Source organism: Miscanthus floridulus, chromosome 16 (genome assembly GCF_019320115.1).
Source record: "Miscanthus floridulus cultivar M001 chromosome 16, ASM1932011v1, whole genome shotgun sequence".
Taxonomy (NCBI): domain Eukaryota; kingdom Viridiplantae; phylum Streptophyta; class Magnoliopsida; order Poales; family Poaceae; genus Miscanthus; species Miscanthus floridulus.
Window position 1 is genome coordinate 92,233,769 of NC_089595.1, and position 72,089 is coordinate 92,305,857.

General features: G+C 43.5%; 2 protein-coding genes across 2 annotated transcripts; both read right to left on the reverse strand.

Moving 5' to 3' along the window:
• Positions 1 to 15,822: 15,822 nt before the first annotated feature.
• LOC136511021 (argininosuccinate synthase, chloroplastic-like) lies at positions 15,823 to 18,361 on the reverse strand. Its single transcript, XM_066505269.1, has 3 exons — positions 18,352 to 18,361; positions 17,104 to 17,237; positions 15,823 to 16,377 (listed from the first exon to the last, which is right to left on the reverse strand). The coding sequence occupies exons 1-3, from the start codon at positions 18,359 to 18,361 to the stop codon at positions 15,823 to 15,825; spliced, it is 699 nt and encodes a 232-aa protein (XP_066361366.1).
• Positions 18,362 to 24,195: 5,834 nt separating this feature from the next.
• On the reverse strand, positions 24,196 to 52,287 carry LOC136511023 (argininosuccinate synthase, chloroplastic-like). The gene is made up of 5 exons (XM_066505270.1): positions 52,143 to 52,287; positions 26,194 to 26,343; positions 25,487 to 25,610; positions 25,323 to 25,438; positions 24,196 to 24,666 (listed from the first exon to the last, which is right to left on the reverse strand). Exons 1-5 carry the CDS (start codon positions 52,285 to 52,287, stop codon positions 24,230 to 24,232), a joined length of 972 nt encoding a protein of 323 aa, XP_066361367.1. The 3' UTR covers positions 24,196 to 24,229.
• Positions 52,288 to 72,089: the final 19,802 nt, after the last annotated feature.

Consider the following 72,089-nt stretch of genomic DNA (forward strand, 5'->3'; position numbering starts at 1 on the left):
CTTCCACGAATTTTGGTGACTGGACACCCAAGCATGCAACGAGAAAAAGGTCCAGAGACAAGCAAATATACATACTGGTTCCATTAGGCTTCTATTAGTGGTTCCATACACAAGCACATACAGTGCTTGTATTCGGTCTTACAAAGTACCAGACATCAGCACATACAGTTCTTTCATTAGTTACTAAACTACCAGCAGCACATAAAGTGCACACGTTAGTTGCACAGACCGCAGCAATTCACTTCTTGTTCTTCTTGATCTTCTCTTGTAGAGGAGTCAGCACGCCATGCTCGACTTCGACAAAGAGTGTCTCGTAGCACGCATCAAGTTTGCTGCACAACTTGTAGGCTTGGCTCATGACCTGAATATTTGCAACTCTACAAGTGAGATCATGATTCTGATGTACTCTTGTCATTACGGTAGGTACGACATCGAATACTTTAGAATTCATATACAATATGTTGAATGAGGTGCCAAAATTTCAAACCCAATAACAAAGTTAGCAGTGCATACGTTTCTCTCTTCATATAAACTAGCCAACTATTTTTAAGCATTTACATCTAAGGCTAGCAAACATTGGCTCACCAATCGATCAAAACTACTTTATCTAGCCTTTTTTGAACAATGAATAGTATATTTCCTACCAGCTCTAATCACAACCTAAACAGAGGTCAAGTCTCTTATACAGATATCTGCATGATTCTCCTAAATATGTCAATTTGATCAATATGCTCCATATTCAATCTTTTATTAATATTATGACATATCTACTGTTGGTAAAGGCTACAAAAAGAAACATGTTTATTATTTCTTTCATTTCAAACATTACCACTCTTGAATAATTTAATGAAATCAACAACTTAATAATCACGTTGCATGAATAATCCAAGTAGTACTTTACACGTATAGGAGCCTTGCCTTCTTTTTCTGTAGGGATGGCTACCTCAGAAGGATCTATCCTATGATATGTGCCTCGGTTTTCATACAAGTAGTCGTTCGTGGATTATATGCTAAACGTTTGAGCTTGCTGGATAACATAAAGTCAAGTAAGAAGGAGGGGAAAGGCAGATGTTACCTTGTTCTTGCCCTTGTTGCCTGGGTTAGGGTTCTTCTTCGCCGGGGTTGGGGTCGACGACTCCCCTTTGATGTTCCTCTTCACCGGGATTGGGATTGAAGGATCCCCTTTGATGCGCTTACCTCGGGGCACACGCACCTCCGATTGGACGTCATCATCGTCGATGATGCAGATCACCTCGCGCACGGCAAAACTGGCCGCGCGCGTTGCGATGCTGGTTCCGGGCGTGGAGGTCACGCTTGCCGCGAGCCATGGCTGGCGCCTCTGTCCGATTGACTCCGCCGCCGCCCTGGATTCACTCCGCCACCGCCGCAGTCGCCCGTGAGACTCAAGAGGATGGGAACGGGTGGGGTAGTCACGGGAGAGTCAATGGTGGGTCGGGGGGGGGGTGCGAGACACGGTGGATCGCTGAGGTGTTCCTCTTCGTATTCAGGAATCACTGGGCCGGCCCAGTTAGGATATTGTTTGCCTGTTCTCCAACTGAGCATGCGCATTAGTCCCACATCGTGAATTCAGCGAGTCCCACATCGCGAATTCAGCGAGGTAGAGAACAACTTAAAAGTTCGAGGCTGTAAGCTTGGTTGAACTCACTACCTGAATGACTACCAAGACCAAGCTATTATTTGTGGGCCTATTCTAGCTAGGCCGGCTTTGCTAGGCTGCCCTTTAGGGTTCAGCCTGGTGAGGCCGCGCCACTGGCTAGTCCAGCACCAATATTTTTGTGCTTTTCTCCTACAATTTTTGTTTACCTTTTGAAAATCAATGTTTTTTTAACAATTTTTGTTTAACTTTTCGAATTCAACGTGTTTTTTAACAATTTATGTTTATCTTTTTAAATTCAACATTCCAACAACATTTATAAATTTTTGAAAACAATTTCTATCGTGGTTACCGATCATGTCCAGCTAGTACCTAATTGTCATATGTCACCGAGTTTTCGATCGTGCAGTGAACTTGATGCATCCTTCGAGATCTCACAACATGGGCGTCATACCATCAATCGAGCCCACCCTAGACACCAATTATGGAATCATAGTGATTTGATCCTCATGCGGAAGAACGCCCCCTTTAACGTTGCTCTTATTCTCATCAATGACGCACCAACAACATCGGATCTCACAACATTGGCGTCATACCCCTGACATGCCAACTATGGCCCCTGCCACAACGGATCTCAAAACATGAGTGAGGTGACAAGCACCCCTAGTCGACTCGGCAGCAAGACTATGTTGGTGTCCTGTTACCGTTGCTTCATCTCCAGCCCTGGATGCTGCCGCTACCGACACACCAAGACTTGGAGTGAGCTAGGTTCTCATCGTGGAACTCAAATATAGCGACGAATACCACCGTGACGACACTTGCAGCCGAGGGCGCCCCACCACGAACAATGATACAAAGAGAAAAAATGCCTAAGTGAATTCAAAAATGGTTTATTGTTCTAATACAAAATCATGTACTATCATTTTATTATTTTTCTAAATATGATGTAATTATCTTAAAATTATAAAATGTAAAAAAAAATAAATCACACAAGTATTAGAAAAAGTACAAAATAAATCACACAAATACAAAAATAAATCATGTAATTAGATTAGTATATTTGTTAATTATTTTTACAAATCTAAGTATATGTCAATACAAATTTTTACACCATGCATCGCACGGGCATATATCTAGTTATATATCATAGTTATTAAAACTATTTTAAAACCTATTTACAATTTTCTATATTTTCTCTTTATTTATTTCACATCAGGAACTATCTTTTATTTATTACTTTTTATTATAGTCCTCATCACGTCTGCGAAACCTGGCGCTCAAAATTTCCAAAACCGCGAAAATTTCCACAGCGCGCGCCCTCCTCCCGCGAAAAAACAACCTGGGCCGCTAATTACTCTCCCTCCCTAATACAGTACGGTACTAATCTGCATCATGGTAGAAGAGGAGCCGCCGCCCCAACCTAGCGGTTGTTTCCACGCATCTTCTCCACTCCAAGGCGCGAGATGACCGCACGCGTGTCGTCGTCGTCTACTACCGGTAGGTCGCCATTGCTGCAGCCTCCGCGGAGGCCGTGTACCAGGAGGTCACCGTCGCCGCCGCCTCTGCGAAGGTCACCTACCAGGAGGTCGCCGTCTCCTCCGTCCAAGAGGTTGCCGCCTCCTCCCTCCATGAGCTCGCCATCTCCTCCGTCCAGCAGGAGGTTCTCCATGCGGTCTAGCCCCAGCCCTGAAGGTGTCATAGACACACCTCATCATCGACAAGATGGACCCGAGAAGCAAAAAGATGACCAACCTAGGTACCTGTCGATATGCAGTTTATGTGTTGGTTGTAGAATTTCTATTAATTAATTGGTTGGCCAGTTAATTAATTAATTGAACTCTGTTTACAAAAATTCAATTATCGGTCATTTGTGTCCCTGTCATAAGCTGCAGAGGGTTCAAATTGCTTGTGTTGATCAGTCTTCTCATGTTTGCTATTGTTCACAAGGTCCTAGTGAAATTCTTAAAACAGTGTGGATGAGGAATTGGATGTTTGCTATTGTGTAATGTGTGATTGACAACATGATGTTACAGTCCCTACAAAAATTATGTGACAATTTAGGAATTTAGATATTGGGGAAATTTGAATATGTTACTAGAAGTTTTAACATGCCATATGAAATAAAAAGTTAGGTTGCTTCTCTTAAGATTGCAGAATTTTTGACATCATGCTACAATTCACTTAAGCATTTGTGATACAGTTCCTTCTTATGGGGTCCTATTATTGGCTTTGCATTGAAAAATGTTCATGCTTTGGTGTTTCTGTCTTTCAATTTTTGACAACTCAGCATGGATTTTTGAATGGTTATGTATAGTGTGTCCAGACATAAATTGACCATATTGCGGGCATTAATTTTATATGGTTTGTTCCCAAAATTGTTAGGAATTTGCCATATTGCAGTCATTAATTGATTTTTCAATCATAAGATAAATTTGTTGAATGAAGTACACGATAGAGCTTTGCTGCCGCGCTTATGGTTCTAGTCAGAATTGATTTTTGCCTCATATGGGACAATCTTCACAATTAGAGGCTTTAAGGTATGTTTTTGATTTAATGTTTGTAATGATTGAACTCAACCAAGACAAAGGTCAGGGAACCACAAGAATTCTCTTTTGATCACATTCTCGGAATCCCACCCATCTTAATAACAGGCCTTTTATTTGTTGGATATGCTTGTCTGATATCTACTTCCATATTGGCAAGTATCTCCACTGTTAACCCTCTAAGCAGTCTGCACTAAAGCTGGTCGGATCTGTGCTAAAACTGGTCGGCTCTGGTCGGCCTTGATGCATTAGAATCTAGACTTCACAAGCTTTCCAAAAAGTCCTCATGGACCTCCATAGCCTTCGGGAATAAAAAGTTATGATATTTTCTTCTTGACAGTACTGTCAGTTTCAAGCGGTCTGACCAGTATGCACTAAGCTGGTCGGATTTCATTAGTTACTACTCGGAACTGCTCGACATTAGCATCATTGGAAAGTAGACTCAATAAGCTTTTCAAAATGTGCTCATTCACCTTCATAGCCTCTAGGAATCAAAAGTTATGAATATTTCTTTCTAACTGTTCTGCAGGATTGGTCTGGTTCGAGTGTGGTTCTTCTCTGTATTCATCACCTTGTGTGTTCTTGCCATTCTGCTTGGTGAACCTGAGCAACAATAATGTGCACGACTTAGGCAATATATAATTCTCATTAATATTAAATTGAACTTCATAAAGTAGCGCGTTCACCTCTTGTTGTAGCTTCTTTGCTCGACTACGTGTAATTGGTCCCTTAAAGACATGATATGGTGTAGCTATAGGTGGTGTTCGGGTTGGACTTGGTGCAACTTGAATTAGTGATGGCGTGGTCATATCAGATATTCTTCCGTGCCTTCTGGTCCTTCCCTCAATGTGTCGAGGCCTTTAGGCACTATCGTCCCATCTTCTCCATTGATGGTATGTTCTTGATTGGCAAATACCAGAGCACACTTCTTATGGCCATATCCTATGACGCGAACAACAAGTTGGTTCCTTTGGCATTTGCCTTGGTTGAGAAGGAGAACAATGACAGTTGGGATGGTTCTTGAGGCTAGTCTGGATACACGTGGTTAGGCCTGGTGGGGAGGTTGGCGTCATATCTGATAGGCATCAGGGCATACTTAATGCCGTGCGAGAGAAGATAGAGGGGTATGCACCGTTGCACCATTATTGGTGTACTCGGCACCTTGCCAAGAATCTACTTCGGAAGGATGGTGATCTATTTTAGGAGGCTGCTCGACAGCTTGAGGACAAGTACGTTAAGGAAAAGTTGGAGCAGGTCAGAACTGCATCAAATGCAGAAGGTAGACAATGACTCACAGGTTTGATGAGGGATTTGGAGGAATGGATGAGAGCTCACGACGCCGGTGGCTGGAGGTACAAGTTTCAGTGCAGTAACATGGCAGAGTCATTCAATAAGTTGCTATTGGGGATATGTGGTATGCCCGTGAATGCAATCATTCAATTCACCTTCTATAAGCTTATTGCCTGGTTCAACGATAGACACACCCATGCATTGTAGTTGCGGAGTGATGAAGAGATATGGGCTCTGAAACCAAAGGCACACCTAGAGAAGGCAAGAGAAAGGACTGGCACACATGAGGTTGCATGCTTTAACCTCGCCATAGGGACTTATCAGGTCAAGCATAGGGGCGATACAATGTCCGATGACGAGGTCTGAGAGTCGAGGATACATGTGGTTGTCCTCTAAGATTTCAAGTGCACTTGTGGTAAACTAAGGCAATACCACTTTGTATGTTCTCATTTGGTATGTTCTCATTTGGTGGCAGCAGCTAGGCATTGCAACTATAATATTGAGAGGAGGATACCTCATGAGTTCAGTGTTGACACGCTTGTGAACACATGGAGCCCTTGCTTTGTGCCTTTCTGGGACCCTAGAGAGTAGCCTCCATATGATGGGCCAAAGTACATTGCGGATCCAGCTTACCGTTGGAACAAGCGTGGATCAAGACATAGGACGAGGCACAGGATGGTTATGGATCAGATACCCTAAAGAACTAGGCGTGGGAGAGAAACTCTATTTGTTACTGATCCTGAGCAATACGAGTGCGGCAAGTGCGGTAGACTTGGCCACAACTCATGAAGTTGCCGTTGGTAGATTAGTGAGGTAGGACTATTGGTTTATATTAATATTTTATATTTGTTGTATTCATATATTTAATTATGCATGTCTCAATTTATGCTTGTATTTGTGTCAATTACTTATACATTTCTAAGTTCATGTTTCATTGTATATTGGAATTCTAATTCATTCACTTTTTTGTAGGATGGAGCAATTCCACCTGCTCGACCCGACGTACGAGGTGACCCACCGAGGACGTCTCATAGCGCTGGGGTAGGTAATAATCTATAAGTTTTATTCGTATATGTGTTCATGAAGTAACAGGAGACTATATTTTATTCGATGCAGGACCTTCGCACCTTCGTCCTAGAACCCATAGTGGGTTCTTGGACATGTGGTACAACGACAGGTACACTCCTTTCTTGCAAAGAGCTGGCCTAGATGTCATCTCTTTTTAGGTTCATCGTGGGTTGCCCAAGTTCAACTCAGCGGGCATAACTGCGTTGGTAGATAGGTATTAAAGTGAATCATTGCCTCCATTCATGGCCATTTGTTCATGAGATTGACTTTTTGACAAGTAATCTTGCTTTGTCTTAAATATAGGTGGCGTCCAGAGACTCACAGCTTCCACCTACCTTTCGGGGAGATGATAGTCTCACTCCAGGACTGTCAGAAGATGCTAGGCCTAAGGATTCACGGCAACCCAGTCACCAGGCAGTGTAGGTCAGAGGGCTGGAGAGCATGAGTGGAGGCCTTCCTTGGGCGTGAGCTTGGCGAGCAAGGGGCTCGCACTTCTAGAGTTCCCATCTCCTGGCTACGTGAAGAGTTCGCACAGTGCCCCAAGGAGGTAGATGAGGACACGGTTGGGTACTACTATCGGGCGTGGATCCTACACCTTTTTTCCTGTGTTCTCTTTCCCGATGCCACAGGTGATAGTGCATCCTGGATGTGGATCCACTGCCTCAGTGACTGGGACTAGGCGGGTTAGTATAGCTGGGGCTCTGCAGTCTTGTGTTTTCTATACCGGTAGCTATGCGAGGGGTGTCATTGGTCTTCGTCCAACCCGTCACTTGGTGGATGCGTGTACCTGTTACAGCTATGGATGTGGGCTCGTCTTCTAGTTGGCCGTCCAGAGGTTCTGGATCGTCATGAGTGGTTCCAAGGTCAGCCTCCAAGTCACCAGCCGACATGGGCATACCTTTGGGACTAGGTTAGGGTTCCGCACACGAGGATAGACCGTGCGTACATTGAGTACATGAACGAGCTAGATACGCTGACGACGTCTAGTGTAAGTAAATTTTATTTTCCATGCTACTTTAAAAAGGATTAGTATACCATCTAACATCTTATTTGGACATGTTGTAGGTAGAGTGGGAGCCGTATGGTGGAGAGGACGCACTTCCTTTTCAGCTGATCAACATTTGTGGGGCCGATGACAACTTCTATAGGATGAGGTGCCCTCTAATCTACTTCTATGCTGTCGAGTACCATCTGCCAGATAGGGTTGCACGCCAATTTGGAGTGAGACAGCTTTAGCCTACGGCTCTGTTCTCGACTGGGGTTGACTTACACAAGTAAGTGTTTTGATATTTCAAATGTCTCATGATGATGGTCCATTTCTATTAATATGATGACATACGTGCAGGTTGGATCGTCAGAGGAACAAGAAGATTTTTGACTGGGATAGGCACCACCAGTCCTTCATTGAGGAATGGAAGGAGATGCACGACAACATGGATGACAACAACGAGCCGCACATGAACCGTGAGTTCAGGCGGTACCAAGCTTGGTACCAGCGTGCGACACATTGCAGGCTGAGGCTACAGTGGACCAAAGCTAACTACGCCAACATTGAGTCCTCCAATGATGAAGACACGACGTACGACCAGTCAACTCATGCAGGAAGGCAGGTGGAGGTAGGACCGATCTTGGATAGAGTGGTAAGCCAATTGTCTTATTTTTGTACGTTAAGTTGCATAACAATACATTAGGCATTCTTGGACCAATATTAGGAGTTATCTATTGTAGTTAGTGCAACCTTTGAGCCATATCACCCTTATAATACGTTAGATTCTTGTACAAAAGAAAACAAAACCTATTGCTATCTGTTCAGAAGTATTATTATTGAGAACTTTGTTGTAGGACAATACACTCAAATGCTTAGTTGAAGAGATCAAGCGCGTTCGGCCGAGAGTCAATGACGACTACATACTTGGCTTCCTAGACATAAGATTAAAAATATTCTTTCAAACATATCATTAATACATTAGATTCTTTCAGTTAACATAATTTTGTACAACAGAGGCTGCCACATTGTCTACGCCGTGCGGCTGGTCATTGTGGTTGCAGGACAGACACAACGCAAGACATGTATGTTCCTTCCACAGGCAAAGGAGGCTTAGGTTCCTCTATCAAGCAGCTACATGGGACAAGGACGAGGATGAGGAAGACGATGACGATGACATCGTGGACAAGAGGCACGAGGAGCTTGGCCCCTCTCAGCTCTATGACGCTCCCTCGACTCATCCTACACCGCCTCTAGGCACTAGGTGACACCGTCCACATAACCCTTACACTCCAGGCACCAGCGCTCTGGGTCATAAGGGTAAGGGCAAGAGCAGGAGGCAATGAGGGATGTGGTAGCTGTTAGTATGAACTATTATAGATTTTGTATTTACTTTTCTGTAACTATTTGGGACTGTATGGATATTGTGGACTATTTGGACTTTGCATGACATATTATGTTGGTTGTGATGTTCGTTGTGGTTGCATTATGCTCCTTGGATGATTAAATGTTTGGAATATATATTGATGTCTCTGTTTATAACTGTGGATGCTCCTAAAACAAGGCAAACTCTTGCGAATTTTTCCCGTGAAACATTAATCATACTATACTTCTACAAAGGCACAAATGTAGTACACAGATTAACTATAAATTTATTAGAACGTGTATAATCCAAACGTATCGTACATACGCTTTGTAGATAAATCTAGGGTTACCAAGCAACAGTGGACGAATCTATGCTTTTTAGACAATAAACATAGACTTTTCAGATACAAGGACATCATCGAATTATCACATCACTGATATAGTACTGGCATGCAAGGAAGCACAACTCTACTCTATCTCCACCATCCATCTTATGACTGTTTGATCCAAGGGCTGAGGTGAAGAGGCACACGGATCGCTGACATGGCACATTGAGAGGCCTCCATTCCTCCTCTCAACCTATAAATAACCACTCACTCCCTCTCATTCACACACACAAGGAAGAAGAACACTCCTCAGCATTTGCTTTCGTTGCAGTACTAATGTCTAGAGGGTCATCCAGAGGGAGAGGAAAGGGGAAGGGAACTACCTGGGGGTGGGAGGGTCCTCTTGGTCCCAATTTCTTTGAGGAAGCTCTTTATGAGAGGTTCCCAGTTGAGAGTAAAAGTGATTTCACCAAAGAGGCACCACTGAGAGGATACAATGAAAGGAAAGAAGAGTGGCCAAAATGCATGCATGGTGAGGACTACCTAGTGCAGATGTTCACCGAGAGAATAGATGGAGGTCGTTGTTTCTTCAAATGCCCACGAGCATGGGTAATTGCTATTACTATTTGTTTCTTCAATATGTTTGTCTTATATATAACTTATACGACATACTTATTATAGTCTTCCTTGGCCGAAGAAAACTATGGGTTCAGTAGGTGGATCGATCCCCGACCTATTTATCCACATGCGGAGTATATCTACTACCTATAGGACCGTATCTTCGATCTAGAAAGGGAAGTTAGCAGCGGTTACAAGGACAACGGATAGGACGACAACAACAATGGTGCTGATTCACAGCAGGCACTCTGCAATGATCCATATTGCACCTGCCCTAACCACAAGAACAAGGGGCCTCCCCCATCACCCCGCCACCACCAACAACAACAATGGGAGGCTACTATGGAGAAGGTGCAACACAATTTGCTATGTGGCCACACTACTAAGATGACTTTATCTTTTTCACATGTACCCAGGTTTAATTACCTAAGGTATGTTTGGTTTAATTACCTAAGGCATGGTTTAATTACCTAAGGCATGTTAGGTTTAGTCGAAGAAAACTCTGTACCCAGGTTCGGTACATGTAGTCACATGCCATTTGATGTGTTTCGTGTGTTGATTTATATAATGATGTACGTCGTTAGGTTTTTTTGCAGCACGTGTTCATATTTCAATATGTCTGTATCATTAAGCGGAATATTAAGACCATAGATAATAAAAACAACCACATAATGAAAAGTTCAATACTATGCCATATTACACAACATATTAATACTACAACTACGTGCCGACAGTAGACATAGGGGCAAATGCACTTCCAAATCCTTAGTCTGAAATGTACTGAGTAAGCAACTCATGATCCGAGTACCAGTCCTCTACTACAACCCTGTTGCTATGGCTAGGCTCAACTATGTTGCTCTGACCTACCTATCGCTTGTAGTAAGCGGCCTCCGCTTCATCTGCGGCCGCTGCGGCCTGAGTGAAGAACGCGTTGTCATCCTCCTTCGCCTATAAGCCCACCTCTGCTAGAGCGATGAGCTCGCTCAGTCTGCCAGTGTCGTCCTTAGCCTCCTATGCCTACATGCCCACCTCTGCTAGAGCGATGAGCTCGCTAAGTCTGCCAGTGTCGTCCTCAACCTCCTGCGCCTGCATGCCCGCCTCTACTAGAGCAATGAGCTCACTTAGTCTAGCAGTGTCGTCCTTATCCTCGTCTCCCTCATCAGACAACACAATCGGTGATTGAACGGTGCGACCAGCTCACGATCTATGGTCATCTAACTTCTTCTCCTCATACCTTGCACGAGCCACCTCTACGGCATGTTTCCCACTGTAACCAATCCCTTCATGTAGCAACACGATTATATTAAATTTAAAACCAGGTAACGAAAAAAAAGGTTTTCAAGCACTCACTGGCACATAATGTAGCAACATGCTCGTTCAAAACCTGCATCTATACTCTTGTCTCATCCCTTGCCTCATTCCTTGCCCTCTCCTCCTCTAACGTCATCCGCCTCTCCAATCCCCATTTGTTAAGCCCAACATCGATCGGGTTACAAATACCGCGTTGTCTAGCAAACTCACGCATCTTTTCTTTGTGATGTTTAACGAATAGGTTGATATAGTCAGGTCCATATCTCCTCTTCCGTGCAATTAGTTCACGCATCGTTCAAGACTTGCATTTCCTAGTGCTCTGTTCAAACAAAAAATTATATCATATATGTCTTAGCAAAACAAACAAAATACGATTTCATGTTTACTAGAAAAATAACGAACCTCATCATACTCAATCATATGGCCGTAATAATGGCCTATTCCAAGCTCCGAAGGGACTAGGCCATAGTTGGATTTTACAGCATATTCACACATGACAGGAGGTGCTTTGTAGATTACCCTTTCTTTCTTCTTTTCCTTAACCCTCCGCGGTTCTTCCGACCATTGGTTCTTAGGACCATACAATCACTCCTTGAAACAACACTTCGCCATTGAAAACACCTAAATAATGAGACATTAGTACATGAACACATATAGCTCAAGATTTCAACACATACACATTACACTGACTTCATGCTTGTTTGGACACACAAACTCCAACGTATTCTCAGGGTTTATCACAGCTCGATCTCCGTAATCGCACAGAGGAGGTTCCTCGAGTCGTCTAACTACGGCTAGGTGCTTCTCCTTAGCCGTCATTGGCGGAGGGTTAGGGGAGTGGAACCCACCGCTTGAAGTGCTCACGTGGATGTCTCCCTCTAAACCAATCGTCGAAAAAGAGGTACCTAGGATCAAACTTGTCTGCACCATCGATCCATTGAAAGAAAAAGCACCTCTCATGGTCCTACACAACGAGATTCCAACAAAATATTAGTAGCATACTTACACAAATAAAGAAAAAGGATAGTGCAAACAATTTCTTACATTAAACCGACTACATGTGTAGAAGCAACGCGCCGCTGTGTCCGGATGTTTCGATTAAAAAACATGGGCCGGGAAACCACAGTCACAGTTAGGGATAGGGAGGTCAGGAGGGACGGAGGCATTTTTGCTAGACGCGTCGGGGTATAATTCTCGAGGACGACCCCGTTTTCACCAAAACTCCTCCCGAAACATTTCTTGCATCTAATAAAACGGATGTAATTTAACAAACATAAATCAAAACATCACAAATAAATATCAATGAGAACCATAACTACAATACAACCAATTTCATTCTAAGAACCGAAAGCTGTTAACATTAAACCCTAAACCTAGGGTTTCTCATTTGATCTACAACAATGAACCCATAACATAACTACATGCGCCTAGGTTTGCTAGCTTTTTTCACGCCTTGGATTCAACCTACGGTTGTATAATACATATATTGAGGGATACAATGAAACCCTAAGTGATGACGATTCTTAGGTTCAAAAATCCGACTAATATATACCGAATCGATGCGAAAAATACAAGGAGGGAGCAAGGATACCTTGCTCTCGAAGATCTACGGATCAAATCAAGGTTTTTAAGGTCCAATATAACGATTCGTGAGGTAGGGTGAAGTGGTGAGAGAAAAACCTGAGAGGGAGGAGAAAGAAGAGGAAGAACGCTCGGGCAAGAAGGTTGGGCCGGGGTTAAATACAGAGAGCTCGGCGCCAGTCACTACGACGCCGAGCTCGGCGCCAAGATCTACGACGCCGAGCTCGGCGCCAGTCACTCGGGCGCCGAGTCCCCTGGCAGGTCATCAACCGTGCCCAGGAGCTCGGCGCCAGAGACGCTGGCGCCGAGCTAAGGGTCCATTTTCTGAATTCTTTCCGTCAGGAGTCTATTTGTGAGGAACTTTAAAAAAAAGGGCCAAATTATAAAAAATTCGGGCTAATAATGCTTGCAAACTCTTAGATAATAGTACGTTCCCCACAAATCCAAGATACTAGGCTCAAAGGAAAGGATCCGAAATACTAGCACATGAGTATGAGTTGGTTGTTCTGCTTCATTCCCATTACCTTCCCGGCCGTGCTTCCAAAGAGGAGCAGCTAGCTAGCAGTTAGCATCACCAGGACGTTTGCTCCATGACACGAAGCTGGTGAGCACAAGTACACGCCAAACTTGGTACTAGGCAGAATCTAGGACCATAATTGAGGCTCAACCGCCGAAATGCAACTACCACAGATCCAGCCCAAACCAGCTGGTGAGCACAAGCTGGTGATTAGGCTGAGGCTGTGTTGTCTCCATGTGGGGTCAATGGATGGACACGTTTGGTCCCACCACCCTTTGGAGTGACTGAGGCTGGAGCTTGCTTGTACAAGACACTCACTCCTATCCTTATACTAGTAGACTACTAGACAAGAAAGATGCCTGGATCTGGATGGAAGGTGTATGACTTTTGTTGAACCAAAGCAACACACATGGTATCACCGATCTCTGGACGCCAAGATTTAGGTGGCAACCTCCTCCCACTCTGGCATTAACAAAGGATCAGCACATACTGTACTGGCCTGATAGCATCAACCAGTCCCAACTTGCCTTTAAACAGCTCCTTAGACCCATCCTGTGGCTTCAGAGGCACTCTTCTTCACATCTTCAGTCAAAGGTTAGCGAACTGGATGCAAGTAATCAATCTGGAGACGGTTTTGGTTTCAAAGACTATGATTCGGTGAAATTAAATACTCAGGCAAGTTCATAGAGATCCCAAAACAGCTCGTAGAATCTGACAATGTATTACTCATGGCCGTGCGATCTGCACCGTCAGATCAAGGGCCACAATAGGCTCAGATAAAAACCTCTGCATCTCCATAAATGTTTACTTCAGCCACTACCACTGATGGTGGTCGTACTTGCAGCTATTTAGTGGCTGCAATGTTGCAGCTATTTACTCACTCCGTACGTTTAGAAATTAGAATAGTGCTATTGCGCAAAAGGATTTGATAATTGATACGTATACGACTAAATCTATATCTGTACCTAGTGCTTAAAATGGTAAACTTCTTTCTTCGGTGTTTTACTCTCTCTTGTGCGTTCATCACTTCTTTTTCACCTTTCGTCTCTTATTCTCACTTTATAAGTGGCAAACATATACTCAATGTGGGAGTTTAGAGTTGCAAAACGTAGACCCATGGCAAACATAACTCATGTTGTTGTATGGCCGTGTTTGGGCGTGCAACTGGCCTTCCATATTTTCTTGAACTAACAACAGGTACATATAATAGTCACATATTTAAGGTAAATCAATCTTCTATCATTTTTATACTGAATTTATCTTTTAATGCACTAGTTTTTATTACAGACCTTGCAATTTATTTGATTTATTTAAGGTTAGGCCTAAGCTCAGTTAGAATCCAACAAAATATCTACTCCACCTGTCCTATATTATTACATGATGTTTTAGAATCTCTCACGGAGACCAATGCAGAAGGTAAAAGACCTAAAACTATCCCTGCAAGGAGCAGAGATAGAAACGTACAGGTAAAAGCGAAAGATGTATTAAAAAAAGAGAAATGTATATTAGGAAGCAAGAAGGTCAAGTATTTTGGGACAAAATTTGAATCTAAAAAAAGTCATCTATTTCGAGACGGAGGGAGTGGCTTATTGGCTCTGTTGCTGCCCCTGCAACTTTTTCTCCTCTTACATGTTATTGCAACAGCAGCTGCTGCAACTCAGCTAAACACCCCCATTATCCTATGTCTTTTTACTTTATCAATACAAGTGTCATTGGATTCATGACAGCATACATACTTGAGTAATACATGTTGATAATACTTTCTATAAACTTAGTTAAATTTATGATAGTTGAACTAGGACGAAACCTAAAATTGTATATTTTCATGATGATAAAAAAGCTGGCTAGTCACTTAAATTCATTTTGTGTTTTCTGAAAGATAGCTAATATTCCAACCGTCCTGAAATACAAAGTATCAAAGGTTCCAAATTTATCCTAAATTATAAGGTATTATAAATATCTTAACTTCATACGTAAACATACATGTCTGCTGCTTTTTAAACACATCCATACATACATCTATGCTTGTTTTTTTAGATAAATGTAATTGGTAACCGAAATTAATAACATGCATGTCTTTTTTAAACTACTAGCTACTAAAAAATTTAAGAAAGATGACAATCTAACTAACTAATTAGTGACACGCAAGTTCCTCTTACTTTTTATTTGGTCTTAAAAATTGATGGATACTACTTTGTATTTCAGGATACCTTGTATGTTTCGGGATCTTGACATGTTTTTTCGGATGGGAGATACGATCCTGCCACGTATTGATGCCATCCAGTGATTTGATAAAAAGTACCTGGCAGAATAGTGCTGGTAATAATACCCCCGAATGGATGGATGCAGGTAAGCGCTGCGGTTCAGTGGCACCACAGAGACAGAGGCAGCGTCAGTTACCAGCGCAAAGTGTGCCTCGCATTTACGAACCCGATGCCACGGAAGATCAAACAGTGCTCATTATGGAGGGGGAACACGAGAATCGGGGGCAAGATCACGCAGGTTCGTACCATGATCGGCGATGCAGGCTACAGAGCTTATTAACGGCCACATCCGGACCGGGACCAACTTCGCACTCTTGAACAATTTTCCAACAGCGGATTTTATTTCTGAATCAAACACAACAGACAAGTCAGAAGAGAACTCAGATGCCCTCCTCCAACATAGAGCCTGATGAACCCGTCGGCGTCAGTCTGGTTGTCCTCCCTGTACAGGCTGAACGGGCTCTTCCGGGACGCGACGCTCGCCGAGCCCCTGTACAGCTTCAGGGTCACCGAGCTGGTGGTCGTCGCGGCGATCGTCTCCAAGGACTGTCGGAGCGGGTCGAACCAGCGGCCCGCGTACACCAGCTCGGCGTACGTGAGGGCCACCATGTCCTTCCACTGTGTGGTCTCCCGGTCCAGCGTCAGGGCCTCCAGCTCGCGCACCGCCGCGGCCATGAGGGTGCCACCTGGGGTCTTGTAGACGCCGCGGGACTTCATGCCCACCAGGCGGTTCTGCACCATGTCGATGCGCCCAATGCCATGCTTCCAACCGATTTCGTTGAGCTCTGCGAGGAGGGATGCGGGGGAGAGGGATTGTCCGTTGATGGAAACAGGAACGCCTGCGACGATGCCAATCTCCAGATACCTGAACGGATTAAGCTCAATGTTAGTCGACTACAGGCGTGATACATACGTGAGACTGTTTATCAAGAAAGTTTCTCCAGGAAGATGAAAGTTAGCAAAACCAGTTAATAGTGTAACAGGAATGTATATTTTCTTAGCAAGAATTTGTATTACGCCAACGTGTATGTTACAGTCTGACGTGACATTTCAAATAAAGCTTACTTTCTTCATCTAAAAAAACAGTCTCACATGACCACTTAAAAACTATACTGCCCTTATGTTACCTCCACTAACCCCTATCTTTCATAACCTCATGATAGCTAGTGCCTAGGTTCCTGAACTACTAAGGCAGGCAATATAGTAGAGACCCACCATATGACTTACTTGGATCTTACATAAAATGCTTAACTTTTTTTTTTTCATTTTCATACCATGGCCTCAAAATGCTATCTCAACATCTTACAGTCTCACATTGTTAAATATCCCAAGATTCATCATAGGAAAACATCTCTAATTATACTAATCATATCAGATTCCAGGTAAACCCTACTTGGATGGGTTCTGGTCTCCAATTCCGAAGGACTACGTGCAATAATAATTATATCCATCCTCTGCAAGGGTCTCTATAGACCCTATTTTGAACGAGCAGCCAAACGATTTGCTTCTAGACAGCTCCAGAGGAAGAGTGCTTCCTCCCACTCCCCGCGTGTGCCGCAGCCATGGGCTGCTCCCGGCCAGAGGGCCTCCCCGACTCCCCGTCCATGGGCCTCCTCTCACCTCCCCGCTCAAGCAATTCCTCTCTGAGATGCTCTCGCTGGACCTCTCCTCCAATGAGATCGGTTCACCCACGTGCTCCTCCAACAAGCTCACCTTCAAGCACCGGTCCAATCTACCAAACGCATAGCTTTTACCTGCAATGAACAGAGAACAATTCACTTCATCTCGCATCAAAGATAAATCATGTGGTTTTCAATTAAAGGCATCAACGAGGCAAAGATGCAGAACACTAATGGATACTATTGATATTAATATCACTACCGGGTAACTACAGGCACTCGGCACATATCAAAAAAACACTCGGCAAAAAGCACACGACATCTACAGTGTCGTCAAACAACTATTTGCCGAGTGTATTTTATCGCACACTTAGCAAATGGTTTGTCGAGTGTCAAATTTGACACTCAGCAAAAAAAAAAGTGGTTTGCCGAGTGTTTTTCCAAAATACACTCGGCAAAGTATTATTGTTTGCCGAGTGTTTTTTGGAATTACATTCGGCAAACCCATTTTTCAAAAAAAAAATCTCAGCATACAATTCTTTTGTTTGCCGAGTGTTTTTAGGAATTACACTCGGCAAACCTATTTTCCAAAGAAAAAATAATATTTTTTTTCTCAGCATGCCATTATTGTTTGCCGAGTGTTTTTGGGAATTACACTCGGCAAACCTATTTTTTAAAGAATTTTTTTTTCTCAGCATATCTGTGCACCTGCTTCACAACTAAAATTTAATCTTATCCAAACTTGAAAAGAAATATCTTACAAGCTGTCTAGAAAAATAGCTTTTCTGCGAGCTAGTCCAAAATCAACGGTAACAAGGCCACTGAAATGATATACATGTTGTATAGAGTTATAGGCTGTGTAGCTAATTTTGCAACATAATGAATGCTAATGATCCAGGGTATAATTGCAGTGAGCATATAATCACTAATTATAAAATTAGAAATACAAGCAGCTGGACAAAAATGGTATCAGTCACTAAAACATTGCAAAAAAAGAAGCAAATCTTATTACACTATGATATATACTCTACCGAATACATGGTATACACCTATTGCTGTTGTAAGCTAGCATTGGCCTAATTAAAGTGACAACCATTGATTAAAGAATAAGTATGTGCTGACAAAGTCTCAATCAATGGAATTTCAAAACGTAAATTCCGAGAAAATAAACAAATTTACATAAGAATGTGGCATATGCAAGCTAAACATGTATTTGAGAAGTTCCAAAGCAAACTAAGAAGGCCATTACCAATCACCATGCTTTGGCTGTTTCATCATGAAAGCTTCCAAGTAATTTGGCCCAGTATGTAAAAAAGGTGAATTGAGATTGAAAGCTCTAGTTTAGTTTTGGTGAATTGATGAAATCCTAAGTGCTAACCTAGTTTATGAAGTGATCATGAGATAGGTAGCACACTCCAAGTGATGAAGCAAATGAAGATCATAGCATGATGATGATGATACCATGATGATGATCAAGTGCTTGGACTTGGGAAGAAGAAAGAGAAAAATAAAAAGCTCAAGGCAAAGGTATAAACCATAGAAGCTATTTTGTTTTGGTGATCAAAACACTTAGAGAGTGTGATCACATTTAGGATTGATAGTCGTACTATTAAGAGGAGTGAAACTCGTATCGGAATACGGTTATCAAAGTGCCACTAGATGCTCTAACTCATTGCATATGCATTTAGGATCTAGTGGAGAACTAACACCCTTGAAAATATTTATGAAAATATGCTAACACATGTGCACAAGGTGATACACTTGGTGGTTGTCACATTTGAGCAATGGTAAAGAAGTTAGAGGTGAAATGGAGTTGGTCGCAATGATGATGACATCGGTCAAAGGACCAGACACTGGGTTGCTCAGCGACCGGACGCTGAAGGGCTGCGTCCGGTCGTGTTGTCGGTTGGCACAGTAATTAGGGTTAAGCACCGGACGCTGGGCTGTGTCCGGTCAAGCTTGACCGGACGCGTCCGGTCGGTAAAAACTCATTTTGGACCCTTACTGTAAACGACCGGACGCTGAGGGTCCAGCGTCCGGTCAACATGTCGACCATCGAGATCAAACGTTCCCTGTTGAACGCAAGAGACACGTGGCCGCCATCGGGCGATCGGACGCTAAGGAGCAGCGTCCGGTCACCCCGCACTGTACCCAGTGAAGGGGTACAACGACTCTATTTCGTAGGGGCTTCTATTTAAGCCCCATGGCTGGTTCAAGCTCATTCTCTTAACCATTTGCATTGACATAGCAACCTTGTGAGCTTAGCCAAAGCCCTTCCACTCATCTCCATCATTGATTCATCATCATCGTGAGATTGAGAGTGATCCAAGTGCATTGCTTGAGTGTTTTCATCTAGAGGCACTTGGTGTTCGTGTTTCGCTGTGGATTTCGCTTGTTACTCTTGGTGGTTGTCGCCACCTAGACGGCTTGGAGCAGCGAGGATCGTTGAGCAGAGGGAGGTGATTGTCTCTGGTTCCGATCGTGGTGATTGTGAGGGGTTCTTGACCTTTCCCCGGTGGAGAGCCAAAAGATACTCTAGTGGATTGCTCGTGGCTTGTGTGATCCTCATCTTGTGTTGGTTGTGCGGCACCCTATTGAGGGTTTGGCGTGTGATGCCAATTAGCGCGTGAGCCTCCAAGTGAGTGAATCGCCACAACGAGGACTAGCTTGCCGGCAAACAAGTGAACCTCGGTAAAAATCATTGTGTTCATCATTGATTTCGAGGTGATCGGTCTTCATTGTTATTCATCTTTGTGATTGATTGGTTCTTCATCTACACGGCGGTATAACCTTCTTGATCACTCTCTTTACTTTACCGTAAACTAGTCGACAAACTCTTTAGTGTAGCTAGTTGTGAGAGCTTGCTTGCTTGGTTGGTGTGGCTCTTTAGTTAGCCTTTAAGAGCACACTAACATAGGGTAGTGTCATAACTATTGTGTGAATAGACACTATCTAAACTAGAATTGTGGTAGGTGGCTTGCATTTTGAGTAGGCTAGCGCAACACTTGCTTCGCCTCATAATTGTCTAACCATTTTGTTAAGTGTTGTTGTAGAAATTTTATTAGACTATTCACCCCACCTCTAGCCATTAGGACCTTTGAAGTGGTATCAGAGCCGAGGTCACCGTTATTTGAGGCTTAACAACCTTCGGTGTTAAAATGGCTCAAATCAATAACACCAAGAAGCCACCTCAATTTGATGGCTCAAATTATTCTTATTGAAAGTCAAAGATGACCACACATATCAAGTCAATCAATAGAAAGGTGTGAAAGGTGGTAGAAACCAAAATTGAGATTGGTGATCCGGAGAATCACACCGCCGCCGAAGAAGTGCTTCTCCAAAACATTGATATTGCTGTACTTTTATGCAAGAAAATTGACCATGTAGTAACCCTTTAGGTCTAGAAGAGCTAGTCAATTTTTACCACAGAACGTGGCAAGCCATAGTGTGGCAAACGCTTAATTAATCTTAAGCGTGTCAAAATGTGGCTGACAACCAAACAGATCCTTTAAGTTGGCTCAGCTGTGCCCTTAGCGGTCATGATCTTACTCGGCGCATCACTGTGTCCCCTGGGTCTGGAGTCGCATCGCCCGCCAGCGTTTGCTCTGCGCTCTGCGCTCTGCGCTCCGCCACATCGATGATGCCGAACTGGCGATGGTTGCACAAAACCATGATTCATCTCCCCGCAGGCTTTCGTTCCAGCAAACCGGCTCCGATCCGACCCCATCGGTCAATGCAAGATCCAATGGCGAAAAGGATGGTGCGGTGCCTGAACGATCGCTAACACACGTGTTAACCTGCATTTCCCGGCTAACTGCCGTCTCGTTCGAGAACAAGACTAATCGGTTTTTGCAGCCTTGCTGGTGGCAAGCGGCATGTTGCTGTAGTCAGGCCAATGTGACTCTGCCTCTCTGCTCTCCGGTAAGCTGCCACTAAGCATGGCCACCTCAGCGATTTAGGCCGCACTGTGTCGATTTGATAGGCTCATTGCCAGCCGAGCAAGCACCGAGAGTGCTCCTACTTTTTTCTGTGTGAGCTGATAATGCTTGCAAACTCTTAGATAATAGTACGTTCCCAACAAATCCAAGATACGAGGCTCAAAGGAAAGGATCCGAAATACTAGCACATCAGTATGAGTTGGTTGTTCTGCTTCATTCCCATTACCTTCCCGGCCCGTGCTTCCAAAGAGGAGCAGCTAGCTAGCAGTTAGCATCAATCCATGACACGAAGCCAGGACGTTTGCTCCATGACACGAAGCTGGTGAGCACAAGTACACGCCAAACTTGGTGCTAGGAAGAATCTAGGACCATAATTGAGGCTCAACCGGCGAAATGCAACGTCAACTACTACCACAGATCCAGATATCCTAATCACAGACAAAGCGCACAGTATCTATCTATCATGGTTGCTGTGTTGTCTCCATGTGGGGTCAATGGATGGACACGTTTGGTCCCACCACCCTTTGGAGTGACTGAGGCTGGAGCTTGCTTGTACAAGACACTCCTATCCTTATACTAGTAGACTACTAGACAAGAAAGATGCCCTGGATGGAAGGTGTATGACTTTTGTTGAACCAAAGCAACACACATGGTATCACCGGTCTCTGGAGGCCAAGGTTTAGGTGGCAACCTCCTCCCACTCTGGCATTAACAAAGGATCAGCACATACTGTACTGGCCTGATAGCATCAACCAGTCCCAACTTGCCTTTAAACAGCTGCTTAGACCCATCCTTTATGCATCCTGTTCGGTTGGCTGGTTCGTTTCGTTGCTGGTTCGTGAAGAAGTATTGCTGGCTGGTTTGCGTGAGAGAAAAATACTGTTCCGGCTGAAAATTTACGATCATTTACAACAAGCCACAACCAAACGAACAAGCTGATATCCAGCTACTTTTGGAGGCTTCAGAGGCACTCTTCTTCACATCTTCAGTCAAAGGTTAGCGAACTGGATGCAAGTAATCAATCTGGAGACGGTTTTGGTTTCAAAGACTATGATACGGTGAAATTAAATACCCAGGCAAGTTCATAGAGATCCCAAAACAGCTCGTAGAATCTGACAATGTATTACTCATGGACGTGCGATCTGCACCGTCAGATCAAGGGCCACAATAGGCTCAGATAAAAACCTCTGCATCTCCATAAATGTTAACTTCAGCCACTACCACTGATGGTGGTCGTACTTGCAGCTATTTAGTGGCTGCAATGTTGCAGCTGTTTACTCACTCCGTACGTTTTGAAATTAGAATAGTGCTATTGCGCTAAAGGATTTGATAATTGATACGTATACGACTAAATCTATATCTGTACCTAATGCTTAAAATGGTAAACATCTTTCTTCGGTGTTTTACTCTCTCTTGTGCGTTCATCACTTCTTTTTCACCTTTCGGGCCTGTTCGCTTGTCTGAATTCTGGAGGAATCTGGATAGTTTGGAGGAATTTATGAGAGAAAAACACTGTTCCGGATGAAAAAATAAGCGGATCAAGTCGGGTTTAAGGGCACGCGAACGGGACCGCGTCTCTTATTCTCGCTTTATAAGTGGCAAACATATACTCAATGTGGGAGTTTAGAGTTGCAAAACGTAGACCCATGGCAAACATAACTCATGTTGTTGTATGGCCGTGTTTGGGCGTGTAACTCGCCTTCCATATTTTCTTGAACTAACAATAGGTACATATAATAGTCACATATTTAAGGTAAATCAATCTTCTATCATTTTTATACTGAATTTATCTTTTTAATGCACTAGTTTTTATTACAGACCTTGCAATTTATTTGATTTATTTAAGGTTAGGCCAAGCTCAGTTAGAATCCAACAAAATATCTACTCCACCTGTCCTATATTATTACATGATGTTTTAGAATCTCTCACGGAGACCAACGCAGAAGGTAAAAGACCAAAATATCCCGCAAGGAGCAGAGATAGAAACGTACTGGTAAAAGAGAAAGATGTATTGAAAAAAGAGAAATGTGCATTAGGAAGCGAGAAGGTCAAAGTATTTTGGGACAAAATTTGAATCTAAAAAAGTCGTCTATTTCGGGACGGAGGGAGTAGCTTATTGGCTCTGTTGCTGCACCTGCAACTTTTTCTCCTCTTACATGTTATTGTAGGAGCAGCTGCAGCAGCTCAGCTAAACACCCCCATTATCATTAGCATGAACACCGTGTAATAAATCCTATGTCTTTTTACTTTATCAATACAAGTGTCATTTGATTCATGACAGCATACATACTTGAGTAATACATGTTGAGAATACTTTCTATAAACTTAGTTAAATTTATGATAGTTGACCTAGGACGAAACCTAAAATTGTATATTTTCATGAGGATAAAAAAGCTGGCTAGTCACTTAAATTCATTTTGTGTTTTCTGAAAGATAGCTAATATTCCAACCGTCCTGAAATACAAAGTATCAAAGGTTCCAAATTTATCCTAAATTATAAGGTATTATAAATATCTTAACTTCATACGTAAACATACATGTCTGCTGCTTTTTAAACACATCCATACATACATCTATGCATGTTTTTTTAGACAAATGTAATTGGTAACCGAAATTAATAACATGCATGTCTTTTTTAAACTACTAGCTACTAAAAAAATTAAGAAAGTTGACAATCTAACTAACTAATTAGTGGCACGCAAGTTCCTCTTACTTTTTATTTGGTCTTAAAAATTGATGGATACTACTTTGTATTTCAGGATACCTTGTATGTTTCGGGATCTTGACATGTTTTTCGGATGGGAGATACGATCCTGCCACGTATTGATGCCATCCAGTGATTTGATAAAAAGTACCTGGCAGAATAGTGCTGGTAATAATACCCCCGAATGGATGGATGCAGGTAAGCGCTGCGGTTCAGTGGCACCACAGAGACAGAGGCAGCGTCAGTTACCAGCGCAAAGTGTGCCTCGCATTTACGAACCCGATGCCACGGAAGATCAAACAGTGCTCATTATGGAGGGGGAACACGAGAATCGGGGGCAAGATCACGCAGGTTCGTACCATGATCGGCGATGCAGGCTACATACAGAGCTTATTAACGGCCACATCCGGACCGGGACCAACTTCGCACTCTTGAACAATTTTCCAACAACGGATTTTATTTCTGAACCAAACATAACAGACAAGTCAGAAGAGAACTAGATGCCCTCCTCCAGCATAGAGCCTGATGAACCCGTTGGCGTCAGTCTGGTTGTAGATCTCCCCGTTCTCAAACGACGAGATGTCCTCCCTGTACAGGCTGAACGGGCTCTTCCGGGACGCGACGCTCGCCGAGCCCCTGTACAGCTTCAGGGTCACCGAGCTGGTGATCGTCGCGGGGAGCGTCTCCAAGGACTGTCGGAGAGGGTCGAACCAGCGGCCCGCGTACACCAGCTCGGCGTACTTGAGGGCCACCATGTCCTTCCACCGTGTGGTCTCCCGGTCCAGCGTCAGGGCCTCCAGCTCGCGCACCGCTGCGGCCATGAGGGTGCCACCTGCGGTCTTGTAGACGCCGCGGGACTTCATGCCCACCAGGCGGTTCTCCACCATGTCGATGCGCCCAATTAAAGATGACAATGGCCCCCCTGATACCTAACGGATATTTGATCCATTAGAAAACGTGGATGTGATCATATCTTTACCCACGGGCATCTAAATGAATAAGAATCCATCCCTGACGGGTATAGCGGATACGGGAACGTTCCCTGTTTACCCGTCCCCGTTACCCGTTGAGGAACCCGACTATTTGAGCTGTCATGCGAGTATTAGGTCCAAAGAAGCTCAACATTGATATTTTGACCTAAATCTGAACAATCATATATATAGTTTGTGTGTTCTAGGAACCCTAGTTTAATTTTTCCTCATCATCTCCGCCAGCAGCACAAGCACGTCTGCCTCACGAGCGCTCGTGCCCCTCACTTCCTCAGTTCGGTCTCTCTGCCACCTTTGCCCGTCCTCCTCGCAATTTCGCTCCTTCTCCTCGGCTTCTCCGAGACTCCGACACTTATACTCGGGTGAAGAAGAAACGTCTCCGATTGCAAAGCTGCGACCCCAAGTGTCCTTGTTTATCGGGTATGCAGTACCCGTCGGGTATCTGTTACCCGACCGATGCCCGACGGGTACGGGGATGGGCAAAAATCTATATCCGAGACGGTTAACGGGGACGGAGACAGGATGAATTCTCCGGGGAAGAGAACATTCCGACGATACCCGACGGGTACATCCCCGTTGCCATCCTTACGCCCAATGCCATGCTTCCCACCGATTTCGTTGAGATCTGCGAGGAGGGATGCGGGGGAGAGGGAATGTCCGTTGATGGAAACAGGAACGCCTGCGACGATGCCAATCTCCAGATACCTGAACGGATTAAGCTCAATGTTAGTCTACTGCAGGCGTGATACATACGTGAGACTGTTTATCAAGAAAGTTTCTCCAGGAAGATGAAAATTAGCAAAACCAGTTAATAGTGTAACAGGAATGTATATTTTCTTAGCAAGAATTTGTATTACGCCAACGTGTATGTTACAGTCTGACATGACATTTCAAATAAAGCTTACTTTCTTCATCTAAAAAAACAGTCTAACATGACCACTTAAAAACTATACTGCCCTTATGTTACCTCCACTAACCCCTATCTTTCATAACCTCATGATAGCTAGTGCCTAGGTTCCTGAACTACTAAGGCAGGCAATATAGTAGAGACCCACCATATGACTTACTTGGATCTTACATAAAATGCTTAACTTTTTTTTTTCATTTTCATACCATGGCCTCAAAATGCTATCTCAACATCTTACAGTCTCACATTGTTAAATATTCCAAGATTCATCATAGGAAAACATCCCTAATTATACTAATCATATCAGATTCCAGGTAAACCCTACTTGGATGGGTTCTGGTCTCCAATTCCGAAGGACTACGTGCAATAATAATTATATCCATCCTCTGCAAGGGTCTCTATAGGCCCTATTTTGAACGAGCAGCCAAACGATTTGCTTCTAGACAGCTCCAGAGGAAGAGTGCTTCCCCCCACTCCCCGCGTGTGCCACAGGCCATGGGCTGCTCCTGGCCAGAGGGCCTCCCCGACTCCCCGTCCATGGGCCTCCTCTCACCTCCCCGCTCAAGCAATTCCTCTCTGAGATCCTCTCGCTGTGAGATCGGTTCACCCACGTGCTCCTCCAACGAGATCAGTTCACCCACGTGCTCCTCCAACAAGCTCACCTTCAAGCACCGGTCCAATCTACCAAACGCATAGCTTTTACCTGCAATGAACAGAGAACAATTCACTTCATCTTGCATCAAAGATAAATCATGTGGTTTTCAGTTAAAGGCATCAACGAGGCAAAGATGCAGAACACTAATGGATAATATTGATATTAATATCACTACCGGAAACAGTAACTACAGGCACTCGGCAAAGATAAAAAAAACACTCGGCAAAAAGTACACGGCATCTACAGTGTCGGCAAACAGCTATTTGCTGAGTGTTTTTTATCGCGCATTCGGCAAATGGTTTGTCGAGTGTCAAATTTGACACTCAGCAAAAAAAAAAAAAGTGGTTTGCCGAGTGTTTTTCCAAAATACACTCGGCAAAGGATTATTGTTTGCTGAGTGTTTTTTGGAATTACACTCGGCAAACCCATTTTTCAAAAAAAATCTTAGCATACAATTCTTTTGTTTGCCGATTGTTTTTGGGAATTACACTCAACAAACCTATTTTCTAAAGAAAAAAAATATTTTTTTCTCAGCATATCTGTGCACCTGCTTCACAACTCAAGAGAAAATTTAATCTTATCCAAACTTGAAAAGAAATATCTTACAAGCTGTCTAGAAAAATAGCTTTTCTGCAAGCTAGTCCAAAATCAATGGTAACAAGGCCACTGAAATGATATACATGTTGTATGGAGTTATAGGCTGGGTAGCTAATTTTGCCAACATAATGAATGCTAATGATCCAGGGTATAATTGTAGTGAGCATATAATCACTAATCATAAAATTGGAAATACAAGCAGCAGGACAAAAATGGTATCAGTCACTAAAACATTAAAAAAAGAAGAAGAAGCAAATCTTATTACACTATGATATATACTCTACCGAATACAGGGTATACACCTATTGCTGTTGTAAGCTAGCATTGGCCCAATTAAAGTGACAACCATTGATTAAAGAATAAGTATGTGCTGACAAAGTCTCAATCAATGGAATTTCAAAACGTAAATTCCGAGAAAATAAACAAATTTACATAAGAATGTGGCATATGCAAGCTAAACATATATTTGAGAAGTTCCAAAGCAAACTGAGAAGGCCATTACCAATCACCATGCTTTGGTTGTTTCATCTTGAAAGCTTCCAAGTAATTTGGCCCAGTATGTAAAAAATATGAATTGAGATTCAGTCTACTGAGTACGGTAAGATTCAAAAGGAGATAAAACATTGGAAAGAGATATTTACCTTTGCCACTATGCCAGATTTGGATATCAGTGTCTGCATCATCACTGTCGAATTTGTGAGAACCGGTAGTGATGTACCTTCACTGCCGGTTATGAGCTTGAAAATGAGAAAATGATTGGGGCTGGGCTAAAACCGGCAGTGAAGCACCACATCACTGTCAGTTTGTAGCTTGAACCAGCAGTGTTTTTGCGGCCACTTATCACTACCGGTTCAAGCCACAAACCGGCAGTGATTTGACTCTATCACTGTTGGTTCTAGCCAAGAACCGACGGTGATAAGCCTACAGCATAAAAGGCTACAACCGTCCTCTTCTTTCTCATCTCTTTCATCCCGAGAATAGAGGCGCGCGTTTGGGCCCTTCCCTCTATTGTTGCGGCTGCTATTCACCATGAAGCTAGCGCTTGGATTTTAAAGAATGGCTTGATCTTTTTGCTTTAAGGTTAGTAACAAACATCCACTCCTTTGATTTTGTTGCTTAATTAGCTTCGTTTTGATAGCTACATTGCTTGATTCTCATTCTAGTTCTTTCTCCATTCCAGAGAGCACTTTTCCAATCGGATATTTGTGCAAGCCTGAAATTATGGTGAATCCATCATCCAAATAGTTGATGTCTATAAACACATTTAAATTCCTAGCTAATTATTCCATGGTGGTCAAGATCATCATTGTTAGTATGTGATGTTATAATTAGTTCTTAGAAGTAGAGTAGAATAGTTATTCTTCAATATTGTGCAATAATTGTTTTTACTACTATTTTCAATTTACAAGGCCGGGACTACCAATTTTAATTTTCCAATAATTAGTGTACAATAATGTTTTTCAAAAATGGTACTTTTGAGCTACAATTGTTGTTCATGAAGCTTGATTTCTTATTAATTCTTTGTAACTACTGTCTCAATATTTTTTTTTTGTGTAGAGATGAATCAAGAGTGGATGCATCTGTCCCAAACGGACAAGCGGTACATGCATAGCGTCAGCTAGTTTATCACCGATGCCAAAGCCCATGCTGGAAATAGGAACACTATCTTCTGGCCATGCAAAGATTGCAAGAATCAGAGGAACTTTCGTCAAATTGAGTCTATACGATCGCACTTGATTACCAGGGGGTTCATGCCAAACTATACAATATGGACTATGCATGGCGATGTTGGTGTGAATGTTCTGCAGGAAAATGATGATGATGTGGACATATCTGACGTAGCCATCCATGATGCTGACGAGGAACCCGGTGTCAACACGAAACCTATGGCCACAGTTAATAATGTGTTTAGGAACACGTTAGCTGACGACACCAAGGATAATGATGACATTTCTCAGCTGCTACGTTATGTAGAGACCGAATGTCTTAGTGAAAGACAACTGAGAAAGCTAGAGAAAATAAGACAAGATGGCAAAATACCATTGTATAGGGATTGTCCAATGAGCAAACTGGAAACCGACATCATGCTGTTAGAGTTCAAATCAACAAACGGATTGAGCGATAAAGGCTTCGATCAGTTGTTAGATATAATAAGGAAAATACTCCCAGAAAAAAATGAGTTGCCAGAAAAGACATACTTGGCCAAGCAAATGATATGCCCCATCAGCCTCGAGGTTGAAAAAATCCACGCGTGTTCCAATGATTGCAGATTGTACCATGAAGAAAAATACAAAGACTTGAACAAGTGCCCCAAGTGTGAAGCTCCATGGTACAAGGAAGGGCCGTCAGATGAGGGTACCAAGACCAGAGGAGGTCCCATAAAGGTCGTTTGGTATTTCCCTATAGCTCGCCGGGTGTATAGGCTATTTACATGTGCAAAGTCAGCCAAGCTGTTGCGCTAGCATGACGAAGAGCGTAAGAAAGATACAATGATGAGGCACCCCGCCGATGGGCATGACTAGAGGACTGTCAATACTATGTTCTATAAGGACATCGGTGGAGAGGTAAGGCACCTTTGGTTTGCTTTGAGCACAGATGGGATGAATCCTTTCGACCAGGTTAGAAGCAATCATAGCACATGGCTAGTGACGCTCTGTATATACAACCTTCCACCTTAGGTCTGTATGAAGCGGTCGTACATCCAAATACCACTACTGATCCAAGAGCTAAGACAACCTGGGAATGACATCAATGTGTTTCTAGAATCAGTGATCGATGAACTTCTGGAGATGTTTGAAAAGAGTGTGCTGGATGTTTGGGATGAGTACAAAAAGGAACAAGTCACAACCAAGGGAGTACTTATCGCTATAATCACCGACCTACCAGGTCGATGTTCGTTGTCCAGAGAGAAGACAAAAGTCTATACTGGATGTGTCGAGTGCTTGGACGATACCGATGCGGTAAATCTGTCAAATAACTCAAATATAGTTTATATGGGACACCGTAGGTTCCTACCTAAGGATCACCCTTACCGTAGGATCAGAAAAGATTTCAACGGTACTATCAAGAAACACTTAGCTCTAAAATATTGAGACAGGCCTGTGATACTTCGAGAACTCAACAAACTAGAGGTTGTTCTTGGAAAGGGGGACAATGCAGTAGCAGCGCCTGATGGGAGGTTTGGATGAAAAAACTGGTTTTTTTAGAAACTACCTTACCGGCCATTTCTAAGTGTATGCCACTATCTTGATCGCATGCACATCACTAAAAACGTATGCGCTAACACTCTTAACACCTTGATGGACACCGGGGGGACATCGAAGGATTCACTAGCCACACGTCTGGACATGCAACACTTGGGAATCGGGAAGGAGCTGCATCCCATGGAACTAGAGAATGGCCAGTTTGAACTTCCTGTTGTGTCATGGACATTGAAGAAGGAAGAAAAGCATGTGCTTATTTCTTTCTTCAATGAACTCAAAGTCCTGATGGGCTACTGTGTGAACCCAAAGAGGCTAGTGAACATGAGAGAACTCAAGTTCAACTATAGCCCTATGAAGGCCCATGACTGTCATGTCATTATAACTCAGCTACTTCCTGCTGCCCTACATGGTATCCTCCCCCAAAGGTCTGCGCCTCAATCATAAAGCTTTGCTCGTTCTTCAATGTGATCTCAAAAAAGGTCATTGATGTGTCCATGCTTGAGCAGCTATAGTGGGACATAGCCGAAACTCTCATTAGGCTTGAGATGCATTTCCCGCCAACTTACTTTGATATCTCATTGCATCTGCTCATTCATCTTGTTGACCAAATTAGAGCCTTTGGCCCAATGTACCTGCATCAAATGTTTCCTTTTGAAAGATTGATGAAAGTTTTCAGGAGGTATATTAGGAATAGATTTAGGTTAGAAGGAGGCATGGTTGAAGGATGGTCAATGGAGGAGGCCATTGAGTTCCGCACATATTATCTGGACATCAAAAGGGTCAGAGTTCTAGAATCTCATCACAAGGGAAGACTACGTGGCAAAGGAATGATTGGGGAGAAATCTATTACAGTAGACGACCCTATTTCTTTTAGACAGGCATAGTTCGTTGTTCTCCAACAAGCCGAGGGTGTGGTGCCATACATTGATGAGCACAGGCAATCGCTGCAAACTCTGTATCCGAGCAGGTCACAGGCTTGGCTAGATAAAAAACATAAGGAGGAATTTATCAACTGGTTGCAACGTCGCTTGCTTGGAATAAAGTTGGGTAATCAACTGGATGCCTTAGCCAAGGGACCTTCAAGTACATATCTTAAGTACCAAGGGTATGAGATCAATAGATTCACATTTTACACAAAAAAGCAAGATGGAAAGAGCACATACCAAAATTGTGATGTCCGTTTTGATGCTTACGATGAAAACAACAACGTGCAGGCGACATATTATGGTTTCATAGAGGAGATATGGGAGCTAGCCTACGGTCTGTTGAAGACAGCTCTTTTTCGCTGCTAGTGGGTCCGGCTCAAGAAAATCAATACTGATAGTGAAGGGTTCACTACCATTGATCTCACTAAGACCGCATATAGAGACAACCCCTTCGTCCTTGCGAGAGATGTTATGCAAGTCTTCTATACAAGGGACAATAAGACCAAAGGAAGGCTAAAAGTAGTCCTAGAAGGGAAAAGGAAGATTGTCGGTGTCGATGGAGTGACAGACGAAGAAGACTACATGGGCTATCAGGAAATGCCTCCATTCGGGGTGAACGTACCCCTACCTATCCTTCAAGAGGGTGACAAACATGCTTACGTACGGCTTGATCACAATGAGGCCCTCATTGTTGATGCACGTAAAGATAGTTAGATTATTGTTAACTATGTAATCATTATGCACATAACTGCGAAGGATGTTTGATCCTGATGAAACTCTCATCTCCTCTCTCCTCTTCGTTAATACTTTGCCGACTCAGCAAATATGCCGACGTATCATAGCAATTAATGAGAATGAAAGTTATTTAAAACTACCATTGAGATTGACCTTATTACTATTCAAACACTCGATTAGACATCGGACGTAATATTTCTAAACTTTACTCTCTGAATTTAAACACCAGCTAAATATAAATATAAATATATATGTCTAGATTTCTGATAGAAGGACATTGGGGCGACCATTCTCTTCCGAGCTACTACTAGTAGTGAGGGATCCACAACTCCTCGGCGTCACTGGTCCCCAACCAGTTTGTAGTCCCTGATCACAATACTCAAAGGAGCCCAGCCCATAGTAGGCATTGAGCAAAGGTGTAGTAGCTCCAACCTTCATTGATCATTGATGTATGTGCTCTTAGAGATGTGAATAGGAATGCATGTGGCTTGTGTGTTGACTGTTGAGTGATCCATTTACTTGATGCGTGTACTGTTCTAGTCTCCAGATCAGGCCGAGATGAAGAGGAACGCTAAGAAGGCCACAGAGAAAGAAGGTGCATTGAGAAAATTCATTTAATAATTTATAAAATTGAAACAAAAATTTTGGGCCGCCTAGGACTCGAACACGGGTCTCGGGGGGGTAAGTTGAGGTGTCTTAACCGTTGAGCCAGTAGGAGGAGTTCGAAAGAAAATGAAAAGTTATCATACTTAACACATTACTGCTACATTTTCAAAAAAACTGCTACACAACATCACTGTCGGTTTGGGGAATGAACCGACAGTGATGTACCCTCATCACTGTCGGTTTATAATGAGAACCGGCAGTGATGCGCTATTTCCTGAATTAATTAAATAATTTATAAAATTAAACAAAAAAATTTGGGCTGCTTAGGACTCGAATGCGGGTCTCGAGGGCTAGGTTGAGGGGTCTTAACCGTTGACCTAGTCGAAGGAGTTTGAAAGAAAATGAAAAGTTGTCCTACTTAACACCTAACTGCTATATTTAAAAAAAAACTGCTACACCAAATCACTGCCGGTTTTGGTTTTAAAACCGACAGTGATAGCTTCTATCAGTGTCGGTTGCTCAAACCGACACAGAAGGCTCCATTCACTGTTGTTTTTTAAACTAAAACCAACAGTGATGTGTAGATGCTCCTCACTTGCCAACAGTGTTCTCACTGGCCACAATAGTTGGAACACTGCTCCCACCTACCCCAACAACTTTAGTTCAAAAATAAAAATGTATCACGACTGCTAACCCCTATAAAATGGCCCTCAGCCATGAGCTAGCCTCTCCATGCATGTTGGTTTCAGTTAGACCTTATCAGCCATGATATAATATTTTCCTCTCACAACAAACCACAGATATCATTATGCGTTGTAGTCCACCAAAATGGTGCACACAAGAGGTACTAGAAGAATGCTACTAAAGATAGAGCAACGCCGAAGATTGGAGATGCCACAAGGTTCACAGATCCATCTGCTACAGTGCGCATCTGGAAAAAGGCCATGTACAGACAAGGCGGATTCATCGATGCCACCTTGTCATCTCTAACCGATATAGCTTGTAGACCACCTCGGTGCTGCTGTTTCACCCTAGTTGTGGTGCTAGAAGAATGCTACTGAGGTGGTTCCATTATAATGTGTTGATACACATTGATTGTAACATTGACCTGTACGTAAATAGGTCTTTGTTATCGTATATGGAATTTTAGTGTAAGGTCTTTGTTATCATATATGTAATTTATTTCTAATATTTTTGTTATTTTTTGATGTATTTAATTACTATCTAAATAAATATATCGTTGTTGTTAAAACTTTCCCACTGTACTATCTAAATAAGTATATCCTTTACATATATGCACCTTCACTATCGGTTCTACTTACAAACTGGCAATGATATTAACTTTCACTATCGGTTCTACTTAAAATCCGGAAGTGATGTCCATGCCCCCTATATAAAATAAACTGCCGTCCACATACATCGATCCCACCCACCCACGAACTCTCACAGTCTCATTTCTCACATTTCACTCTTACTTCTCAAGAAATCCACTCTCTCTCTATGTGATTTGGTCATGGCTCCTGCATTTTTCAATAGTATTGATATGTTGTCTTCTCTAATATTCTATCTATATTCATTTGATCTATATTTATATTCATGTTTCTTTGCATTCTACATTTATATATATTCTTATTCGTTGCATTCGATCTATATTTAATTATGTTGCCATATTTTACTTGGAAGAATTTTTTGTGCATATATTTTATGTTCATATTTTTTGGCATTTTATCGATCAGGTGGTGTGAACAAGGGACCTCCCCCACCACAAGAACCATGTTTCCACCCTAGCGATGAGCCATTCGCTCCTAATGTGACCATTCCACAGTTCCCTGATCCAGCTATTGTATGAAATATTTTCCAACATCTTTTGTTTTTTGATGCTAACAAATAAGCATAATTAGTTTAATATCATTGTTGCATACATATATGTCACAGACTATATCCCCAATAGATTGGCTGCGAACATCACTTAGCTGGTTCTTTATCTCGGACATCGTCGAGAACATGGCATCTAATGCAAGTGGTCGGCTATGGGCGTGTGAACTCAGTTTTTCCATCCCTTTGAGGGGTGCAAATCATTGGAACCATATCCACGAGACGGGAAGACAGAGCCCAGACATGATAAGCGCCCAATTCAGAGCCATGCACATCTGTTTAGAGGCTCTTTGATGTGTTTGCTATGATGTGTCTGATTTCTCGCACTTCAAGGCATTTGCTTTGAATGCTGGTGAAATGGTTTGCGAGCTACAACCGTGCGGATATGGTAAAATGGTCACTTATACGTGAGTCGTGATTATTTGTTGTTTATTATTGTAATAACATTCTCTAATCTTTTTCTTTTTCTCCGCATGCAGATTGTGCTCTAGGACCTTACCTATGTTACATGTGGCTTATGGGCCGTTCTAGACCAAGCTACGGAGCAACTCGGGTACGATTGGGACTTCTACAATGGTAACCTCGGCCAGCACACTATAGAAGGATGCCAGTATTACATAAGGATTACTAACAGGGGCAGTGGTTGATCAGTAGGTTACATCTATGGCTGACCATTCTTTTGGTATTGTGAGGCACGAGAGAGTACACTCATACGGGTATTGGACTTCATCGATACAAGTGGATACATAATCCATGACATCAATTACCATATATGGCTACAGAGGCATGTTAGTGTGCGTGGCCCGATCGAACCCGGTAGTGATTCTGATAGTAATTAATGTTTATTAGGTTGTTTTCAAGGTCATAGTTTAATTGGGTTCTAATTTTAATTGATACGGCTTTGTGTGTTTAATTATTGTCATGCATGTAATTCGTGTAACATTTGTTGGGCAACTAGAAATATATATTCCGTTGTTGTATTCATCTCAAACTTTTTCTTAGGCTTGCATGTGTCACGTGTGAAGGAAATACCAAGTTTGAGATTTTTTGGAGATGGTTTGCTACTTTCTGAGGTTTAATTAAATTTCCACGTGGTGACACCGTTAATTTATAGGTTGAACTGAATCTACTCATGAAAAGATCCGAAATGGTGCCAAACTTTTACACAGGCTCTAATGTGCCCTAGGGATAAGAATTTTGTGGAGGTGGATGACAAAATCTATTGGGTCCAAGATGAAATTCACCCTCTTTTGTCTCATTCGGCATAGAGAAAAATATAATAACTAAAAAAATGATCAAAAAAATCTTAGCTCCTGTGTGGGGTCTTAATTTGGGTGTACATGCTTGCCAAAAAAAAATTCAAGCTATTTTGACATAGACAGAGTATACATGCTTCACAGAGGTACATGTGCCTTTTCATCGAACCATGACTATACACATAAGTTATCAAGGTTTCTGTGGTTCATAGGCATTATGGTGTCGTATTCGTCTCAAACTTTTTCTTAGGCTTGCACGAGCCACGTGTGAAGGAAACACCAAGTTTAGGATTTTCGGAGATGGTTTGCTACTTTATGAGGTTTAATTGAATTTCCACGCGGCGACACCATTTAATTATAGGTTGAACTGAGTCTACCCACGAAAAGATTTGGAATGGTGCCAAACTTTTACACAGGCTTTAATGTGCCCTAGGGATAAGAATTTTGTGGAGATGGATGACAAAATCTATTAGATCCAAGATGAAATTCACCCTCTTTTGTCTCATTCGGCATAGAGAAGAATATAATAAATACAAAAATGATCAGAAAAACCTCAGATCCTGTGTGGGGTCTTAATTTGGGTGTACACGCTTGCCAAAAAAATTTCAAGCCATTTCAACATAGGCGAAGTATGCATGCTTCACAGAGATACATGTGCATTTTTATCGAACCATGACTATATACATAGGTTATCAATGTTTCTATGGTTCATAGACATTTTGGTGTCGTATTCGTCTCAAACTTTTTCTTATGCTTGCACGTGCCACGTGTGAAGGAAACACCAAGTTTGGGATTTTTTGGAGATGGTTTGCTACTTTCTGAGGTTTAATTGAATTTCCGTATGACGACACCATTTAATTATACGTTGAACTGAGTCTACTCACAAAAAGATTTGGAATGGTGCCAAACTTTTACACAGGCTTTAATGTGCCCTAGGGATAAGAATTTTGTGGAGATGGATGACAAAATCTATTAGATCCAAGATGAAATTCACCCTCTTTTGTCTCATTCGGCATAAAGAAGAATATAATAAATACAAAAATGATCAAAAAAACCTCAGATCCTGTGTGGGGTCTTAATTTGGGTGTACAAGCTTGCCAAAAAAAAATTCAAGCCATTTTGACATAGGAATACATATGCTTCTATTTATTCAGTATATAAAAAACACACTAGAATGCTACATTTTTCAAAAAAAAACTACTACACAACATCACTGTCGGTTTGGGGAATGAACTGGCGGTGATGTACCCTCATCACTGTCCATTTATAATGCGAACCGACAGTGATGAACTATTTCCCAAATTAATTAAATAATTTATAAAATTGAACAAAAAATATGAGCCGCCTAGGACTCGAACACGGGTCTCGGGGGCTAGGTTGAGGGGTGTTAACCGTTAAGCCAGTCGGAGGAGTTCAAAAAAAAATAAAAAGTTATCCTACTTAACACCTAACTGCTACATTTTTCAAAAAAACTGCTACACCACATCACTGCCGGTTTGGGGAATGACAGGCAGTGATGTACCCTCATCACTGTCGATTTATAATGAGAACCGACAGTGATGAGCTATTTTCCTGAAGTAATTAAGTATTTTTTTAAAAAAAGATTGGGCTGCCTGGGACTCGAACACGGGTCTTAGGGGCTTGGTTGAAGGGTCTTAATCATTGAGACAATCGGAGGAGTTCGAAAGAAAATGAAAAGTTATCCTACTTAACACCTAACTGCAAAACCACATCACTGCCGGTTTGGGGAATGAGCCGGCAGTGATGTACACCCATCACTGTCGGTTTGGGGAGTGACCCGACAGTGATGTACCCCATCACTGTCGGTTTCAACTTACAACCAGCAGTGATGAGATACTGGTATAAAAGAGGCGCAGGTTGAAATTATGTAAATTCATTTCAACCCGCGCCAACCCCGCCCCCAGCGCCGCCGGAGCACCACCCCATGCCGGAGCACCGCCCCGCGTCAGAGCACCACCCCACGCCGTCCATCGCCCCAAGCTAGAGCACCACGCCATCCATGCCCTCGTTCGTCGTCCATGACTCCAGTCGTGCCCCTCCTTCCCGGTGAGTGTCTTCAGGAGCACTCCCACCGTCGAGGTCTTCAGGAGCGCGCGGATAGCGGCTTTCCCTCCCCCATTGTGAGTGCGTGGCTCACTACCCGTTGTGTGTTTGATGAAATGCCCCATGGTGTTAGCACCTCATAGTAGCGCTTCTCCCTCCTGGTTCCTACCTTCCACCATCTATGGCTAGTAACATTGCTGATTTTTTTGTATCCCCCACATCACACGTATAATCATGGTCATCTCAACTCCATCTTCCATGAGTATTAGTGGTCTCCTTAGACCATGTAGGCTTGGATGCTAGGTAAAGGAAAAAGCAGGGACCTCGGTGGCTTCGTGGATTGCTAGATAGAGTAGCTTGTAGAAGAAGTCAGCGTCGCACCTGACAAATCGTAGAAACACATATGGAGCTATACGTTGTGGCTTAGCATGCATTTTCTCGAGAGCACGAGATGAGTAAAGTGACTGAGTCACAAGATGGCATAACATGGAGTGGTTGGGACAAGAAGAAACTGACAAATAGACACTGTGTTAGGAAAAATTAGTTCTAATACATCCACTCCTATGTGTATTATAGTTTTTTTAAGATAGTTGATAGTGTATGCCCACATTGATGATGTTGTTAGGGTATGTTTGTTTGTTCAGGTAAGAATCCCAGGTATCTGATTTTAAATGTCTAGGACTAGATTAAGCTATCTGGCCAGGGCTCGGATGCCGACAAAACTTGTCATGACTGTCATGCCTTAGCACACCGACCAAACATTTGAGTCATCCCTCAATGTTTGCACCATTAGTTCAGGGAACGAAAAATAAAGAACTATCTTGTGACTTTGGAGAGCATTTGCTGGTTTTTTATGAGCTTTCTAGCATCCTTACTAAGATAGTCTTTTCTAGCAGATTTTAGATGATTACTGATGATGATGTATTGTGTGATCTTGATACAATCACAGTGTGTGGATTACCAATGCATCAATGAGAGGTTTTTAGATAGTAATGGCAATGTAAAACATGACATAGATATGTGACACCTAAATAAGTGGATTTTATTAAGATATGACTATATAAGTCAATTTTAGCTTCCTCCAAAATTCATAAACCAATCGGTATAATATGACTATTGGTAGCAATAAAGAATTTGGTTATTCATCTTGCACATGAGCAATACTGACAATGTATTGCTGAACAATGTTCTTACTCTTAAGCTTCCCTAGTTTAGTGAGTTACTATTACCACTTTCCACATGCCTAATTTACTTAAATGTATAGGCAACCATGGCATGGTATGTAGTGCATATTGGTCACATGCCTGGGATTTATCGAACCTAAGAAGATTACTATACTCAAGTCAATCGCTACCCTGGTAATTTGCACAAAAAGTACAACACAAAAGCTAAAGCTTTGAGGGCCTACTATAGTCATCCGGCCTACCTTGCAAACCATGGGTAACTAGCCTACTATGGTCCAATGAATGCAAACCATGGCCATCCGCTGGCACTGGAGATTGAAGAGAAGCCACCTACTGGAGATGTGAAGATTAGGAGAATTGCTCCTTGGTCTTGGAAAGATGTCATGCTTTTATTTATGGCTATGGTCATTGCTTTTCTTATTTGGAAGTTGATGTGGGCTTAGTTTCATAGAACAGTAGGTGAACTTTGTTGTATGTGGACTTATTATTAGACTTTGCATTAAACATATTATATATATATATGAACATATGCTATTAGTAGTTGTTCGCAGCCAAAACTAACCATGATCGTATCATAGCCATGACTCATCGTCGCCTGTTACCCTGTCGCCGAAGAATAGATCGACAACAAGAAGCGGCTGATATTGCTAGGATGGGAGAGCCGCATGATCTGACAAATGGTGACGGTGTCAATTAGGACGGTGAGAACGAGCAGTCATGGCCCCGTTTGGCCTGCTCGATCTGGGTCAAAATGACCAAATGGCCAGGTAACTTTGGTATCATGTGACTATGTAGCCACACACGCTAATCAATTGAGAGGGTCATAGCTTGGTGTCTCTAGCAGGAGCCTCCGTTGACCAAGGAGCCAGAGGGTTCAGGTAGCAGGAAGGCCAGATCCAAGCGAGGCATGTCAAAGATTCTTGTTGGTAGGAATGCACACTAGCACATTACTGAGTTCGATGAATTTGGGGTTCCACTCTCACCGCCTATAGCTTTGACCAAATACAAGACTATCATCGGGTTACTTGTTAGGGACTTCATCCCAATTAGGTACATGAAGTGGATTGGGAAAGAGGATGACCCATGGAGGGTTCCCGAAAGTGAGAAGGATTACATATGGGATGTCAAGATCCTAGAGTATTTCAATTTCCCAATGGAGTATGACAGGGAGTTAGTCAAGAAAAAAGCAAAAGAAATCATGGGGACATGCTTCAAGAATTTCAAGGAGACATTGTACAAGAATATTGTCCTCCAAAATAAAGAGCAAGATTTTGATGGTGGACAGTTTAGCAAGCAGAAGGACTTCTGGTAGGATTTCAAGGAATACAAGTTATCCGAGGAGTACTTAGAACTGAGCAAGAAGAATAAGGAGAACTCACAAAAAGCACCAAATCCTCATCATCTCGGCTCTCGTGGCTACGCCAAAAAGATGCTAGAATTTGAAGCAGAACTTTAAAAGATGAATCGCCTTGCTGAGGAAGGCGTTTAGGTTGAGAGCACCGATTAGGAGCCTAGATCGGTAATATACTATATGGGGAGGAATGTACGGCACGTCGAGGATGGGAGCTTTTGCTCCACAAATCAACCCATGAGCGAACTCATCTAGAGGATCTCCCAGGTAACTGAGGAGGTGAGGCAAGGGACTCACACTTCTAATAGGGAGAAAGACGTGCTCACCCAAGCACTCAGAACCAAGGAGCACCCTGGTCGCACTAGTGGAACTGGTGTTATTCCTTGGAAACTAGCATTCCCCCAAGAATCTAACACTTATCGAAGCCGCTCGAGGGGTAGAGCAGAACAGGAGGCAGAGTATTTGAGACGACTAAAAGAGATGGAAGACAGAATGGAAGCATGGATTGAGGCGACTGTTAAAGCGCCAGTTGAGCAAATTTTATTATCCAAGGGCTCAGTAGTACCACAAAACCCTTCTACTGCCTTTAGCCTACAGTTTAGGGGTCGCAGCAGCTACGAATTGACCCCGCTCGATGAAGAAGAGACGAATGTGCCTCATCCGGTGGACGGCATCACTGAACCCATCAATGTTAAGTTTTATATCCATTAGGAATGGACAAAGGACAAGGTGGCGCTTGGCTAGGCCTGGCCTACGGGAGACGGGACAATTAATGGCTGTCCAATTCCACAGGGGTATGTTTGCGTCACCATTGACATAATACTTGATAAAAAGTATAACAAGATACCCATTGAGTACCCCGTAGCGGAAGACAGGCCGAAACTTGGTCAAAACAAGGGCTCTCAAGTGGCCTGGCACAAGTGCTTCATTAAGCTTGACCATCAATTGTCCTCTGACGATGAGGACAACTGCAAGTCTTCGCCCACCCGCGATGATCACTCACCATCTCCCAACAGAGATCACTCCCCTCCTCATCCGGAGCCATCACCCCCGAGAAGATAGAGGTCTCCTTCTATTCCTCCTCGTCCGACTCCATCTTCATCAGCCCTGAGAAAAGAGACTCCTCCTCCTCCTCCATCTTCATCAGCACTGGGAAAATAGAATTCTTGTCATCATCCTCCTCCTCCTCCTCCACCTCAGCCCAAAATAAGATCAAGGACATCCTCACAGTCATAGAAAAGGTCCTTGGATTCGGTCGCTAATGCTCCCAAAGTGGACCAATAAAAAAGAAAAAGGTTGTTAAGTGACAGCGTTACCACCTTGATGAAAGAAAAATTTACAGCACACATCTCGAAGGAAGATTGTGTTAGTTTCTTCAATCTCTGTGCCTCACTGGCTTTGTTTTTGTTGAAGTCCAAATTCGAAAGGCAAACACAAAATAAATACGCTACAACAAGAGACAAAGAAATACATAATAAAGATTTAAGGAACATATAGAAGTACATCGAAGACAACCCAGGATTAACCATGGAAGAGGCTACGAACATCTATTATGATGTACAAGGGATGGGAACACCGGCAATGAAGTATGAAAGGGGCAATCTTTTGGTTCCCGATCATGAGTATAAAAATCTAACAACAAATATGCGCCAGTTACATGAATATTACATGGCTCAAGCAACAGAGATGGACGACTTTGGTTTTGAGGTTATTATCTGTTTGCCACATGTTTTCCATTATCCTAAAGAAGAGAAGTTCGATGTCGAGTGGGAGTGCTTGTTCCAGCTATACTAGAAATGCTCTCTCGATGTTCAAATGTTGATGCCATGGACTATGTAAGTACCCTACATGCATGATATTACAATTAACTACTCTCTCGAGACACAAATTGTTAACATTTGAGCACTGCCCATGATTTTGTGTAGGTGTATAGCAAAATTTTGCTTTCTAAAAAGCAAATGAGATTACATAGGCTTCTTGGACCCCTTGTGAGTCAATGAGAGGACATGTCTAGGCCTCCATGGATGTGACATGGAAGACCTGAAATAGAGATTTATTGTTGTTTTTGATGAATTCACGATGAAGAACAAAACCCACATACTTCTAGCCTACAACTGTTAGTATGTGTTCATGGCTTTTAATTTTATGTTTCTTTTTTTGTTAAGATTATTCGATAATTAGGATTTTGTGATTGTAGCAACCATTTCGTCTTCATTTGTGTTAATCTTGCCAAAAATTTGATCGAGGTGTGGGACTCGAAGAAAAAACCATTTCATCATCTGGATGCACTGGTGGCAGTGCTGAATTAATAAGCGATCCTAATAACATATTATTTTCTAATCACACATACTGCTTTCTAATGTTTCCTCCTTTAATGTTGCTCAGTGTCCGAAGAAGACATATCGGTGGGACGCCGGTCCCATTCAAGGTTGTCGAAATAGAGGGGAAGTACCTATCATAGTCGGTGGGAAACAATGAATGCGGGTTTTATGTAATGAGAGGAATGCTTTGCTACATCGGCGGAAAATCGGAAGAAGCCGATAAGTTGGTGTGTATAATCCCCATTTCATTTATGTCTGTTAATAATTCAACAAAATGATTTACTGTTCAGGAAAGAATTCTCATGAATAGACCCCTAGCGAAAAGAATTCAGGAAATGGACCCTTAGCTCGGCGCCATTGATGCTAGCGCCGAGCTAGGCGTCGAGCTCCTGGGCACGGTCGAAGACCTGCTAGGGGGCTCGGTGCTAGAGTGACTGGCGCCGAGCTCGGTGCCATAGATCTTGGCACCGAGCTCGGCACCGTAGATCTTGGCGTCGAGCTCGACGCTAGTCACTCTGGTGCCGAGCTCGAAAATATCTAACGGGCCCCTACCTTTCCTCTCTTCTTTTTCCGTCCACCATCGATGCCTAGCCAAGCACTACCGCCGCCGCTGCCGCCCTTGCCCGTGCCACCACTGCGCCTGTGCCCGTGCCCCCGTCGTGCCACCACGCCCGCGCCACGCCGAGCCACGCCGCGCCGTGCCCGCGCCGCCATCGAGCCTGGTCCCGCACTGTGCCCGAGGCCACGCCCGTGCCAAGCCATGCCGTGTCGAGCTCGCCCCACGCCGAGCCTGCTCCCGCCCCGCACCGTGCCTCGGCGTGCTGTAGCGCTGCGCCGCCGCCCGCGCTGCACTGTTGCCTGTGGTTGGCCGCCGCGCCGCGCCACGCTGTTGCCCATGGTTGGCCGCCGTGCCGCGCCGCCTCTGCCGCCCTCCACCACTGTCCTCACCTTGCCCTCCACCATCGGCCTCGGTCATGGGCTGCCTTGCCGCCCTCAACCGCCAGCCTCACCCCACCTTGCCGCCGTCCACCGCCGGCGTGCCTCCCGCGCCCATCGAGCTAGACTCGCCACGCGTAGCCCTAGGCATCCCGTGCCTGCCATGCGCCACCGCTATCATCTACCATGCCACTGTCGGCCCAGATCTTCAGCCTGACCCACGCCCATCGTCTGCCGCCCTGAAAAGGTAAAAATTATGAATATGCAATGTACCTACTTAGTTGGCATTTGTTATTTATTAGTTAATGTGATGACTCAGGTAGTTGATTTAGTTAGTGATCTAGTGAGATATATATGTAAATAGATAGAAACATAGACACATAGGCATATAGATATAGTTAGATAGCTACTTAGATATGTAGTTATATTTTTAGTTATCTACATATGATCTAGCTATTTAGTGAGTACACTGTAAATATATACGTAGTTATTATCTTGATTACTTAGTTTGTAGTTAGAAAGTACTTGTTGGGTACTATCTATCGTCTAATTTGAACTAAAGTATATGTGTTTCGTTACGTGTTTGAATTAGATGGACAACCTAGTGATCATATATCATGGAGGCACCGTTGAAAGCGATCGCTATGGATATGTTGAGTTTCTTGACATGCAAAGTGTACCTGTGCTATTCAATGATAGACCTTCATTTAGTGACATGGTTGCAAGGGCTCAGGGGGAGCTGCATTGCCTTGGAGATGATGGCATTGCAGTTGACGATGTACTGCACCTAGGTTGTCCTCCGAACATCTTCAGGCGAATGATCTCTATTGGTTGTGTGGATCAGTGGGAGAACTATGTAAGATCGGCTATGAAGAGCCAGCTGCAATGTTTGGATGTGGTTGTGCGTCGGGTGTTAGTTGATCCCATCCCTCATGGGTTTACCCCAGCAATGGATCATCAGGCATACATCGACCCTCCCATTCCGAAACCTTACCTACATGTGCAGATTGCACCTATGGTTCCCGATGCTCAATCTGCCCCCAATGCGGTATTTGGAGATGGTTGTCAGACTCAATTTTCCATGGTAGATCCTCCTTATGAGATCCCTTTGACATAGAATCATCCGAGTAAGTGTCTTAACTACATGGTTTTTGGGAGCTTACCCCATTCCTTACATCTATTTCTTTCATTCTTTGCTCATTTCTGTAATGATGTTGTAGGACACATTCTTGAGAATGTGGATGTGCCCCCTGTTGCTGCGCAAGTGCACTTTGGAGATGGATTCCGTGGGTCAAATAGTGTTGAAATTATGCATGATTTGAAGCCATATGAGATGGCTAGGGCTCTTGATTCTGATGATGATCGCCCTATTGGAGAGCTGATGGAGAGTTATGTTGAGATGATGAGGCGTATCTTTCCTGGCCGCCGTGATCCTAGAGTTTACGAGTTCAGCGATCTTGCTCATTCCGATCAGGCGTTTGCAGAAGGACATGATGATGAGCTCCTAGAAGCTCCTGAGGCTGGTCCTAACATGGTAATTGAGAATGGGAGGGTGTTCAATGACCTCCCTGCTTTGAAGAGGTGGTTGCAGGCTTTTACAGTGATACGAAAGAGGCCTTACAGGGTATTGCATTCATATGCGGAGCACCATTACACAGTTATGTGTGACAAGGAATGCTGCCCATGGAGGGTTTGTGCAAGGAAGCAACTGGTAACTAGAAAATGGAAGATCACAAAAGTTGTCGGGCCACACAATTATGCTGACCATGAGCTAACACTGAGGCATCAGCAGTTGACATCTACCCTCATTGCCAAGCGGTTGATGGGAATTTTGCAGGGAGAACCCAACATGAAGGTGAGGATAATTATCAGGATAATTGAAGCATTGTATGGAGGATATGTGATAACTTATGCTAAGTAGTGAGCATGGAAGATGATATATGGGGACTGGGAGGATGGGTATGAGCAGCTGCCAGTTCTTTTCAATGCAATTAAAGTGGTGAATCTAGGCATACAGACTACATCCCAAAACCTAATGCATGGAAGGATGGGAGGCAGATATTCTTCCGTGCCTTCTGGTGCTTCCCTCAGTGTGTCGAGGCCTTTAGGCACTGTTGTCCCATCTTCTCCATTGATGGTATATTCTTGATTGGCAAATACTAGGGCACACTTCTTATAGCCATATCCTGTGATGCGAACAACAAGTTGGTTTCTTTGGCATTTGCCTTGGTTGAGAAGGAGAACAATGACAGTTGGGGATGGTTCTTGAGGCTAGTCCAGATACACGTGGTTAGGACTGGCAGGGAGGTTGGTGTCATATCTGATAGGCATCAGGGCATACTTAATGCCATGTGAGAGCAGATAGAGGGGTATGCACCGTTGCACCATCGTTGGTGTACTCGGCACCTTGCCGAGAATCTACTCCGGAAGGATGGTGTTAAGGGTAACTTTGATCTATTCTAGGAGTCTGCTCTATAGCTTGAGGACAAGTACTTTAAGGAAAAGTTGGAGCAGGTCAGAACCGCATCAAATGTAGAAGGTAGACAATGGCTCACAGGTTTGATGAGGGATTTGGAGAAATGGATGAAAGCTCACGACGCCGGTGGCTGGAGGTACGAGTTTTAGTGCAGCAACATGGCAGAGTCATTCAATAAGTTACTATTGGGGATACGTGGTATGCCCATGAATGCAATCATTCAATTCACCTTCTATAAGCTTGTTGCCTGGTTCAATGATAGACACACCCATGCATTGCAGTTGCGAAGTGATGGAGAGATATGGGCTCTAAAATCAAAGGCACACCTAGAGAAGGCAAGAGAAAGGGCTGGCACACATGAGGTTGCATGCTTTGACCATGCCACAGGGACTTATCAGGTCAAGCATAGGGCGGTACAATGTCCGACGGCGAGGTTTGAGAGTTGAGGATACATGTGGTTGTCCTCCAAGATTTCAAGTGCACTTGTGGTAAACCAAGGCAATACCACTTTATATGTTCTCATTTGGTGGCAGTAGCTAGGCATTGCAACTATAATATTGAGAGGAGGATACCTCACAAGTTCAGTGTCGACACGCTTGTGAACACATGGAGCCCTCGCTTCGTGCCTTTTTGGGACCCTAGAGAGTGGCCTCCATATGATGGGCCGAAGTACATTGTGGATCTAGCTTACCGTTGGAACAAGCGTGGATCAAGGCAGAGGATGAGGCACATGATGGTTATGGATCAGATACCCGGTAGAACTAGGTGTGGGAGAGGAACTCCATTTGTTACTAATCCCGAGCAGTACGAGTGCGGCAAGTGCGGTAGACTTGGCCACAACTCATGAAGTTGCCGTTGGCAGATTAGTGAGGTAGGACTATTGGTTTATATTAATATTTTATATTTGTCATATTCATATATTTAATTATGCATGTCTCAATTTATGCTTGTATTTGTGTCAATTACTTATACATTTCTAAGTTCATGTTTCATTGTATATTGGAATTCTAATTCATTCACTTTTTTGTAGGATGGAGCAATTCCACCTGCTCGACCCAACATACGAGGCGACCCACCGAGGACATCTCATAGTGCTGGGGTAGGTAATAATCTATAAGTTTTATTCGTACATGTGTTTGTGAAGTAACAGGAGACTATGTTTTATTCGATGCAGGACCTTCGCACCTTCGTCCTAGAACCCACAGTGGGTTCTTGGACATGAGGTACGACGACAGGTACACTCCTTTCTTGTAAAGAGATGGCCTGGATGTCATCTCTTTTTAGGTTCGTCGTGGGTTGCCCAAGTTCAACTCAGCGGCCATAACTACGTTGATAGACAGGTATTAAAGTGAATCATTGCCTCTATTCATGGCCATTTGTTCATGCGATTGACTTTTTGACAAGTAATCTTGCTTTGTCTTAAATATAGGTGGTGGTCGGAGACTCACAGCTTCCACCTACCTTTCGGGGAGATGATAGTCTCGCTCTAGGACTGTCAGAAGATGCTAGGACTAAGGATTCATGGCAACCCAGTCACCGGGCAGTGCAGGTCAGAGGGCTGGAGAGCACGAGTGGAGGCCTTCCTTAGGCATGAGCTTGGAGAGCAAGGGGCTCGTACTTCTAGAGTTCCCATCTCCTGGCTACGTGAAGAGTTCGCACAGTGCCCCGAGGAGGTAGATGAGGAGACGGTTGGGTACTACTGCCAGGCGTGGATCCTACACCTTTTTGCCTGCGTTCTCTTTCTTGACGCCACGGTTGATAGTGCGTCCTGGATGTGGATCCACTGCCTCAGTGACTAGGACCAGGCGGGTCAGTACAGCTGGGGCTCTGTAGTCTTGTGTTTTCTATACTAGCAGCTGTGCGAGGGGTGTCGTCGGTCTTCGTCCAACCCGTCACTTGGTGGATGCGTGTACCTGTTACAGCTGTGGATGTGGACTCGTCTTCTAGTTGGCCGTCCAGAGGTTCTGGATCGTCGTGAGTGGTTCCAAGGTCAGCCTCCAAGTCGCCAGCTGACATGGGCGTACCTTTGGGACCAGGTCAGGGTTCCACACACGAGGATAGACCATGCGTACATTGAGTACACGAACGAGCTAGATACGCTAATGACGTCTAGTGTAAGTAAATTTTATTTTCCATGCTGCTTTGAAAAGGATTAGTATACCATCTAACATCTTATTTAGACATGCTGCAAGTGGAGTGGGAGCCGTACGGTGGAGAGGACACACTTCCTTTTCAACTGATCAACGTTTGTGGGGCCGACGACAACTTCTATAGGATGAGGTGCCCTCTAATCTGCTTCTATGCTGTCGAGTACCATCTGCTAGATAGGGTTGCACGCCAATTCAGAGTGAGACAGCTTTGGCCTACGGCTCTGTTCTCGACTGGGGTTGACTTATATAAGTAAGTGTTTTGATATTTCAAATGTCTCATGATGATGGTCCATTTCTATTAATATAATGACATACGTGCAGGTTGGATCGTCAGAGGAACAAGAAGATTTTTGACTGGGATAGGAACCACCAGTCCTTCATTGAGGAATGGGAGGAGATGCACGACAACGTGGACGACAACAACGAGCCACACATGAACCATGAGTTTAGGCGGTACCAAGCTTGGTACCAGCATGCGATACGTTGCAGGCTGAGGCTACAGCGGACCGAAGCTGACTACGCTGACATTGAGTCCTCCAATGATGAAGACACGGCGTACGACCAGTCGACTCATGCAGGAAGGCAGGCGGAGGCAGGACTGATCTTGGACAGAGTGGTAAGCCAATTGCCTTATTTTTGTACGTTAAGTTGCATAACAATACATTAGGCGTTCTTGGACCGATATTAGGAGTTATCTATTGTAGTTAGTGCAACCTTCGAGCCGTATCACCCTTATAATACGTTAGATTCTTGTACAAAAGAAAACAAAACCTATTGCTATCTGTTCAGAAGTATTATTATTGAGAACTTTGTGGCAGGGCAATACACTCAAATGCTTAGTTGAAGAGATCGAGCACGTTTGGCTGAGAGTCAATGACGACTACATACTTGGCTTCCTAGACGTAGGATGAAAAATATTCTTTCAAACATATCATTAATACGTTAGATTCTTTCAGTTAACATAGTTTTATACAATAGAGGTTGTCATGTCGTCTACGCCGTGCGGTTAGTCGTTGTGGTTGCAGGACAGATACGACGCAAGATGTGTATGTTCCTTCCACAGGCAGAGGAGGCTTAGGTTCCTCTAGTCAAGCAGCTACATGGGACGGGGACGAGGATGAGGAAGACAATGATGATGATGACGTGGACAAGAGGCATGAGGAGCTTGGCCCCTCTCAGCTCCATGATGCTCCCTCAACTCATCCTACACCACCTCTAGGCACTAGGCGACATCGTCCACGTGACCCTTACACTCTAGGCACCAGCGCTTTGGGTCATAAGGGTAAGGGCAAGAGCAGGAGGCAGTGAGGGATGTGGTAGCTGTTAGTATGAACTATTATAGATTTTGTATTTACTTTTCTGTAACTATTTGAGACTGTATGGACATTGTGGACTATTTGGACTTTGCATGACATATTATATTGGTTGTGATGTTCGTTGTGGTTGTATTATGCTCCTTGGATGATTAAATGTTTGGAATATATATTGATGTCTCTGTTTATAACTGTGGATGCTCCTAAAACAAGGCAAACTCTTGCAAATTTTTCCTGTGAAACATTAATCATACTACACTTCTACAAAGGCACAAATGTAGTACACAGATTAACTATAAATTTATTAGAACGTGTATAATCCAAACGTATCGTACATATGCTTTGTTGATGAATCTAGGGTTACCAAGCAACAGTGAACGAATCTATGCTTTTTAGACAATAAACATAGAGCAAGAAGCTCACTCAGTCTGGCAGTGTCGTCCTTATCCTTGTCTCCCTCATCAAACAACACAATCGATGATTGAACAGTGCGACCAACTCGTGATCTATGGTCATCTAACTTCTTCTCCTCATACCTTGCATGAGCCACCTCTGTGGCATGTTCCCCACTACAACCAATCCCTTCATGTATAAAATACAATCAGTTAGCAACACGATTATATTACATTTAAAACTAGGCAACGAAAAAAAGGTTTTCAAGCACTCACTGGCACATAATGTAGCAACATGCTCGTTCAAGACCTGCATCTGTACTCTTGTCTCATCCCTTGCCTCATTCCTTGCCCTCTCCTCCTCTAACGTCATCCGCCTCTCCAATCCCCATTTGTTAAGCCCAACATCGATCGGGTTACAAATACCGCGCTATCTAGCAAACTCATGCATATTTTCTTTGTGATGTTTAACGAATAGGTTGACGTAGTCATGTCCATATCCCCTCTTCCATGCAATTAGTTGCCTCTTCTTCAGTTCATCCAAGAACTTAGCTTGACCATCATAATATTCCCAACTGCATTTTCTAGTGCTCTGTTCAAAATAAATATTATATCATATATGTCTTAGCAAAACAAACAAAATACGATTTCATGTTTACTAGAAAAATAACGAACCTCATCATACTCAATCATATGGCCACAATAATGGCCTATTCCAAGCTTCGAAGGGACTTGGCCATAGTTGGATTTTACAGCACATTCACATATGACAGGAGGTGCTTTGTAGATTACCCTTTCTTTCTTCTTTTCCTTAACCCTCTGCGGTTCTTTCGGCCATTGGTTCTTAGGAACATACAACCACTCCATAAAACGACACTTCGCCATTGAAAACACCTAAATAATGAGACATCAGTACATGAACACATATAGCTCAAGATTTCAACACATACACTTTGCACTGACTTCATGCTTGTTTGGACACACAAACTCCAACGTATTCTTAGGGTTTATCACAGCTTGATCTCCGCAATCGCACAGAGGAGGTTCCTCGAGTCGTCTAACTACGGCTATGTGCTTCTCCTTAGCCGTCATTGGCGGAGGGTTAGGGGGGTGGAACCCACCGCTTGAAGTGCTCACGTGGATGTCTCCTTCTAAACCAATCGTCAAAAAGAGGTACCTAGGATTAAACTTGTCTGCACCATCGATCCACTGAAAGAAAAAACACCTCTCATGGTCCTACACAACGAGATTCTAACAAAATATTAGTAGCATACTTACACAAATAAAGAAAAAGAATAGTGCAAACAATTTCTTACATTAAACTGACTACATGTGTAGAAGCAACGCGCCGCTGTGTTCGGATGTTTCAATTGAAAAACATGGGCTGGGAAACCACAGTCATAGTTAGGGATAGGGAGATCAGGAGGGACGGGGGCATATTTGCTAGACGCGTCGGGATATAATTCTCGAGGATGACCCCGTTTTCGCCAAAATTCCTCCCGAAACATTTCTTGCATCTAACAAAACAGATGTAATTTAACAAACATAAATCAAAACATCACAAATAAATATCAATAAGAACCATAACTACAATATAACCAATTTCGTTCTAAGAACCGAAAGCAGTTAACATTAAACCCTAAACCTAGGGTTTCTCATTTGATCCACAACAATAAACCCATGACATAACTACATGCGCCTAGGTTTGCTAGCTTTTTTCACGCCTTGGATTTAACCTACGATTGTATAATACATATATTGAGGGATACAATGAAACCCTAAGTGATGACGATTCTTAGGTTTAAAAATCCGACTAATATATACTGAATCGATGCGAAAAAAACAAGGAGGGAGTGATGATACCTTGTTCTCGAAGATCTATGGATCAAATCAAGGTTTTCAAGGTCCAATATGACGATTCGTGAGGTAGGGTGAAGTGGGGAGAGAAAAACCTGAGAGGGAGGAGAAAGAAGAGGAAGAACGCTCGGGCAAGAAGGTTGGGCCGGGGTTAAATCCAGGGAGCTCGGCGCCAGTCACTACGGCGCCGAGCTCAGCGCCAAGATCTACGACGCCGAGCTCGGCGCCAGTCACTCTGGCGCCGAGCCCCTTGGCAGGTCATCAACCGTGCCCAGAAGCTCGGTGCCAGCATCAATGGCGCCGAGCTAAGGGTCAATTTCCTGAATTCTTTCCGTCAGGGGTCTATTTATGAGAAACTTTCAAAAAAGGGGTCAAATTATAAAAAATTTGGGCTGAAATGCTTACAAACTCTTAGATAATAGTACGTTCCCAACAAATCCAAGATACTAGGCTCAAAGGAAAGGATCCGAAATAGGTCTAGTTTGCTTCGTTGAAAAAACAAGTTGAAATACTGTTTTGACTGATTTGGTGTGAGAGAAAAATACTATTTCAGCTAAAAAATAAGCTGAAAAAACGAATTATAAGAGAAGCAAAGTGGACCATACTAGCGGCGAGGTCGACCCGCACAAGGTGCTCGTCCGCATCCACGGCCAGGGCGTCGAGGTCTTCTTCGACCGGGGCAACCACGGCGGAGGTAAGGCGCGGCCAATGGCCGCCCAGATTCACCTCGCCTCCGCGCTCGATTGCCATCGTCGGCAAAGACCTCCACCAATTCCATTGTCGCCTTGTCCCCTTTCCTGCTGCAGCTGCTTCGCTACGCCACTAGATTGTTCGATGAAATGACTTCAGAGCGCTGTGACTTGGATAAGTTCTGCAGCGCAGAATGTTTTATCAACTGTGACATTCAACTTTCTTTACTAAACTTCATTCATCGATGCTTGCTCAAAAACTGAAATATATGTTTTATGGGGCTATTAGTACTTAGAATGTTGTTGAGAATGCATACACGTTTTTCTTTGTGCGATACAAGATTAAACTGGTTCAAAAATCTAAGCAGGCAACAGTAATAGTTCCAAGGATATTATTGGTTTACGCAAGATTTATTTAGTTTACTATTTCCTTCCAATTATATTTTACACAACAGTAATATAGAAATGTTCGCATGAATGACTACTGTCTTTCAATTATATTTAGAAGAAATACATTGATTGCACTATAAACTTTATCTTTCCAATTCAATTCTACAGGAGTCAATAAAGGTAGTAATATTGTAAAAATACCTTTCTGAAGCAACACTTGCATTCGTGTCAGAGTAGCAACACGTTTTCTCAAGATATATAAAGTACTATGCAAGTTAACACTTGTTTTTTCTTATGCAACTGTCTCAGACAGTTATACTTGCTGAAGCAAACATTGTTATGAGAAAACTTAGCATGCTGGTTCATTATTTGATCTACTCAAAATAATTAAATGCATAGCCTCACCATTCTTAAAGTGGGAATACATGTAGGATGCTCTTGTGGTGCAACCTTTTTTTTTTTGAATCGGTAGAGATGAACACCACAAATATTTTTGTTTTCATTTTCAAGCATCATAAGCTAGTAACTTTAGATGGAAGATGTGAAACTACCCCAACTCTTGTAAGCAATATATTCAACTGGAGAAGGTATATTGGTATATGTGTCCTGCCTTTTCTTGCATAAACTGTTTCTGGAAAATACATATTAGCACTCAAGACATTCTCCAAAAATGTCAACAACTTTCTTAGAGATATGAAAAGAAGAAAGGACATCTTCACTGCTAGCTACGTAAATAGGGGCAACCTTTTTATGACTCATCGCTGTATATTCGAGATTATCTTTGGATTTCACTTCAGTCCTTTGCAGTAACTATTCATTCCACGTTCAGATCTCTTTCACTGACGACAAGACCATACTATCTCAGTTTGTTCAGCGAGCAGTGAATGAGATGGCAAACTCTGTTTGTTGAGTGCTTTCAGTTGGATCCCATTCAAAGCAAAGTTCACTCAGTTCAGAAAAAAACATAAGAATCTCAGTGAAATCCATACTTCCAAAATACTCTTACTGATAAACATATGCGAACTAATTCACTCCGAATAAAGGAAGAAGAAATATCCCTGTTAACAATCTCTACTTTTTACTATAATCCAATTGTATCAGCCGATGCAACAAATTGGTGCGTTTAAAGATAGCCAGAAAATCAGAGTACTCTTAACAAAAGTAAAGCATCAACGACATATATAAAAAATTCTAATGGGCTGGGCAGCTGGCCTCGTCCAAGTTGGGCGCGGCAATACCGTGCCGGTGTTTGTAGTAATAATTATATCCATCCTCTGCAAGGGTCTCTATAGGCCCTATTTTGTACGAGCAGCCAAACGATTTGCTTCTAGACAGCTCCAGAGGAAGAGTGCTTCCCCCCACTCCCCGCGTGTGCCACAGGCCATGGGCTTGTAACATCCTAATGGGCCAAAGTGGGCCCAATCCAATTTCAGTATGGGGCGGTGTCACTGTAGCAGGGGACTACGGCACTGTAGCACCCAGACTCTGGGCTACTGTTCACGGTCACTGATCATTCGAAAATGGACCGGTCTGTTTCGCTGGTACTGTTTATGGGTTACCGTAGCACCGCGAAAAACACTGTGCAACCATGTTTAGTACCATACTGGAAACTGAGGAATCGCCGGATCGACTTAGATACCAGGGCCAGAGACGCGTAGTAAGCTTCGGTTAACCGTTTTGAACGAAGCGAGGACGAAAGTTCAAGCGGGTTGCTACGCGGGTGGGACCACTCCTAGGAAGAGTGGGCCTGGGCCATGTATGTCGGGACTGGATGTTACAGGGCTGCTCCCGGCTAGAGGGCCTCTCCGACTCCCCGTCTATGGGCCTCCTCTCACCTCCCCGCTCAAGCAATTCCTCTCTGAGATCCTCGCGCTGGACCTCTCCTCCAACGAGATCGGTTCACCCACGTGCTCCTCCAACAAGCTCACCTTCAAGCACCGGTCCAATCTACCAAACGCATAGCTTCGCTCACCTTCAAGCACCGGTCCAATCTACCAAACGCATAGCTTTTACCTGCAATGAACAGAGAACAATTCACTTCATCTCGCATCAAAGATAAATCATGTGGTTTTCAGTTAAAGGCATCAACGAGGCAAAGATGCAGAACACTAATGGATAATATTGATATTAATATCACTATCGGAAACAGTAACTACAGGCACTCGGCAAAGATAAAAAAAACACTCGGCAAAAAGCACACGACATCTACAGTGTCGACAAACAGCTATTTGCCGAGTGTTTTTTATCGCGCACTCGGCAAATGGTTTGCTGAGTGTCAAATTTGACACTCAGCAAAAAAAAAGTGGTTTGCCGAGTGTTTTTCCAAAATACACTCGACAAAGGATTATTGTTTGCCGGGTGTTTTTTGGAATTACACTCGGCAAACCCATTCTTCAAAAAAAAATCTCAGCATACAATTCTTTTGTTTGCCGAGTGTTTTTGGAAATTACACTCGGCAAACCTATTTTCCAAAGAAAAAATAATAATTTTTTTCTCAGCATACCATTATTGTTTGCCGAGTATTTTTTGGGAATTACACTCGACAAACCTATTTTTTAAAGAAAAAATATTTTTTTCTCAGCATATCTGTGCACCTGCTTCACAACTCAAGAGAAAATTTAATCTTATCCAAACTTGAAAAGAAATATCTTACAAGCTGCCTAGAAAAATAGCTTTTCTACAAGCTAGTCCAAAATCAATGGTAACAAGGCCACTGAAATGATATACATGTTGTATAGAGTTATAGGCTGGGTAGCTAATTTTGCCAACATAATGAATGCTAATGATCCAGGGTATAATTGCAGTGAGCATATAATCACTAATCATAAAATTAGAAATACAAGCAGCAGGACAAAAATGGTATCAGTCACTAAAACATTGCAAAAGAAGAAGCAAATCTTATTACACTGATATATACTCTACCGAATACAGGGTATACACCTATTACTGTTGTAAGCTAGCATTGGCCCAATTAAAGTGACAACCATTGATTAAAGAATAAGTATGTGCTGACAAAGTCTCAATCAATGGAATTTCAAAACGTAAATTCCGAGGAAATAAACAAATTTACATAAGAATGTGGCATATGCAAGCTAAACATGTATTTGAGAAGTTCCAAAGCAAACTGAGAAGGCCATTACCAATCACCATGCTTTGGCTGTTTCATCATGAAAGCTTCCAAGTAATTTGGCCCAGTATGTAAAAAAGGTGAATTGAGATTCAGTCTACTGAGTACGATAAGATTCAAAAAGAGATAAAACATTAGAAAGAGATATTTACCTTTGCCACTACGCCAGATTTGGACATCACTGCCGGCATTATGACTGTCGGATTTGTGAGAACCGACAGTGATGTACCTTCACTGCCGGTTATAAGCTTGAAAATAAGAAAATGATTGGGGCTGGACTAAAACCGACAGTGAAGTACCACATCACTGCTGGTTTGTGGCTTGAACCGGCAGTGTTTTTGCGGCCACTTATCACTGCCGGTTCAAGCCACAAACTAGCAGTGATTTGGCTCTATCACTGTCGGTTCTAGCCAAGAACCGACAGTGATAAGCCTATAACACAAAAAAGCTGCAGCCGTCCTCTTCTTTCTCATCTCTTTCATCCCGAGAATAGAGGCACGCGTTTGGCCCCTTCCCTCTATTGTTGCGGCTGCTCTTCACCATGAAGCTAGCACTTGGATTTTAAAGAATGGCTTGATCTTTTTGCTTTAAGGTTAGTAACAAACATCCACTCCTTTGATTTTGTTGCTTAATTAGCTTCGTTTTGATGGCTACATTGCTTGATTCTCATTCTAGTTCTTTCTCCATTCTAGAGAGCACTTTTCCAATTGGATATTTATACAAGGCTCAAATTATGGTGAATCCATCGTCCAAACGGTTGGTGTCTATAAACACATTTAAATTCCTAGCTAATTATTCTATGATGGTCAAGATCATCATTGTTAGTATGTGATGCTATAATTAGTTCTTAGAAGTAGAGTACAATAGTTGTTCTTCAATATTGTGCAATAATTGTTTTTACTACTATTTTTAATTTACAGGGCCGGGGCTACCAATTTCAATTTTTCAATAATTAGTGTACAATAATATTTTCCAAAAATGGTACTTTCGAGCTACAATTGTTGTTCATGAAGCTCGATTTCTTATTAATTCTTTGTAATTACTGTCTCAGTATTTTTTTGTGCAAAGATGGATCGAGAGTGGATGCATCTGTCCCGAACGAACAAGCGGTACAAGCATGGCGTCAGCCAGTTTATCACCGATGCCAAAGCCCATGCTGGGAATGGGAACATTGTCTACTACCCATGCAAAGATTGCAGGAATCAAAGAAACTTTTGTCAAATTGAGTCTGAAAGCATCTAGGCCCCTTGTTGAGTTTCGGTGATTAATGACAATACAAGGTTACTATGACTAATGTGTGTTTTGCAGAGGCAATTAAGTTAGGTCATGGTAATGGAGATCAATTGGGCAATCAAGGTTGTCATGCCCCTACGATGGAAATCGTTTTGGTTTTCAAAGGATAGACGACAAGGTTAAGGACAGCTAGTTCTAAGTGTCGATTGGAGTTGGAGAGATACTTGAAGTAGTTTAGGACTTTGTTTTTCCTTTGGCCGTACTATTAAGGGGGGTATGGACGGGTAGCTTGACCTAGGTGAGTCTAGTGAGTTAGGTGTGGTGCACACTTGTTAAAACTAGCACTAGGTAGCTCCACAACAGCCCTATGATCCTATGGAGCAAACTTCATTCACATATATTCGAGAGTTGGAAGTGAATGGAGGGTCAAATGCTGACTTGACGCTGGCTCCGGTGCGACCGAACGCTGGCCGTAGGGTCCGGTCAGTTCATTTGATCAAGAGACTGCGTTCGGTGCGACCAGACGCTGGAGTGGTCAAGTGACCGGACGCTGGGAGGCAGCATCCGATCGACTCCAGTAAGGTTCCAGAGAAGGAAATCTGTGGCCGGACCCTGAGGATCCAGCGTTCGGTCGAGTACAGTAAGCATCCAGTGAGGGTTTAATGCGACCGGACACGTCGGGTCAGTAGTGATCGGACCCTGTCAGTGTCCAGTCAACACTTAAACACTGGTGTGCGGGTTGAACTGACCGGTGCGTCCGATCAATATGACCGGAGCATCCGATAACCCCGCAGAAACTCATAACGGTTCGTTTTTCAGGCTGCCTTATAAATAGAAGCTCCACTCATGTGTGGAGTTACTTTTTCTCATTCCAACAGCTGAGAAACACGTTTGTGAGTGCCAAAAAGAGCAATGTCCGAGTGAGGTGATTGAGATTCATGAATCCAAGAGAGTAGTCTCATTAGTGAATCAAGAGTAGCAAAGTGTGCATCCACCGTTCTCATTAGACTTCACATGGTCAAGTGAGAGTCCGTGCTTGTTACTCTTGGTGATCACCATCACCTAGACGGCTTGGTGGTGATTGGGAGCTTGGTGATCACCCGACGGAGCTTATGGGTGACCCATCCCAAGTTGTGAGCGATTTTGGGTGATTCGCCGCGACGGGGTGTCGAAGAATCAACCCGTAGAGAGCACTTGATTCTTGCGCAGATCAAGGGGGAGCTACACCCTTGCGCAAGTGCTCCAACGAGGACTAGTAGGGAGTGGCGACTCTCCGATACCTCGGCAAAACATCGCCGCGTTCCTCTCTCACTATTTACTTTGAGCAATTCAATACTTATCTTTACATTCATAGAATTGCCATGCTAGAGTAAGTATGGAACATAGGTTGCAAGTTCGTTGTGCGTTAGTTTAATAGAAACACTTTTCTAGGCATAAGGGGTTAATTGGGCTAACCGTAGGATTTAATTATTGCAAGAAAATTTAGAATTAGCCCAATTCACCCCCCCCCCCTCTTGGACATCTTGATCCTTTCAATTGGTATCAGAGCCTCGTGCTCACGTTTTTAAGCTTAACCGCTTAGAACAAGATGTCTCATGGGGATGGACCTCCTCCTATCTTTGAGGGAGATGACTTTCCATATTAGAAAATCCACATGGAGGCATACTTAGAAGCTCTAGACGTTGGTATTCTTAGAGCCGCCTCACAAGGCTTCCCAAAACCTTGGGATGCTACTAACTTACAAGGCGATGAGGTAAATTATGAAAAATAGAATGCAAAGGCTCGAAACACCATCTTTAGAGGCCTTTGCAAAGATGTGTTCAACCGCATAAGGAACCACAAAGATGCCCATGCACTATGGTCGGACGTTTGTGCGCTCCATGAGGGAACCAAGAGTGAGCGTGAGGAACGCTATCATCTTGTGATTAAAAAGCTAAATTCATTTGAGATGCTTCCAAAAGAATGTGCTAATGAGATGTATTCACGTTTGAATGTTCTTGTAGAGGAAGTCAATAGGCTTGGACTTACTCAAATGTCACCATCCGACGTTGTGAGAAAGATCTTGAGTGTCCTCCCCATTGACAAATATGGGCATATTGTGACCGTGTTACACCAAGGTGATCTTTTCACCGCTACACCGACACAAATCTTAGAAAAGATCAATGCTCATAAGATGTACATGCACATCACGCCACAAGATGGCTCATTCTCTACCAAGAAGAAAGAGAAGGACTTAGCATTCAAAGCTAGCCAAGACAAGGGCAAAGCAAGACTTGAGTATGGGAGCTCAAGTGATGAAGAAGATGAAGATGAAAATCTTGCTCTCATGGTGAAGAAAGCCGCCAAGATGCTAAAGAAGCTAAACAAGAGTGGCATCAAGTCCGACGACAAGAAGAAGAAGTTCTTCACAAGCTATAGAAGAAAGCCAATCTCTGAAATGGATTGCTTCAATTGTGGTGAACTTGGTCATCTAGCACATCAATGCCCTAAGCCCAAGAAAGACAAGTTCAAGAATAAGAACAAGGGCAAGAAAGATGACTCAAGTAATGAAGATGAAGATGAGAAGAAGAAAAACAAGCCATACAAGAAGAGAGATGGCAAAAAGAGGGACTTCCACAAGAAGAAGAAGAGTGGAAAGGCCTACATCATCGATAATTGGCTCATGGACATTGATTCATCTAGTGGATCATCCGATAATGATCGTGATAATGAGAAGGTGGCCGCCATTGCTATTGATCTTCCATCTTCACCGCCACCATCGCCATCATCCTCTACACACCTATGCCTTATGGCCAAGGGTGAACACAAGGTAACTAATAATGATGATAGTAGTGATGATGAGCAAGCTAGTGATGATGATAGCAATAGCGATGATGATGATTCACCTTCATATGATGATCTTGTCAAAATACTAAGAAAATACACTAAGATCATTAGAAAGAGTAGAGCTAAAAATAAAAAGCTTGATGCTAAAAATGATTTACTCTTAGCAAAGTGCGATACATTGGAAAAGGCTAATGATGACCTTAGAGAAACTAATGATGCTATATCATCCAAACTCAAGGAGCTCAAATCTTCTAAGAAAGAGCTTAAAGATAAACATGATAAACTTGAGTGGGTGCACAATGAGCTTATCACTAGCCACAACAAGCTAAAAGATGAGTATACAACTCTTAAGATCAATCATGATACTCTTGTTATTGCTCAAGAATTTTTACCAAATGAGCCACATGATGCTACTAACCATGTTGTTAAGATTGATATAGCTACATCATGTGATGATTTGATTGATGAAAGCATTGAGCAAGGATCTAGTGGCAAAGGTAAGCAAGTGGTTGAGTGCAATGACTATGATGAATATGTCAAGCTCAAGAACACAAATGAAAAGCTCATGAAAGATCTTGAAGAAATGAAAAGCCACAACATCATTGTGCTAGAAACTGTTGATCATGACAAAGAGTTGATCCTTGAGAATGAGAAGCTCAAAGAAGAAAACAAGAAGCTCAAGGAAGAGAAGAAAGATGATGCTCTAAAGGAAGAAAATAAGAAGCCCAAGTTGGAGAAAGAGCATCTCAAGATTGGATTGAGCAAGTTTGCTAGAGGCAAGCACCTCCAAAGTGAGCTACTCATGAACACCGTCATGAAGATGGATAGAAGTGGCATTGGATATGTGGCAAGTGTAGAGAAGAAGAAGGCTCAAGTTCAACAACAACAATCAAAGCCAAAGCCAAAGCCAAAGAGATGTTTTGAGTGTGGACAAGAAAGCCATTTTGCTCATGAGTGCCAAACTCCACCGCCACAACCCTTACCCAAGCATGCTAGACCCTTTGCCTTCAATGCTCACTACATGCTTAGAAAGGATTCTAGTGGAAAGATGAAAGTCATGTTCTTAGGTCCCCCTAACAAGAATAGGCCTAAGAAGATTTAGGTGACTAAGTCACTTGTTGAGAAGGTGAAGGGCCCTCAACAAGTTTGGATTCCTAAAGCTTGAATCTCTTATGTGTAGGTGAACTACAAGACCGGTGGAAGTCATTGGATTATTGATAGTGGTTGCACTCAACATATGACCGGTGATCCCCATATGTTCACCTCACTAGATGAAGAGGTAGATGGACAAGAGAAAATAACATTTGGAGATAACTCAAAGGGCAAGGTTAAAGGATTGGGCAAAGTGGAAATATCAAATGATCATTCCATCTCTAATGTGCTATATGTTGCCTCATTGAGCTTCAACTTGCTATCCGTTGAACAATTATGTGATCTTGGCTTCCAATGCTTGTTCACCGAGAAGGAGGTTGTTGTATCCAAGGTAGATGATAATCAAGTGATATTCAATAGATTTAGATACAACTTATATCTAGTGGACTTCACCTCTGAAGATGCAAATTTGAAGACTTGCCTATTCACCAAAACAACACTTGGGTGGCTATAGCATAGAAGACTTGCTCATGTTGGTATGAGTTCACTCAAAAAGCTTATGAAGAATGATTTGGTGAGAGGGTTGAAGGATGTGAAGTTTGAAAAGGACAAGCTTTGTAGTGCATGTCAAGCCAGCAAGCAAGTTGCAAATACTCATCCAACCAAAGCTTTCATGTCAACCACAAGAATGCTAGAACTCCTACACATGGATTTATTTGGACCAACAACATACAAGAGTTTGGGAGGGAATCTCTATTGTCTTGTGATTATTGATGACTATTCAAGGTATACATGGGTATTCTTCCTTCATGACAAATCTAAAGTTGCATCTTGCTTCAAGAAGTTTGCCAAGAGAGCTCAAAATGAATTTGAAGTGAAGCTCAAGAAGATAAGAAGTGACAATGGAAAAGAATTTGACAACACAAACATTGAAGCTTATTGTGATGAAGTTGGGATCAAGCATGAAGTCTCCGCAACTTATACTCCTCAACAAAATGGTGTAGTTGAGAGAAAGAACTAGACTTTGATCACTCTTGCAAGGACAATGCTAGATGAGTACAACACCCCCTCAAGCTCTATGGGCAGAAGCAATCAACACCGCATGCTATGCATCAAACCGCCTATTCCTTCAAAAGTTCCTTGGCAAGACACTTTATGAGTTGCTTAATGGAAAGAAGCCGGACGTCTCCTTCTTTAGGGTGTTTGGTTGCAAATGCTACATCTACAAGAAGCGACAACACCTAGGGAAGTTCTAAAGACGTTGTGATATTGGTTTTCTTGTTGGTTACTTATCAAAGTCCAAAGCATATAAAGTATTTAATCATGCCACCGGCTTGGTTGAAGAAACATATAATATGGAATTTGATGAATCTAACGGCTCCTAAGGAGCACATGAGAATCTTGATGATGTAGGTGATGAACCATTAAGGGAGGCTATGAAGAACATTCTGGTTGGAGACATCAAGCCTAAAGATGATGAAGATGATGTACAAGTGATAAATCCACCCTCTTCATCAAGTGTGTCATAAGATGGTGAAAAAGATGGGAGAGTAGAAAATGAAGATACTCATATCTCCCATGAGCAAATGGTGGTACAAGCACAAGATGTTGATGCTCCACAACCTCCTCCTCAAGTGATCAATAGAAGAAATACACCTCTCCTATAAGATCATCCACAAGATCTCATCATAGGGAGTCCATCAAAGGGTGTAATGACTCGATCTCAAAAACTTGCTTCATTTATTGCTCATCACTCTTTTGTCTCTTGCTATGAGCCTACCAAGGTAGAAGAAGCTCTTAAAGATCCGGATTGGATCAATGCCATGCATGAAGAGTTGAATAACTTCACTCGCAATGAAGTTTGGACTCTTAAAGAATAACCAAAAGGTGCAAGAGTCATTGGAACAAAGTGGGTGTTCCACAACAAGCAAGATGATCAAGGTGTTGTTTTGAGGAACAAGGCAAGACTAGTTGCAAAGGGGTTCTCTCAAGTTGAAGATTTGGATTTTGGAGAGACCTTTGCACTGGTTGCAAGATTAGAAGCCATCCGTATCCTTCTTGCATATGCATCACATCATGAAATGAAACTATATCAAATGGATGTGAAAAGCGCATTTTTAAATGGCTTTATTAATGAACTAGTCTATGTTGATCAACCTCTCGGGTTTGAAGGCCCTAGATATCCTAATCATGTTTATAGGTTGTCCAAGGCACTATATGGGCTTAAGCAAGCCCCAAGAGCTTGGTATGAGCGCCTTCGGGACTTTCTCATTGAGAAGGGCTTCACCATTGGGAAGGTCGACACCACACTATTCACCAAGAAGCTTGATGGGCATATCTTCATTTGTCAAGTATATGTTGATGATATCATCTTTGGATCATCAAATGAAGACTCATGCAAAGAATTTGGTGAATTGATGTTGAAGGAGTTCGAGATGTCCATGATTGGTGAGCTTACATTCTTTCTTGGTTTTCAAGTCAAGCAAATGAAAGAAGGCATCTTCATCTCTCAAGAGAAATACACAAAAGATCTTCTCAAGAGATTCAAGATGGATGAATGTAAGCCAATCAAGACACCAATGTCTACCAATGGACATCTCAACCTAGATAAGGGAGGTAACCCGGTTGATCAAACTCTCTACCGTTCTATGATTGGTAGCTTGTTATATTTAACCGCATCTAGGCCCAACATCATGTTTAGTGTGTGTATGTGTGCTAGATTTCAAGCTAATCCTAAGGAAACACATTTAATTACCGTAAAAAGAATCCTTAGGTATCTTAAGCACACACCAAGCATTGGCCTTTGGTATCCCAAAGGAGCTATATTTGAATTAGTTGGCTATTTCGATTTGGATTATGCCGGTTGCAAAGTTGATAGAAAGAGCATATCCGAAGGGTGCCATTTGCTTGGTAGATCACTTGTGTCTTGGTCCTCCAAGAAACAAAATAGTGTGGCTTTATCCACCACCGAAGCGGAATACAGTGCCACGGGTGCTTGTTGTGCACAAATTTTATACATGAAACAAACTTTGGTAGACTATGGTGTAGTTTTAGAAAAGGTACCTCTTTTGTGCGACAATAAAAGTGCGGTAAAACTTGCAAATAATCCGATTCAACACTCTCGCACCAAGCACATAGATATCCATCATCACTTTCTAAGAGATCATGTTGCTAAAAATGATATATCACTAGAAGGTATAAGAACCGAAGATCAATTAGCGGATATCTTCGCTAAACCGCTAGATGAGGCTACATTTTATAGATTGCGGAATGAGCTCAATGTACTTGATTTTAGTAACTTCACTAAAAAATGAGCTTGTGTTGTCCCTTGCATTCATTGTAATATACAACATGTTTGATTTTTGGTAATGCATATAGGGCTTGTCTAACATGGTTAAGATAACCGCCGAAAAGCATGTGAAGAAGCTTAACCTTGGATCAAACTTGATAAGCAACTAGATTTACTTACAAAGTATTGCATATGCATGGATGTTGTTTTGTCGTTTTGTTCCATTTGCCCTCTTATTGCCTATTTTCTTAAAATAAATTATAGCCTAAGGCAAAATATTTTGAAAAACTTGAGGGTTTGAGAGAGGTCACTCACATCAGTCCCAATTGGTGTTTATTTGGATCTTATTTATATTGGGATTTGATTGGGAACAGGCAGCGCAGAGGAACATTAAAGATTTGCTGGAAAAGAGTGACCGAACGCTGCACCAGACTCTGCTATCCAGCGTCCGGTCAGTTCATAGGAGGTGAACAAAAGCTGAAGGAGTGACCGGACTCTGCGTTTGTGCATCTAGTCAGGAAGGGTTCCAGCGTTCGGTCGATCTACATGGAGTTCAAGGCAACTGACCAGACCCTGCCTACGTCCGGTCATAGACTACCAGACTCGTCCGATCGTGATTCCAAAGGAATTGGACCTCTCTAGAATTGACCGGACGCTGGGTGGTAGCATCCGGTCGCTACCACCGGAGCGTCCGGTCAGTAGATCTCATGCGGCATCAGGTCTCTTATCTCTGTTTCCATTTCTGACATGAGGGGGACCCTCATATAACCTGATTCATCTCACGCCACTGACCTAACCCTACGCCGCCATGCTCAAATCGACGAGTCTTCCTCGTTCCACGCCGCCACACACCCTTGTCACCGAAGTGCAGCCCACGCTCACCCCTGCTCCGTGACCGAGCGCCACTGCAGCCACACGCCACCGCAGTCGCTCACCACCACCGCCCTACTCTTCCCCACGCCAGCTCACCGCAGCCGTGCCCGTGCATCGACACTGTAGCCCGCCAGTGCTCACCGCCGATGGTTCCCCCGCCGTCACTCTCCCCTCCACTAGTAAGGCCATGCCCTAGCACCCACTATGTTTTGCCTATGACCTAGATAGATTTCAAAGCATTGATTTCCAATCACATCCAGGGCCACCGATTCATCGAAGTGGCTCGCAACCCTAACCCTAGCCAGTTCTAAAGGTTCCCCACATGATGTCTAAAAGGTCCTTGTTTGGTTTTGGTAATTGAGTGACAACTTAGGTGGACTAATTGTGTTTATGTGAGATACATAGGTGATTAGTCCACAGGTACATGTGTGTGAGCAACATATACCATGAAGGTGAAAATGGCTTGGAGATGTTGCAAAGCTCACACATGTGATGATGAAGGAGCTTAAATGCACATGAGACATGACATTGAGTCATGTGATCAAGGTGGAGAAGATCAAGACAAGACTTGGCTTGATGGATCGGTTGCAAGCATGAAGGGCAAGTCGAAGGCTTTGGAGTGATGGACCGCGTGGCGGTGAAGCTTGAGCAAGACTTGGCGCCGATGGACGATGGCAATGGTGAAGAGCAAGTAAAGTCAAGATCGATGAACCAATATGATCATGTGATGATATGAAGTGGATCATATCATTGTTGATCATGTTGGTGCATGTGTTGCATCGACATTGGAGGAGATGGAATGGAATGCGCAAGGCAAAGGTATAACCTAGGGCATTTCATTTCACCGGTCATAGGTGTGTAGAGAAGTTTATGACCGGGTTTAGGATAGATGGCCATACTATCAAGAGGAGCAAACTTGTTTGCATATCGGTCATCTGGTGCCACTCGAGTGATCAACTTTGCATCGTCGCTTGGATCGAGTGGCATGGCAAGTTGAGTGGCTAACATCCTTTGGAAAATGATTGTGAAAAGCTAACACACATACACATGGTGGTGTACACTTAGTAGTGTTGGCATATTTACAATGGAGATGGAGTTGGAGTTGATGTGGATCAACTTGGTGAAGAAACTCCACCGGCGGAGTGTCCGCCCGTAGAGTGCGGACAGTCCGACGGTGCTACCGGCGCTCTACACAGAAAAGACAGAGTCTCACTGGGTGCATTGGACGCTGGCACTGGAAGTGACCGAACGCTGGCAGGGCGCGTTCGGTCAGGATGACGCATGGTGATGCAGGAGCTAGAGTGTGACCGGACGCTGGGCTGCGTCCGATCACATGCGACCGGACGCGTCCGATCAAGGTCGGTACCTTACTATAAATGACCGGATGCTGAGGACCAGCGTCCGGTCAGTTGAAGCTACTATGTCTGGTCAGAAGATGGCCGTTGAGATAGGAAGAATGCCATTGAACGCAGGTGACACGTGGCTATCATCGGGCAACCGGACGCTGAGGTCCAGCGTCCGGTCAACACGATCGGAGCATCTGGTTGACCCGACAGTTGCCCAGTGAAGGGGTAATGGCTAGTTTAGCCCTCGGGGCTATAAATAGAAGTGGCCTTTGGCCATGGCTGGTGCTGAGCACCTTGGGGGACTTTGTGTCCATGCTTAAAAGTGCTTAGGAGCCCTCTATCTCACACATACTTGATAGTGTTCATCCGATTGTGTGAGTGAGCGATTCTAGTGCGATTGCATCGTGAGGTTGCATCGAGTGTCACTAGGTGATCGAGTTGCAAGCCGGTGGTGCTTGTTACTCTTGGAGGTTGCCACCTCCTAGATGGCTTGGTGGTGGTCTCCGTGGAAGCTCGCAAGAAGCTTGTGCGGTGCTCCAGAGAAGTGCTTATGAGGGGCACTTGTGCTCACCCCGTGGGAGTCGCGAAGAGCAACTTTAGTAAAGCGTGTCATTGAGCTACCCTCACTTCCGGGGTAGGTTCTTGCGGCGCTCGATGTGTGGGCTTGGCGGGTGATGCCAATTAGCCGCCAAACCACCAAGTGAGCGGTCGACACAACGGGGACTAGTGTGTTGGCAAACACGTGAACCTCAGGAGAAAAATCATCGTGTCAACCTTGTTCTTCCTGTTGGTTTGCATCCTTGTTACACAAGCTTGCGATTACATTCATATACATTGAGCTTGTGTTGTTGCTTTTGTAATTAGTTAGCTTGTGTAGCTTGCTAGTTACCTTCTTGCTTGTGTAGCATAGAAGTAGCTCCCTTGCGTGACTAATTTGGTTTGTGTAACCTTGTTAGTCACATTGCTTAGTTTGTGTAACTAAGTAATTGCGCTCTCTAATTTGGCATTGGTTGCCTTGTTATTGAGCATTGCTAGGGAGCTTAGTTGACTTTGTGCTTTTGCTTACTAGCATGTGTAGGAGCTCCCTTGTTGCTTAAAGTACTAGTGGCATAGGTTTGTGTGACCTGGCTGCTAGAATTGGTTAGGTGAGCTCTAGCTAGCCCGACACCTTTGTTGCTTTATTAGTATCTTTGCAAGGTGCTAGTGAACATAGATAGAGGGATGTAGTCTTGGCTAGACCGATAGTCTTAATTCCGCACTTGTTTCGGTTAGCCAATGTGATTAAGTTTTAAAAAGGACTATTCACCCCCCCTCTAGTCGCCATCTCGACCCTTTCAACGTCTCTTCTTTTCTCAGATTGTTGGTTCGTCAGGTAGCAAGCTAGTCGCTTCAATTTCACATCTAAATTGCTTGCTCTCATAGGGTTTCGTATCTTTTAGATATATCATATTTACTCGTATATCCATCTATTCCATCGTGCAGCGAGTCGGTGTCGGTGAGGTGATAGGTGCAGTTGTCAATTAACTCAAAGCCAAGCTCATGAGTACGGATCGAGGCCAAGCCTCAAAAATGTCAGTGGATAGTTGATCTTGACAGTGGCAGTTTTTCTCTTGTCAGATCAGATGGCTCGCACCAAGAACGTTGGTGGTGGTCCAGGAGATGACGATCGGAGGCCCCCACCTCGCTTACCCATAGGAACCAAAGGCAAGGCGATGAAGCAGGTTACATCTAAGAAGCGCAAGTACCCTGACGTAGACAGCGAGAGAAGAAGCAGTCGCAGAGCGTGCCAAGAGAGGCAGTGCTTGCAGTGGTGTTATCATTGTAGATCAGTAGCTTACACCAGCACAGAGGACAACAGTTGAGGAGGCTGAGCATCGTCGTGGTGGTCCACCTAGGACTATCATGATGGCAGGACATCGTCTGGCTATTGAGGAGCCTCGGACTCAGGGGGAGTCCTAGCAGGAGCCGCAGCAGCAGCCCCCACCAGCAGAGCCTCAGCCAGTTTAGGAGACTCAGGAGGGCCAGTAGGCCAAGGAGGCCGAGGAGACCAAGTAGGCACCCTAGCTACACCGCTCTGGTCATACCCGTGTTCCAGTCTCACCGAGGCTGCCGACACAGCGGAGGGGATCACGTCCACCACCTAGACCACAGGGTTCGCCTTAGTGGTACATCTTGACTTGAGGGCCGCCATGGCCAGGTAGGTTTGGCAGCTGAGATTTGTAGAGTTTGAGGTGTGGTTTCCTCCGAGGAGGGATGAGAGAGCAGCAGAGGGTTTCTACACACCACTGTAGGAGGATTTCTATAATGCTTATCTCAACAGTGGGGCAGTGTTTAGATCTCAGAGAGTCTATAGTATTGAGGCTATTGTGGCAGCAGCCGGAGAGCATATCCGCCCTTACTTATCATATTTGCCGGGCTGATAGATCTGATTGGTCAGACTAGACTGTATGTACCATCTTGGGTTCGACAGTTTTATGCTTCGCTCTACGTTGACCCGTAGCATAACTTCATACACTTTGCATTCAGAGGCAGAGACTACAGGGTGATGAGTTTTAGGGCTAGGGAGATACTAAAGCTACAGGAGCAGCCTGTCAGGTTACATGAGGTATGTTATGGTTAGCAGGAGCCTCCTAGGTGTCCTCATGGAGGGTTGGTGCCCCCTACTGATCTTGTGCGACATTGCTTCAAGGAGCCCTTTGGTGAGGGGTCAAGGAGGAACCCCAGTGACCTTACTCCTATAGCTCGAGTGCTAGAGGCCATCATCAGGAGGGCACTACTTCCTAGGTTAGGATATAGAGAGGGTCTGACTCACCTACAGCTCTGACTCCTTAATGCCCTGATGCAGCAGACTATGTTCGACATTTGAGACCTCCTTCTATCAGAGATGGAGGATACTATAGCTGAGGGCTTCAAGGGTCGCAGACAGCTTCCATATGCACATTGGATCACTTTCCTAATGCTTAAGGCTGTGTAGGTTAGGACCCCAGAGATGGTTGCCGAGTACAAAGGTGCCACCATAGAGTTTCCAGCTTATAACATGGCATAGAGGATCAGGCACAGCACACCACAGGCATCCACTCAGCCTAGCCGTCATCCAGATGTTCTAGAGTCAGCAGCTCAGTAGGATGAGATTATCAGAGGCATAGCCGCTACTGAGGAGGAGTAGCTTGAGGCACAGCAGGAGGTGATAGAGTCTAGTGATAGTTCAGATGATGACTATCTGTTGATTCCTCATATGCCTCCATGTAGACATGATGCAAAGGCTAGTAGTTCTAGCTCAGCTCCACCTGCACCACAGACGGACCCCGCTTTGATTGCTATTCTTGAGCAGATGCAGCAGGATCAGGCACGACAGGCTTAGGAGACCACTGCAAACTTTGCATAGTTTTAGGCTCATCAGGACGAGTTCTAGCGACAGCAGCAGATCCTCCAGTAGTAGCAGCAGTAGATGCATCAGCAGCAGTTACTCATGCAGCAGTAGCTTATGGGATTTATGCAGCATGTAGTAACAACACTTGGGGCTCCACTACCACAGCCTTCACCCTAGCTTGCCTAGCCTATCACCACTTCGACGACTCTAGCAGTACAGCCTAGTGGGCTTTAGAGTCAGGGACAACCTCTAGCTCCATTTGCCTCTCCCACAGTACAGGTGTCCCAGTGGTTATCCTCGCTAGTAGTAGCCCCATAGTTCACACCATATCATACGGGCTTCTCACCGGATCAGTCATCCTTGCTATTTGTGCCTGACACGTCAGTCTCCAGGAGTCTTAGAGCATCCTTTAGCGAGTTGATAGGCATGCCTACACCACCACATATGCATACCGCCAGTCCTTCTATAGCAGCCCCTGTCGCCGTGACTACTCAGAGGCTCCCTTCATCTATCGCCTCTTCAGCTCCTATGACAGACGTACCAGCAGCATCATAGGCCGCACCTACCCCAGCTCAGACCCAGACCGCTTCAGAGACACTTCTAGCCACAGAGGGTCAGTCAGTATAGAGCTCAGGGTCAGATGATGATGGCACCTAGTTTCATCTTGCTCCTCGTACCTCAGCACCTGGCTCATCCGCTGCAGCCCCGCCGACTGACCCATAGGTTTTTGGTGTTTGACACCAAAGGGGGAGAGGGTTCAAGTATGTAGACTCAGGGGGAGTGACTTTTAGGGGGAGCTAGTTATCTAGTATTAGCTTATTATATACATTTGGAGTTTTATTTGTGTGATACACTATTACTATTATGCATTCATGTGTTACTTTCATGCATATTATTATATCTATATGATAGTGATATCTACGTGATTGTGATACATGATATGTGTGCTCTCTACTTTGTATTCATTGGTATGTCATATCACTTGTGTTATGCTCATTTGCTTTGCTTCCGCGTTTATACTCCGATGCAAATGAGCTTTATTACTTGTACTCATGCTTATTTCATATCTTTTGAGTACATCATGTTGGCTTGGGTCATATAAGCTTGCCTAACTCTTTTGTTCTTATTGACAAAAGCTTATATGAACCAAGCATAACAAAAACCTCACTCTTTCACATACTCGAGGTGGTATTGTCATCAATCACCAAAAAGGGGGAGATTGAAAGCATCTAGGCCCCTTGTTGGGTTTCGGTGATTAATGACAATACAAGATTACTATGACTAACGTGTGTTTTGCAGAGGCAATTAAGTTAGGTCATGGTAATGGAGATCAATTGGGCAATTAAGGTTGTCATGCCCCTACGATGGAAATCGTTTTGGTTTTCAAAGGATGGACGACAAGGTTAAGGACAACTAGTTCTAAGTGTCGATTGGAGTTGGAGAGACACTTAGAGTAGTTTAGGACTTTATTTTTCCTTTGGCCATACTATTAAGGGGGGTATGGACGGGTAGCTTGACCTAGGTGAGTCTAGTGAGTTAGGTGTGGTGCACACTTGTTAAAACTAGCACTAGGTAGCTCCACAATAGCCCTATGATCCTATGGAGCAAACTTCATTCACATATGTTCGAGAGTTGGAAGTGAATCGAGGGTCAAATGCTGACTGGACGCTGGCTCTGGTGCGACCAGATGCTGGCCACAGGGTCCGGTCAGTTCATTTGATCAAGAGACTACGTTCGGTGCGACCAGACGCTGGAGTGGTCAAGTGACCGGACGCTGGGAGGCAGCGTCCGGTCAACTCTAGTAAGGTTTTAGAGAAGGAAATCTGCGACCGAATGTGTTCGGTCAATACTGACCGGACCCTAAGGATCTAGCGTCCGGTCGAGTATAGTAAGCATCCAGTGAGGGTTTAATGCGACCGGACGCATCCGATTAGTGGTGATTGGACCCTATCAATGTCTGGTCAACACTTAAACACTGGTGTGCAGGTTGAACTGACCGGAGCGTCCGGTCACCCCGTAGAAGCTCATAACGGTTCGTTTTTCAGGCTGCCTTATAAATAGAAGCTCCACTCATGTGTGGAGTTACTTTTGCTCATTCCAATAGCTGAGAAACATGTTTGTAAGTGCCAAGAAGAGCAAGGTCCTAGTGAGGTAATTGAGATTCGTGAATCTAAGAGAGTAGCCTCATTAGTGAATCATGAGTAGCAAAGTGTGCATCCACCGTTCTCATTAGACTTAGCGTGGTCAAGTGAGAGTTCGTGCTTGTTACTCTTGGTGATCACCATCACCTAAATGGCTTGGTGGTGATTGAGAGCTT

What these genes read in the sequence shown, in the direction of transcription:
- LOC136511021 (XM_066505269.1), bottom strand. An exon ending in GGAATTGCTTGAGCGGGGAG is followed by an intron (nt 16,378 to 17,103) that starts GTGAGAGGAGGC and finishes TCACGCCTGTAG; the next exon opens with TCGACTAACATTGAGCTTAA.
- LOC136511023 (XM_066505270.1), bottom strand. Translation starts at nt 52,287, where the DNA reads ATGGCAATCGAGCGCGGAGGCGAGGTGAATCTGGGCGGCCATTGGCCG. An exon ending in GGAATTGCTTGAGCGGGGAG is followed by an intron (nt 25,611 to 26,193) that starts GTGAGAGGAGGC and finishes ATGTCATGTCAG; the next exon opens with ACTGTAACATACACGTTGGC. An exon ending in TGGGAAGCATGGCATTGGGC is followed by an intron (nt 24,667 to 25,322) that starts GTAAGGATGGCA and finishes GTTAGGTATCAG; the next exon opens with GGGGGCCATTGTCATCTTTA.